The sequence below is a fragment of the Rutidosis leptorrhynchoides genome, chromosome 10 (genome assembly GCF_046630445.1).
Source record: "Rutidosis leptorrhynchoides isolate AG116_Rl617_1_P2 chromosome 10, CSIRO_AGI_Rlap_v1, whole genome shotgun sequence".
In the NCBI taxonomy this organism is placed as follows: Eukaryota; Viridiplantae; Streptophyta; class Magnoliopsida; order Asterales; family Asteraceae; genus Rutidosis; species Rutidosis leptorrhynchoides.
In genome coordinates, this window is record NC_092342.1 from 270,182,416 (window position 1) to 270,254,504 (window position 72,089).

A 72,089-nucleotide genomic window follows, 5' to 3' on the forward strand; every position below is an offset into this window, starting at 1 on the left:
TGAGAAATTTTGTTAAGAATTCACGCTAACAAAATTCTAGCTAACCGTTCCTAGCTAACTGTTAATTCCTTATTACATTTATTTATCGCAATTTATTTATCGCAATTTAATTATCGCAATTTTAATTCTCGCAATTTTATTTATCGTCATTTAATTTTTGTTATTTATTTTACGCACTTTAAATATCGGGACACGTATACAAGGTTTTGACATATCATATCCATATCTCTTATAATTCGTTCGTTAAACTTAATTAGATAATTAGGATTATAATTAACCACTGGTATTAAATGGTATTTATATAACATGAATATATATATATATATATATATATATATATATATATATATATATATATATATATATATATATATATATATATATATATATATATATATATATATTATTTAGAGTCACCATAGACACTCTATATGCTGTAATGATCGAGTTCGCTATACAAGGTTGAGGTTGATTCTATAATAATATATATACTTTGAGTTGTGATCGAGTCTGAGACATGTACACGGGTCATGATACGTATTAATTAATACGAATATTATATATTAAACTATATATGAATTATTGGACTGTTAACTGTGGACTATTGACTGTGGACTAATTACATTGGACAATTAAAATGAATTAAAATATTGATTATTACATATGAAACTAAACAATTCTTCAAGTTTGCCACTTGATCTCATCTTAAACCTCATTTGTATCCTGACGATTACAATCTGCGTTCAAACCTTTCATGATTTTTGAAAACACCTCAATTGGGAGGATGAACCAACCGCACTTCATCTATGGAAGAAAAGATTGATGCATATAGTTATGCACCTGAAAACACTTGGAACCTGAGCAAACGGTTAACACGTATCTGTGCTAGCTCCTTTGGCGTTGTTATTACCGAAAATAACTTTGAAATTCCTTTCCAAATTAGCCAATTTTGTTACAGCTCCAGCAAATCAACATCGACGTTTCATTCGAATAAGTCTTATTATAACTTGATATATACGTGTGCCCCTTCGTCATCGTTACCGAAGAACCGTTTATATTCCACCACATTATCAGGAACTTACCAGCAACTTCAATACTCATTAACTTAATTACCCTGAAGAACTATTGTATTCATTCATTAAAATGCTATCATATACACATCCGTACCATTGTAATGAGAATTGCCATACCAGTTAATGAGAATCAGCAATCAGTATTTCGAATCTCACAGCATTTCTACATCGATAGTTATATGCATACATATAACATTTATCTTTTAGAATTATGATCTTCCATTCTGAAATTTTGAAAAGCACCCAGCCTACGAATCAATAAATTGAACTTTGAAAAAGCTGAATGAAGTAGCATAAACTGTAGGCAACCGTAAACGACCTTAATCGTCGGAAGTTTGATGATAAAGAATAGTATGTTGGAAAAGCTCAGAAAAGTTGGAACTGGAAAACGGATTGAGCTAACTACGAAGGAGACCAAGGACAAATACAAGGACCATACCCTATATTCAAAGAATCCAGGTAATTCTGGATCCATTGAAATCTTTAGAGAATATCTTGCTACGAAGTCATGTTAAAATCTTACGGAAAATTTTTCTTCATCAACCTTAGAACTTGGAAATATAAAAATATCATCATAAATATCTTCGATATTCCTGAGGATATTTTCATAAATATTCTCGTCCGAAATTATATACCTCTTCGTACTTCCTGTGTTTCATTATATTGAAAACTTCTGTAAAATCTAAGTTTAATTTATGAATGAATTCTGGAGAAATGTAAAGAAATTGATGCATGAATTAGTATAATATAATGACACTTGATCAACGTGATTATATTACAGTAAGTCATGCTGAGTTTCTAATGGAACGTGATGATTCACAGATCATAACGTCACCATGTGCCATGTTACATAACTCTTTCATTCTGCTTAGCTTCTGAACATATCAAGAAAATATATTCTTGATAGTTCTATTCTCAGTGATTCTGGTAATCTGACAAATCAAATCGTGCTATTACATTCTTTCTTGTTTAGAACATTTGTTATGTTCATCCGAAATTACATACCTAAGAATTCTGGACCATTACTCGCTTGGCTTAAAAGTCGGGAAGAGAAAACAAGAGCATGAAGCTCCGACATATAAGGGAAAATATAAAGCCCAACAACAACATCGAAATTACAAAATGTGGATATCAGTGCGTATAGCAATATAAAGACACGGGAGGATTATAAATACAATAATCCTAGAGCATAGTAGAAATAAGTAGATCCTTCCGGTGGGAGTTGGAAAAGAAGAACGATCATTGCGATAATCAGAATAAGAACAAGGATTAGAACCGGATTAAGCATTACTATAATATTTTGGATATATGAGATAAGAAAGAAGGTATATAAGTGGTGGAAACTAATGGAACGGAAAAGGTGAATTTATAGTAAAATATCCGACAGAGCAATCAAAACAGATGATCGCATTTAAGGCGGATCCTAAATTTCCTTAATTACTGAAGAATCAAATCTTATTACGAAGATTATCTCCAAATCTCTTGAACTCCGAAAATCATCCCATCTACGTCAAAAGATATGACGAATCTACGCTTACTCATTTCACTCTTTTGTGATAACTTCACTCGTACTCTTCGAATAATTGAATTATCTTACTTATATTACGCAATGGTGATAAAATTTTATTTTATCAACTCATATTCGTCATGAAAACAATTTTATTGTTAGCCATGATCACATCACTCAAATTTCGGGACGAAATTTCTTTAACGGGTAGGTACTGTGACGACCCGAAAATTTTCGACTAAATTTAAACTTAATCTTTATATGATTTCGATACGATAAGCAAGGTCGGTAATATTGAAACCTAAAACTTTGAACTGCGTTTATATATATACATTTGACCTTTGCCTAATTCCCACAATTCACGAACAATTGTGTATAAATAAATATGTGTATATATATATATATATATATATATATATATATATATATATATATATATATATATATATATATATGTATATGTAAATATATATAATAAATTGAAATTATGAAATATAATTTAAACATTAAAATATGTGAAATAGAGACAAAATCATTAAGTTGTACCTAAAATGAATTTACATTAAATATCTGAGTTCTATAAATAGTTACTACTATATGTATATTATAATATAGATAAAATTTATGAAAGAGAAATATTCAATAAAAGTTAATATATAATATAAGTAATGGTACATATAATGCAAGTACAAATATATTTGTTATAATAATACTATTGTTACTTTTATTATTACTATTAACATTAATATAGAAATTTTAATACCATTATTCTAATATGAAAATGGAAATATGTAACTATTATATCTTCATAATTACTAGTATTATTATTATTATTAGATACTATTATTAAAAATTATTATTTTTAATTAAAGTTATTAAGATTTCCATTATTGTTGGTATTAATATTAATAGTATTACTATTATTTGTAAAATGATGATTATCAAAATAAAGATATATATATATATATATATATATATATATATATATATATATATATATATATATATATATGTTATTATAAGAATAATCCAATGTATAATTTAGTATAATGTCACTAGTTATTATTAGTACAAAATTTCTTTATATTGTTATTAATTATTGTCATATTCCTTGTTACTAATGTTATTTATTCGTTATGATTATTTTTATATGTATTATTATAAATATTATCAAATATATTATTATTACTACCTATTTAATTGTATTTTTTATTTATTAGGAATTATTTACTAAAAATTGAGTGAATTTATTTATATAAAAGCAATTATGGATTGAATTAAGTTTCCATCCCCATCAAACTGTATCCAATTCTTGTTCTCATCCTCAAACAATTACGCACCATCTTCAAAATCGTACCAAATTGGATATCAAATCTGCTTTTAGTTTATTTATTCATTTTTTTTTTCTTTCCTTTCCTGATCGATTATTGCTGTACTTGCTGTCTGAAATTGGTTACCAGTCCATATCAAAGAATTATGTCACGTTTCTAATTCATCTATTCATCACGTTATATATAGTATTACTGTGATCGAGAAATTAAAACAGAAAATGAAGAGAAAAAGATAAAAAAAAGTATTCCCTGTTCGTATTAATTTTTACAAAATCATGAATTCGAATTAAATGTAAAAATGTATTAATGCAGTTTTGTTAGGAATGTATTGAGTGATCTTTCTGCAAAATTTCGTTTTTCAATTCATCAAATTGAGCTTTAATTTTCAAGTCAAAGTTTATAAATTTAAAAGTCAAATCTGTGTTCTTGGTAAAAATTCGAATTCGTTTTAAAGATTCAGGTTCAATTGATGATGCTAGTATATTCTAATGATCATTTAAAAGATATTTCATGAAGAAGTCAGAGTCTCAAAACCTCTAATTTTCGAAATCAAAAATTTTGTCTAATTCCTTTTTGCGATGAACACAGCGACTGTTTTTTTTTTCTTTAATTCAAAACAATATAAGAGGTATCTGTTTCCATTTAATGTCCAAACCCAAGACATTATTCGTGGTTATGATCCTTAGATGGTTCCTTAGTCGATGCAATTGGTGAAGAAGAAGAACAAAAGTAGTTAGAATAATAAACGGGTTATATATATTATTCTGGGTTTTTAAAACAGAAATGATCGAATGGAGGAGTGGTCTGAGTGGGTGTCGGGTTACGATAGGTCATGGGTTCGAGCCCGGTTTCGGGCATTTTTTTTAAAACAAGCTCATAAGGTAGTTCTCAACTTTTATTATTATTATTATTATTATTATTATTATTATTATTATTATTATTATTATTGTTATTGTTATTATTATTATTATTATTGTTGTTGTTGTTGTTGTTATTATTATTATTATTAATTATTAATTAATGTTATTAATAAGTTACTTACTATTATTATTATTATTATTAACCTTAGTAACATGATTATTACTATGACTAATATTGTTATCATTATTGCTACCACTAAGTATTATTAGTATTATTATTTCTATCATAATGCAAATTATTATTATCATTAATATTTGTATTAGTATCAATTATAATTATTAGTATTACTATTATTATCATTACTTTTATCACTATTATTACTATTATTATTAAAAGTATTGGTATTATAGATATTATTAACATTATCATTATTACTAAATGTATCACTATGTTTAAAAGTTACATTTTTGTTAAAATTAGTATTACCATTAAAAGTAACACTTTGATAAAAAGTATCAATTTACTGTTAAAACTATTGTTACTATCATTATTAAGAATTATTATGGGTTTATCAAAATTAGTATTATTTTATTATTATTATTATTATTATTATTATTATTATTATTATTATTATTATTATTATTATTATTATTATTATTATTATTATTATTATTATTATTATGATCAGTATTAGTAATATATCAAAGAAAGTTGATTTATATAAAAAATACACATAACTTAACTATATTATTATTATTATCATCAAAACTACTATTAATATTATTATTACAATAAAAATTAGTTATATAAAATCATATCTAATACATATAACCTAACTCTATTATTATATTAGTTAATTATTTAAGATATATAAAATAAATATATTTAAGTTACTAATGGAACTCATAACACATTAAAATAACAGTTTAATCACTAATAATAATATATAATTGTTCGACTACAAGTATATGTTTTAATATATATATTTTGGAGCAATGTTCGTGAATCCGAGGCCAACCCTACACTTGTTCAATGTAGTCATATGTATTTTTACTACAAAATACAGTATGGTGAGTTTCATTTGTCTTTTTACCCTTTATATTTTTGGGCTGAGAATACATGCGCAATTTTTATAACTGTTTTACGAAATAGACACAAGTAATCAAAATTACATTATATGGTTGAATGATCGAAGCCGAATATGCCCCTTTTGCTTGGTAACCTAAGAATTAGTAAACCGATCTACTAATTGACGCGAATCCTAAAGATAGATCTATGGGCCCGACGAACCTCATCCAAAGTACCGGATGCTTTAGTACTTCGATGTTGTTTTTATCATGTCCGAAGGATTTCCCGGAATGATAGGGGATATTCTTATATGCATCTTGTTAATGTCGGTTACCAGGTGTTCAATCCATATGAATGATTTTTGTCTCTATGCATGGGACGTATATTTATGAGAACTGGAAATGAAATTCTTGTGGTCTATTAAAATGATGGAAATGATTATTTATGTTAAACTAATGAACTCACCAACCTTTTGGTTGACACTTTAAAGCATGTTTATTCTCAGGTATGAAAGAAATCTTCCGCTGTGCATTTGCTCATTTTAAAGATATTACTTGGAGTCATTCATGGTATATTTCAAAAGACGTTGCATTCGAGTCGTCGAGTTTATCAAGATTATTAGTAAGTCAATTATAGTTGGATATATTATGAATTGATATGCATGCCGTCAACTTTCTATGTAAAGCAAGTTTGTCTTTTAAAAACGAATGCAATGTTTGTAAAATGTATCATATAGAGGTCAAGTACCTCGCGATGTAATCAACTATTATGAATCGTTTATAATCGATATGGACTTCGTCCGGATGGATTAGGACGGGTCGTTAGATTAATGTCGTTACCAGGTGTTCAATCCATATGAATGATTTTTATGCAGATGCATGATATTTATGAGAAATGAAATGAAATCTTTTGGTCTATTAAAATATTGGAAATGATTGTTTATGATAAACTAATGAACTCACCAACCTTTTGGTTGACACTTTAAAGCATGTTTATTCTCAGGTGTTAAAGAAATCTTCCGTTGTGCATTTGCTCATTTTAAAGATATTACTTGGAGTCATTCATAGCATATTTCAAAAGACGTTGCATTCAAGTCGTTGAGTTCAGTAAAGATTATGATTAAGTAAATGACAGATTAGATCATTTATAGATGGATATTATGAAATGGTATGCATGCCTGTCAACTTTCGATGTAATTAAAGTTTTTCTTTTAAAATGAATGCAATGTGTGTAAAATGTATCATATAGAGGTCAAATACCTCGCGATGTAATCATATGTTATTGTATTCGTTCTTATGGATTAGGACGGGTCTTTACATTGCACGAATCGAATCAAATGATCTTGAGTTCGTTGACCAACCAAGTCACTCAATGGAGCCTTTTTTCACCCTGTTCGATACTCACTCGTAGCATTTAATTTGGATCTCATTGAGTCACGAAGAATTGCACGACAAACCTTTTCGAAATGTTGGTTGATTCCTATTTTTCGAAGCATATGCCCGATAGTTCACTCGACTGCTTGTCAAACAAACTTTTCTTTTGTTGAAAAGAAGTTATACCCATCGTCAATGCTTAAATTTAAGTGTTATATTTATATTATCCAAAAATAATTATTTAAGTTTGATGACTTTGTTCCAACTATGTTCAAACCAATGGTATATATTCCTAGTTTTCCTATAAAAAGTCTATTTTGTCACAATTTTTTTTTTAAATTGCATATTCATCATTTTTCCTTCATTAAAACAAGTCATATCTGCTCTGTAAAAAGATTCTTGAAGCTCAGTTCTCGAAGATAACAACGTTGTTTGATTATGCCAACTTCACAGAAAATATGGGGCATATAATGAATAAAAAATTAAGTATTTATTAATAATGTTAAATATTTATTAATTATTAATTAATTTATGACAAAAAAAAATTGACTTTTCGGGGAGGGGATTGAGGATTTGAGGGAAAGTAGTTGTACAGATATTCATTTATTGTGTGGCAACAGTGACTAGAATTATTTATATTTACTAGCTTTTAAGAGCCCGTGCGTTGCACGGAGACTCTTATTCAGACAAACTGGAAACGTATATGTAGAGAGTCTTCTTTACTTGTGATGGTGTTAAATAGTAAAAAGTAATCTACTTTGTCGAGACAAAAAGATGTTTGAAAAAGTTAGAGCATGATGATATTAAAGTTTTATTCATCCCATACTGAATTTAAGTTCTTTAACCAAAATTAACGTATTTGACACCTAAACATTCAAAATTTGATTTATAGATAAGAAGTAGTAACATTTTAATAGTCAAACCAACTGATCAATTTCTTAATACCAAAAACACAACATATGACCCTAAGTGGATCTATTCACTGTTTACTTGTTTACAATCCGACCAAAAGATACACTTTAAAGATACACCGTGGATGACTTTCGAGTTTAACCTGTTTGACGTTTTCAACCCATTCAGGTTAGCTTATTTTATCCATTTTGCTTGTTAGGCATGATAAATTACCCCAATTCGACCCATCAAAAGTAAATGTATCCAAACTGATACTTCTACTCAGAGGGTTTATTGGAAAAGCAAACGGGGAAGACAAACCTGAAACGTTGACGTGGCAGTTAAAAGGTCAGCCACATTACAACCTAAGACAACCATTTGGACCAGATAAAGCCACTCTTATCCACCTGTTCTACTACATTGACCAGTAATCTCTAAAGTCATAAACGAACCAGAAAGAGACAGGATCTCAAATAGTCCATGCATTGGCAAAATACAAATAACTATTTTACTTACCTAGAGATTAGGTTAAAAAATTTATGCTTTACGCACTTTACATTCGGTTGACGGGAACTGAACTTTGTTCAAGGGACCATAGTAAGTAGGGTCACACAGGTTGAGTGACGGGCCAAACCATGGGTCAAGTTGACCCAACCCATTTTTGTCCAAAATAATACAACTTTTACTATCGATTAATGTGTCAAAGATGATTGAAGAAACTATGCTACTTAGATGATACTCTAAAATATTTGGATAAAGCGATTTATGAGGTTTTATACATTACAGGTACACTCTTTGCAAATTTAGACCTATTTGACCCGATTCCTGTTTAGCACAAGAAAAAAAATTACAAATTTAGCCGCTTGACCTTTGAGAGATATAACATAAGCCGAATAGCACTCTAAATAAAACTTAAAAAAATTAATAAAATAAAATAAAAATTGAATTTAGCCACATGTAGTGGGCACCAAGACATACCTCATACGTAACACATCCTGTACAGAAGGAATTAAATATCTGGCAACTGTTCTCTACACTTAAACATCACAAAACGTAAGTCATCCTTAACTTTTACGTTTTGTAAACTTAACACAAGGACTAACCCTAGGTAACGTAAATTTTCACCCATTTACTATAAGCTATCTATTATTAGAAATTGTATTTTCAGCTTAACTATCAAAATGGCCAACTGTCTTTCTCCAAGCCTTCAAATATGCAGAACCACATCCACTAATTTCTCTTCAACCACAAAAATATATCATCAAAAAGCATGCATTATGGTGCTGGTATATATCATCTAACTCAATACTCCCTACACACTACATAAAAATTCACCCAACTTGCACTTATGTTAATAAGACGCATAAAAGAAAGTTTCAATAGCCATGTTCTCATTCTTTCCTATTTGCATTGTCAAACATCATTGAATCTTCATTAAAGTGAGTCATTAGTGTAACACCTAGAAGTTTCATGCTTTACAATAAATTCTTTTAACCATACAACATACATATAGAGCGTACAACAAATACTACTCCGTGCAAAATAAACCCAAACAAATGATCCCAAATTCAAGTAACTGATCATAAGTACATACAGAAAAAGAGTTCTATGAGTATTAAATGATCTTACAAAGCAATGGCTAAATTGTTGAGGATCTGTAAACTCAGTAACATGAACCATCAAAAATCACATTATAAAGCAAACTATAAATTTAATGTGAGATGATTTCACTCAAAAATCACCTATCAAACTATATATTATCAGTACATGGCTTTAAAGATGACTATTTTTAGAATTTTGTTTATCTTTTAACACAAAAAATCAAAAGCTATTTAATCAACATTCATCATACAATCTATACCAAATAACACACCAATGATATTTAATGCTCAGATCCAAATCAAATAACCTAAAAATGTCATCTTTCTCAATATCATATCCACGTAAAGAGCCAACACAAATCGTATCACAGTACACAATTATTTCATTAAAACCAATTCAATCCCGAAATTACTGAATAGAAAAGATCGACCTAAATCAATATATCATCTTTTTTGCATAATAAAATATGTAAGATCCAACACAGGTAGTATCACTCTACACATAATTTCGGTAAAACCAAGTCAATCTCGAAATTTACACAATTATAAAATAATTTAAAAATTAAAATAATATTACGACGGTACCAGACCACTTGGCGGCAGTGAGTGCGGGTTTAAGGAAGAGATTGTAGGTTTTTGCAACTGCAATTTTATGAAGCCGCCGTTAGCATCTGAATCGCCGACCTCCGGATACCGATTAAATGACCGGAAAAGCTTCAAGCAATTTCAATCAATTAGAGGGTTTTGGATTCCAACGAAACCCAAAACCAAATTACTGCTACAACCCGACCTGGATTTTATGACTTTCGTAATCGATTACGTTTTTGGATTTTATACCTATTATCAACAGATGATGCAAGATCTGAAGGTATCTACGAACAATCAGAGTAAAACCCGCAGAAAAATCGATTACGGGTTGTTATGTAAAATCCAAAAAAATTGGTACCATCATGTTCAAAATTTTGCTACGAATTTTTTGGTGGTGGTGGCGTAACATATTACGGCGAAATAAGCACTCTAAATAAAACTTAAAAAAAAAATTAATAAAAAAAATAAAAATTGAATTTAGCCACATGTAGTGGGCACCAAGACATACCTCATACGTAACACATCCTGTACAGAAGGAATTAAATATCTGGCAACTGTTCTCTACACTTAAACATCACAAAACGTAAGTCATCCTTAACTTTTACGTTTTGTAAACTTAACACAAGGACCAACCCTAGGTAACGTAAATTTTCACCCATTTACTATAAGCTATCTATTATTAGAAATTGTATTTTCAGCTTAACTATCAAAATGGCCAACTGTCTTTCTCCAAGCCTTCAAATATGCAGAACCACATCCACTAATTTCTCTTCAACCACAAAAATATATCATCAAAAAGCATGCATTATGGTGCTGGTATATATCATCTAACTCAATACTCCCTACACACTACATAAAAATTCACCCAACTTGCACTTATGTTAATAAGACGCATAAAAGAAAGTTTCAATAGCCATGTTCTCATTCTTTCCTATTTGCATCGTCAAACATCATTGAATCTTCATTAAAGTGAGTCATTAGTGTAACACCTAGAAGTTTCATGCTTTACAATAAATTCTTTTAACCATACAACATACATATAGAGCGTACAACAAATACTACTCCGTGCAAAATAAACCCAAACAAATGATCCCAAATTCAAGTAACTGATCATAAGTACATACAGAAAAAGAGTTCTATGAGTATTAAATGATCTTACAAAGCAATGGCTAAATTGTTGAGGATCTGCAAACTCAGTAACATGAACCATCAAAAATCACATTATAAAGCAAACTATAAATTTAATGTGAGATGATTTCACTCAAAAATCACCTATCAAACTATATATTATCAGTACATGGCTTTAAAGATGACTATTTTTTAGAATTTTGTTTATCTTTTAACACAAAAAATAAAAAGCTATTTAATCAACATTCATCATACAATCTATACCAAATAACACACCAATGATATTTAATGCTCAGATCCAAATCAAATAACCTAAAAATGTCATCTTTCTCAATATCATATCCACGTAAAGAGCCAACACAAATCGTATCACAGTACACAATTATTTCATTAAAACCAATTCAATCCCAAAATTACTGAATAGAAAAGATCGACCTAAATCAATATATCATCTTTTTTGCATAATAAAATATGTAAGATCCAACACAGGTAGTATCACTCTACACATAATTTCGGTAAAACCAAGTCAATCTCGAAATTTACACAATTATAAAATAATTTAAAAATTAAAATAATATTACGACGGTACCAGACCACTTGGCGGCAGTGAGTGCGGGTTTAAGGAAGAGATTGTAGGTTTTTGCAACTGCAATTTTATGAAGCCGCCGTTAGCATCTGAATCGCCGACCTCCGGATACCGATTAAATGACCGGAAAAGCTTCAAGCAATTTCAATCAATTAGAGGGTTTTGGATTCCAACGAAACCCAAAACCAAATTACTGCTACAACCCGACCTGGATTTTATGACTTTCGTAATCGATTACGTTTTTGGATTTTATACCTATTATCAACAGATGATGCAAGATCTGAAGGTATCTACGAACAATCAGAGTAAAACCCGCAGAAAAATCGATTACGCGTTGTTATGTAAAATCCAAAAAAATTGGTACCATCATGTTCAAAATTTTGCTACGAATTTTTTGGTGGTGGTGGCGTAACATATTACGGCGAAATAAGCACTCTAAATAAAACTTAAAAAAAATTAATAAAAAAAATAAAAATTGAATTTAGCCACATGTAGTGGGCACCAAGACATACCTCATACGTAACACATCCTGTACAGAAGGAATTAAATATCTGGCAACTGTTCTCTACACTTAAACATCACAAAACGTAAGTCATCCTTAACTTTTACGTTTTGTAAACTTAACACAAGGACCAACCCTAGGTAACGTAAATTTTCACCCATTTACTATAAGCTATCTATTATTAGAAATTGTATTTTCAGCTTAACTATCAAAATGGCCAACTGTCTTTCTCCAAGCCTTCAAATATGCAGAACCACATCCACTAATTTCTCTTCAACCACAAAAATATATCATCAAAAAGCATGCATTATGGTGCTGGTATATATCATCTAACTCAATACTCCCTACACACTACATAAAAATTCACCCAACTTGCACTTATGTTAATAAGACGCATAAAAGAAAGTTTCAATAGCCATGTTCTCATTCTTTCCTATTTGCATCGTCAAACATCATTGAATCTTCATTAAAGTGAGTCATTAGTGTAACACCTAGAAGTTTCATGCTTTACAATAAATTCTTTTAACCATACAACATACATATAGAGCGTACAACAAATACTACTCCGTGCAAAATAAACCCAAACAAATGATCCCAAATTCAAGTAACTGATCATAAGTACATACAGAAAAAGAGTTCTATGAGTATTAAATGATCTTACAAAGCAATGGCTAAATTGTTGAGGATCTGCAAACTCAGTAACATGAACCATCAAAAATCACATTATAAAGCAAACTATAAATTTAATGTGAGATGATTTCACTCAAAAATCACCTATCAAACTATATATTATCAGTACATGGCTTTAAAGATGACTATTTTTTAGAATTTTGTTTATCTTTTAACACAAAAAATCAAAAGCTATTTAATCAACATTCATCATACAATCTATACCAAATAACACACCAATGATATTTAATGCTCAGATCCAAATCAAATAACCTAAAAATGTCATCTTTCTCAATATCATATCCACGTAAAGAGCCAACACAAATCGTATCACAGTACACAATTATTTCATTAAAACCAATTCAATCCCAAAATTACTGAATAGAAAAGATCGACCTAAATCAATATATCATCTTTTTTGCATAATAAAATATGTAAGATCCAACACAGGTAGTATCACTCTACACATAATTTCGGTAAAACCAAGTCAATCTCGAAATTTACACAATTATAAAATAATTTAAAAATTAAAATAATATTACGACGGTACCAGACCACTTGGCGGCAGTGAGTGCGGGTTTAAGGAAGAGATTGTAGGTTTTTGCAACTGCAATTTTATGAAGCCGCCGTTAGCATCTGAATCGCCGACCTCCGGATACCGATTAAATGACCGGAAAAGCTTCAAGCAATTTCAATCAATTAGAGGGTTTTGGATTCCAACGAAACCCAAAACCAAATTACTGCTACAACCCGACCTGGATTTTATGACTTTCGTAATCGATTACGTTTTTGGATTTTATACCTATTATCAACAGATGATGCAAGATCTGAAGGTATCTACGAACAATCAGAGTAAAACCCGCAGAAAAATCGATTACGCGTTGTTATGTAAAATCCAAAAAAATTGGTACCATCATGTTCAAAATTTTGCTACGAATTTTTTGGTGGTGGTGGCGTAACATATTACGGCGAAATAAGCACTCTAAATAAAACTTAAAAAAAAATTAATAAAAAAAATAAAAATTGAATTTAGCCACATGTAGTGGGCACCAAGACATACCTCATACGTAACACATCCTGTACAGAAGGAATTAAATATCTGGCAACTGTTCTCTACACTTAAACATCACAAAAACGTAAGTCATCCTTAACTTTTACGTTTTGTAAACTTAACACAAGGACCAACCCTAGGTAACGTAAATTTTCACCCATTTACTATAAGCTATCTATTATTAGAAATTGTATTTTCAGCTTAACTATCAAAATGGCCAACTGTCTTTCTCCAAGCCTTCAAATATGCAGAACCACATCCACTAATTTCTCTTCAACCACAAAAATATATCATCAAAAAGCATGCATTATGGTGCTGGTATATATCATCTAACTCAATACTCCCTACACACTACATAAAAATTCACCCAACTTGCACTTATGTTAATAAGACGCATAAAAGAAAGTTTCAATAGCCATGTTCTCATTCTTTCCTATTTGCATCGTCAAACATCATTGAATCTTCATTAAAGTGAGTCATTAGTGTAACACCTAGAAGTTTCATGCTTTACAATAAATTCTTTTAACCATACAACATACATATAGAGCGTACAACAAATACTACTCCGTGCAAAATAAACCCAAACAAATGATCCCAAATTCAAGTAACTGATCATAAGTACATACAGAAAAAGAGTTCTATGAGTATTAAATGATCTTACAAAGCAATGGCTAAATTGTTGAGGATATGCAAACTCAGTAACATGAACCATCAAAAATCACATTATAAAGCAAACTATAAATTTAATGTGAGATGATTTCACTCAAAAATCACCTATCAAACTATATATTATCAGTACATGGCTTTAAAGATGACTATTTTTTAGAATTTTGTTTATCTTTTAACACAAAAAATCAAAAGCTATTTAATCAACATTCATCATACAATCTATACCAAATAACACACCAATGATATTTAATGCTCAGATCCAAATCAAATAACCTAAAAATGTCATCTTTCTCAATATCATATCCACGTAAAGAGCCAACACAAATCGTATCACAGTACACAATTATTTCACTAAAACCAATTCAATCCCGAAATTACTGAATAGAAAAGATCGACCTAAATCAATATATCATATTTTTTGCATAATAAAATATGTAAGATCCAACACAGGTAGTATCACTCTACACATAATTTCGGTAAAACCAAGTCAATCTCGAAATTTACACAATTATAAAATAATTTAAAAATTAAAATAATATTACGACGGTACCGGGCCACTTGGCGGCAGTGAGTGCGGGTTTAAGGAAGAGATTGTAGGTTTTTGCAACTGCAATTTTATGAAGCCGCCGTTAGCATCTGAATCGCCGACCTCCGGATACCGATTAAATGACCGGAAAAGCTTCAAGCAATTTCAATCAATTAGAGGGTTTTGGATTCCAACGAAACCCAAAACCAAATTACTGCTACAACCCGACCTGGATTTTATGCCTTTCGTAATCGATTACGTTTGTGGATTTTATACCTATTATCAACAGATGATGCAAGATCTGAAGGTATCTACGAACAATCAGAGTAAAACCCGCAGAAAAATCGATTACGCGTTGTTATGTAAAATCCAAAAAAATTGGTACCATCATGTTCAAAATTTTGCTACGAATTTTTTGGTGGTGGTGGCGTAACATATTACGGCGAAATAAGCACTCTAAATAAAACTTAAAAAAAAATTAATAAAATAAAATAAAAATTGAATTTAGCCACATGTAGTGGGCACCAAGACATACCTCATACGTAACACATCCTGTACAGAAGGAATTAAATAACTGGCAACTGTTCTCTACACTTAAACATCACAAAACGTAAGTCATCCTTAACTTTTACGTTTTGTAAACTTAACACAAGGACCAACCCTAGGTAACGTAAATTTTCACCCATTTACTATAAGCTATCTATTATTAGAAATTGTATTTTCAGCTTAACTATCAAAATGGCCAACTGTCTTTCTTCAAGCCTTCAAATATGCAGAACCACATCCACTAATTTCTCTTCAACCACAAAAATATATCATCAAAAAGCATGCATTATGGTGCTGGTATATATCATCTAACTCAATACTCCCTACACACTACATAAAAATTCACCCAACTTGCACTTATGTTAATAAGACGCATAAAAGAAAGTTTCAATAGCCATGTTCTCATTCTTTCCTATTTGCATCGTCAAACATCATTGAATCTTCATTAAAGTGAGTCATTAGTGTAACACCTAGAAGTTTCATGCTTTACAATAAATTCTTTTAACCATACAACATACATATAGAGCGTACAACAAATACTACTCCGTGCAAAATAAACCCAAACAAATGATCCCAAATTCAAGTAACTGATCATAAGTACATACAGAAAAAGAGTTCTATGAGTATTAAATGATCTTACAAAGCAATGGCTAAATTGTTGAGGATCTGCAAACTCAGTAACATGAACCATCAAAAATCACATTATAAAGCAAACTATAAATTTAATGTGAGATGATTTCACTCAAAAATCACCTATCAAACTATATATTATCAGTACATGGCTTTAAAGATGACTATTTTTTAGAATTTTGTTTATCTTTTAACACAAAAAATCAAAAGCTATTTAATCAACATTCATCATACAATCTATACCAAATAACACACCAATGATATTTAATGCTCAGATCCAAATCAAATAACCTAAAAATGTCATCTTTCTCAATATCATATCCACGTAAAGAGCCAACACAAATCGTATCACAGTACACAATTATTTCATTAAAACCAATTCAATCCCGAAATTACTGAATAGAAAAGATCGACCTAAATCAATATATCATCTTTTTTGCATAATAAAATATGTAAGATCCAACACAGGTAGTATCACTCTACACATAATTTCGGTAAAACCAAGTCAATCTCGAAATTTACACAATTATAAAATAATTTAAAAATTAAAATAATATTACGACGGTACCAGACCACTTGGCGGCAGTGAGTGCGGGTTTAAGGAAGAGATTGTAGGTTTTTGCAACTGCAATTTTATGAAGCCGCCGTTAGCATCTGAATCGCCGACCTCCGGATACCGATTAAATGACCGGAAAAGCTTCAAGCAATTTCAATCAATTAGAGGGTTTTGGATTCCAACGAAACCCAAAACCAAATTACTGCTACAACCCGACCTGGATTTTATGCCTTTCGTAATCGATTACGTTTGTGGATTTTATACCTATTATCAACAGATGATGCAAGATCTGAAGGTATCTACGAACAATCAGAGTAAAACCCGCAGAAAAATCGATTACGCGTTGTTATGTAAAATCCAAAAAAATTGGTACCATCATGTTCAAAATTTTGCTACGAATTTTTTGGTGGTGGTGGCGTAACATATTACGGCGAAATAAGCACTCTAAATAAAACTTAAAAAAAAATTAATAAAATAAAATAAAAATTGAATTTAGCCACATGTAGTGGGCACCAAGACATACCTCATACGTAACACATCCTGTACAGAAGGAATTAAATATCTGGCAACTGTTCTCTACACTTAAACATCACAAAACGTAAGTCATCCTTAACTTTTACGTTTTGTAAACTTAACACAAGGACCAACCCTAGGTAACATAAATTTTCACCCATTTACTATAAGCTATCTATTATTAGAAATTGTATTTTCAGCTTAACTATCAAAATGGCCAACTGTCTTTCTCCAAGCCTTCAAATATGCAGAACCACATCCACTAATTTCTCTTCAACCACAAAAATATATCATCAAAAAGCATGCATTATGGTGCTGGTATATATCATCTAACTCAATACTCCCTACACACTACATAAAAATTCACCCAACTTGCACTTATGTTAATAAGACGCATAAAAGAAAGTTTCAATAGCCATGTTCTCATTCTTTCCTATTTGCATTGTCAAACATCATTGAATCTTCATTAAAGTGAGTCATTAGTGTAACACCTAGAAGTTTCATGCTTTACAATAAATTCTTTTAACCATACAACATACATATAGAGCGTACAACAAATACTACTCCGTGCAAAATAAACCCAAACAAATGATCCCAAATTCAAGTAACTGATCATAAGTACATACAGAAAAAGAGTTCTATGAGTATTAAATGATCTTACAAAGCAATGGCTAAATTGTTGAGGATCTGCAAACTCAGTAACATGAACCATCAAAAATCACATTATAAAGCAAACTATAAATTTAATGTGAGATGATTTCACTCAAAAATCACCTATCAAACTATATATTATCAGTACATGGCTTTAAAGATGACTATTTTTTAGAATTTTGTTTATCTTTTAACACAAAAAATCAAAAGCTATTTAATCAACATTCATCATACAATCTATACCAAATAACACACCAATGATATTTAATGCCCAGATCCAAATCAAATAACCTAAAAATGTCATCTTTCTCAATATCATATCCACGTAAAGAGCCAACACAAATCGTATCACAGTACACAATTATTTCATTAAAACCAATTCAATCCCGAAATTACTGAATAGAAAAGATCGACCTAAATCAATATATCATCTTTTTTGCATAATAAAATATGTAAGATCCAACACAGGTAGTATCACTTTACACATAATTTCGGTAAAACCAAGTCAATCTCGAAATTTACACAATTATAAAATAATTTAAAAATTAAAATAATATTACGACGGTACCAGACCACTTGGCGGCAGTGAGTGCGGGTTTAAGGAAGAGATTGTAGGTTTTTGCAACTGCAATTTTATGAAGCCGCCGTTAGCATCTGAATCGCCGACCTCCGGATACCGATTAAATGACCGGAAAAGCTTCAAGCAATTTCAATCAATTAGAGGGTTTTGGATTCCAACGAAACCCAAAACCAAATTACTGCTACAACCCGACCTGGATTTTATGCCTTTCGTAATCGATTACGTTTGTGGATTTTATACCTATTATCAACAGATGATGCAAGATCTGAAGGTATCTACGAACAATCAGAGTAAAACCCGCAGAAAAATCGATTACGCGTTGTTATGTAAAATCCAAAAAAATTGGTACCATCATGTTCAAAATTTTGCTACGAATTTTTTGGTGGTGGTGGCGTAACATATTACGGCGAAATAAGCACGAATCGATCATGAGAACGTGTTTAGGGTTTTTGTTTTTTAGGTTTAAAGAGAGAGAAAGATTTGAGTCTAAGAAATAGATTGAAGGTGCGTATGTGTTTAAGAAAAACGACATAAATGAGGATTAAAAAAGGACACGTGCAATTTTTCTGGGTAATAAAGATTTATTCATAAAATTCCAAGTGGCAGTGTTTTGTCAGATTAAATCTCAGACTGACATGTCAGACTGACTCGACATACTTTATAAGATGTAGAGATATTTAAATTACTAAAAAATACCATATGTTATTTTATTTAAAAAGTCATGAAAGCTTGTCGAGTAAGTAAAAACCGCCACGTGTATATAAAAGATCGAACGGACGATATATCGCCATGTAAGATAGAAGATAAAGGATAACCGTGGATGTTGTAGTGGGAATAAGCGATCAAGATGAAAGTACATGTGGCAGAATGAGATATCTGCACCGTCGATTAGCATTTGAGTAGGCTTCGTAGATAGTGAAATACCGAAAAGATGATGAGATAGAGAGACTCTTTGTGTGTGAGAAACAGAACGAAGAGAGAGAAACGAAGAGAGAGAGTGAATCCTAATCATAAATATCAATCTCTTCAGAACCAATTAATTAATTAATTAAATATCATTTCATTATATTATATTATTATTTTATATTTTATATAGTTTTATATAATAATATAATAATAATATATAATATAAAATATATAAATATAAAATACACCGTATATTCTATTTTACTGTGCTATATATAATATAAAATTATAAATATAAATAATCATCAATATATATTCGTCTATCTGTATCTATCTCTTTCGATTTTAGAAATTAGAAATTCACCGGTGCAAGTGTTGTCTTCGTTGTAGTAAACTAGGTTTCTGGTAAGTTATGTGATGATAGATACAACAGCAAGAGGATTAATAGATCTGAGATTAGTATAGTTATCAATTAATATTAATAATAATATTAATTAATTAATGGATAGAAATCGAGAAGCAAGACGAGCAGCAGCTACTAATAATCACCATCACCATCATACTAATAATATCTCCGTTCCACCAAACGGATTATCATCTTCATCATCTAGACGAAGACATCGTAGTAATAGCTTACGCAATTCACCAGGTAAATAAGTGTTCTATTTGATTAATTTGATTATTATATAATTTAATGAATAAAACTTATTATTCAGATCTGTAACCTAATTTTGTGATATGTAATTAAATTAGATGGAGATGGAGATGGAGGTGCGGTTAAAAAAGATCGAGAAATGGAGAGAGCGAGTAGGAGTAAAAGGATGATGATGATGAATAGTCATGGTAATAGAGATACAGAAACTGAAGACACATCTGAAGAAAGTGTTAATGATGAAGAAGATGAAGATGATGGAAATGGTTCACATACTCTGCATCAGCTTCATCACCGGAAAAGTTTTCCGCCGGCGGCAAATAAAGTGTTTAGAGCGGTGGTTCCGGTGACGCCGGCGTTGAAAGCTTCTGATGAGATGATTGGTGTCTCCGTTCCAAGAAAAGCTCGGTCAGGTAAAGGAAATTTTAATTTAATAAATTTCTGTTTTTAAATTTGTTAGGGGTAAAGTTTAAATTTTTTATTGAAAAAAATGCAGCATCTACAAAGAGGTCGCATGAATGGATATCTGGTGGTGGTGTGGTTGGTGGAGGTGCAAGTACTGACCAAAATCACCGGCATGCATCTCCGGCGCCGGTGGCTCCACTATCTCCTTTATCTTCTTCACAAGTTTCAGTTAGAAAAAAGATGGTTTGTTTGATTTTTTTATTGTGTTTTTCAACTTGAAATTAATAGAAAGTTGACATTTTTATTTGTTATGTTGACTTTTTGTGTATTTGTGCAGAAAGTAAATGGAGGGGGGTCAAAACCAAGGCCACCAAAACCATCATCATCAAAGTCATCATCTTCAAATCCAGAAGAGCTTGAAATTGAAATTGCAGAGGTTTTATATGGTCTCATGACGCAATCACAACCACCATCTAAGAAAGAAATTACGTCATCAATTGATAACAAATCTAGAGTTTCATCCCCAATCTCAAATTCTACAACTACACCTCAAAATTCCACAGTAGGTATGTTGACAGATTTATTTATTATTACTGTCTATTTAAGGCCTATTTATTTAATGCTGTTTTTGTATTTATTATTGACACGTGTATTTTGTTGAAATTTACAGTACCAAAAAGGAAGAAACCAAGGCAAGTGTCTGAGAATCATGCTGGTGCACAAAACAATCCAGTCAAAACTGAGGTTGATCATAATAATCACCATCAATATCATCAGTCTCCTAAGACTGATAGCTCAGGATCTGCTGCTCTTGTTGCTTTTGCAGCTGAGAATGGTGGTTCAAATGGGTTCACCAGTTTGCCACGTCAGCAGCCTTCGTCAGCCGCATCATCGGTGTTACCGCACACGGTATCGGATAATGAGGGGAAATGTGATGCAAGTATCATGTTGACCAAACAAGAGGTTGAGAAAGAGGCTTCTGCTGTTGGTAATTGTAAATATACAGATGGTGTGATTACGACTGCTACATTGGTGACAATGACTAATTCGTATGTAAATTTAGGAATCTTAGGCTTTTAATTGCTTTGTTACGTATTTATTGCACTAAATTTTCAAACTTTATGCTTTTGATGATCTGTTGAATGATCTTTGTTTTAATTTTTGGCGTTTTCTGCAGAAATGCAGTAAATCCTGAGGCTGAAAGTCAAAAGGAAGAAAAATTTGAAATAGATCTGATGGTTAGAAACATTTCAAGATTTGGTTTCTTTAATTTCTATCTGCCTTTACTTTATTAGTGAATAGTGAATTTAAAATTAATGAATTCTGCTTGGTGTCAATTATAGGCTCCACCTCCTCAACAGAGAGCCCCTCAAGAAAGTGACGACGATATTAAATTTTCGGATCACAAACAGATGACAGCTCAGGTTTATTTCAACTGGGTGAAGTTTTTTCTTCAGCTTAGCTCAAATTTGTGACATTTTACTAACTTATGTGTAGGAATCGAAGAATATTAAGGAAGATGAGAAGCTTAGAAAGAGTGGTATGGTGGAAACTTTGAGTTTGACCGAGGAGAACGAGATGTCAAAGGTAGGTGGCGTTCAAGAATCGGAAGAATTATTAAAGCATGCTGTGAATGAAGAACTTCGTATTGATTTTGAAAAATCAAGTAAAGATGGTGCCAGCACGGTAAGCGGTAGCAGCAATAAACCACTTCATCAAGCTCTTAAACATCAGCAATTAACAGCTAAACCGGAAACTCACCCTGAAAAGACGGGTAGTTATTTCATAACTTCTACTACTTTTCTTTAAACCCAAGTTTCTATCTGGATTATGAGCGTTTTATTTTGCGTTTGCAGCTCAACTGAGTTCTATGCCAATACCGATGTCGGGGGCTAATTGGCCTCCAATGGGGTAAGTCTATAAAGATTTTAACTTTATCATCTTGAAATATAGAGTAAATTAAATACAGATCATATATTGCAATTTCAGGTATGCGGCACCATTGCAGGGAGTCATCTCAATGGATGGAAACACAATGCCTTCAGGACCCATTCAGGTATTAAATTGGTTTTCGACTTTGTTTGCAGTTAAGTTTCTCGTTACTTGTCTTGGTACAAATTTTATTAATTACTAATTCTCTATACATTGCAGCCGATATTTACACAGCCAAGGCCAAAAAGGTGTGCCACACATTGCTACATTGCAAGGAACATTCACTATCTTCAACAATTCATGAAATTAAACCCATTCTGGCCAGCTGCATCTGCACCTGCACCGATATTTGGGGCTAAGCCTCACAATTTAAACGTCATGCCTTCTACCAATTTACCAGGAAACGTTCCACAGGCTTCGGGACTAAATATCTTTTCAAGTCACACCGTAGCTAAAGACAAGTCATCTCAACCCACAACCGTTCTTGATTCTGCCCAAAGAAAACAACCGGTTTTACTTCAACAAGCAATGCCACCTGTCACTCACAACAACATTCTAGTAAGCTTCCTCTTATTTCAGTTTATCAAAGTTTTCACCTTTTGAAACTTTAAAGTTCAATCTGTGTGCTACAGAAGTCTAATTTTCTTGTTTTGTTTCTATTTAATTTACAGCATGGGCCTGCATTCATTTTTCCGTTTAACCAGCAACAAATAGTGACAGCTTCTTCTTCTGTTCGACCTGGTTCTTCAAAGGCTATTAGTACTGGTATATCAGGTGTAGCGAATTCAGCTACAGTTGGTGTGTCCACCTCAACAACTGCCCCTGCATTGAGCTTCAATTATCCCAATATGAGTGCCAATGAAACTCAATACATGGCAATTTTGCAGAACAATCCGTACGTATTCCCGGTACCTGCGGTCGGAGCACCGCCAAATTACAGAGGGAACCCTCATGCACAAGCAATGCCTATGTTCAACAGCTCTTTTTATTCATCTCAGATGATACATCCATCTCAAATAGCGCATCCGGCCCAACAGGCAGCCCAACAAGTAGCCCAACAGGCACCACCTACTCAATCTCAAAAGCATCTCTCTTCTCAGTCTCAACAGATTTCACAAACTCATCAAAACAGTAGTGGTTCGACCTCATCTTCACAGAAGCATCTGCAAGCTCAGCAGAGGCTGCAACCGCAGCAGCAAGGCGGTTGTGCTGCGGTTAATGGTGGTGGCATTGTGAATAGTGCAAGTTTACATAGTAGCTATCTGGCTGTCAATGATAAAAACAGATCACAGCAACCTTCCCAGCACATGAACCTCCCATCGCAAGCACGTAATCTTGAAAAGGAAGCGACTGGTGGTGAGGATAGCCCATCGACTGCCGAAAGTAGAGCCTCACGGGTAGCAAACACCATGAGTGTTTATGGACATAATTTTGCTTTACCGGTTCACTCCCAGAACTTTCCTATGATGAATCCTCAGAGGTCAAATGCTGCTGTTAATGGCAACACAAATGACAAGAAACAGCAGCATCAGCAATCCCAGCAACCGGGGTTAAAAAGGGGTGGTGCGGAGTCGTCTTCGCCACAAACTTTTGCAATGTCTTTTGCTACCATGAATGGTAGTACTGGTCCTGTGGCTCAAAATCATGCCATGACGTACCAAAACACACCAGAATCATTAAGGCAAAACTATCACCAGATGATGACGGTGCCTACATCGGCTGCATCCACTCACCATTCTCAACCGAAGAAGGATTTTAAAGTATCTGAAGATACTTCTAGAACAGCAGGTCATGATTCTTTAACTGCTAATGAGGATCGAAAGAGTGGTGCAGGGTTGCCTGGTAAATCCGGTCAGTCTATTACATCTGGGATTAATAGCTCTTCGAAGAATAATATCAACCATGGTGCTAATAACTGGTCTACTCGATCTCCTATCTCGAATTCTGTTGCAACTGGTCAAACTTCTCATCAGTTACAAGCTCAAATGCAACAGCAACAACAGCAACGACAACAAGTCCTTCACCTTCAAAAGCAGCAACAGCAGCAACAACAACAACAGAACTTGAATGCTAGAAGTAAAAATAAACCAAGTAACGGAAGCGCGTACCCAGACCATCTCATAACGTCACAATCTTCAATGGCTAATGGTAAGTTTCCGAGTTCTTTATCTTCATTTCCACTCCATACCAGCAATGCCAATAGTAGCCCGGTTCAATCCCCTCAGTGGAGAAATTCGGTTAGGGGTCCGGGTCCCACTACCTCTCAAGTTCCGTCATCGCTTGCTACATCAGCCACGTCTTCCCTCAAGAACCTTCAACACCATTCCCACCAAACCCAGCAACAACAGTCAAGTAGACCCCACCAACAATCACGTACACAGAGTTCATTTGGTACATCAAGTCAGAAACTTTTGTCCACAACATCATCATCAACATCGCAGATACAGCAACAACAGAGTCAGAATCAGAATCAGAATCCAGGTAGTAATAGTATAAACCAGTGTTCATCTGCTACGACTTCTTCTATGTCGAAAGGCGGCAGTGGAAGCCCGAGAACGAATACTGGATCGGCGACTACAAGTGGTAGACCGAGTCAGGCTTCTTCTTTGTCATCGTCACAAGCTAAAAACTCTCCCGTAGGAACACAGAGATCCTCATCTTCGATTCTTGGTTACGAAAAGTCTCAACAACCGCCACATCAGCAGCAACAAACTTTACAACAGCAACAACAGCAAGCACAAGCACATATGTTCTTCACACATCCTTACATGCAAGTTCAACAGTCGCAGTCTCAGTTTCAGGCGCAACAGCGTTCAGGCAGCCCAAATATGACAGCAGAGTACCATCTCGCAAGAAAGCAGCAGTCGTCGTTAGAACCTCAAAATCATCAAACATCGACTGCAATGATGTCACTAAGCCCACATGTGACATCAGCGAATACCGCCACATCTGATCCTGCAAAAGCAATTGCAGCAGCTACTAGCAATTTAAAAGGTGTCGGTGTTGGGTTGGCGTCACATGGAGCTCAATACGGTGCCGGACCCCATTTGGTGCCTGCTAGCTTCCCTCAGTATGCCCCTGTATCTGTTCAGGCCAAACCTACTGAGCAAAAGCAACCAGCCGGTGAGTAAGGTTTGTATTTGCAGTTGTTCGTTCAGTGAATATTTTTGTATGATACAAAACGATCCAGTTTTAGTACTCGTAGATTAAACATTTTTATTAGTCTTCTAAGGTAGTCAAAATGTACAGTAGTTTTTTTGCATACGAGGATATGGGACTGAATTTTTGACCAGGAAAATGACAATTTGCGTACATGGCAGCCTGAGAAGAAGTAGAAGCTATACATGCTTCCAGATGAGCTTGTGCTGTGCTGGTACAATTGACCCGAACGGGGCTCTGCAGAAACAAGTTTTGGTCAAAGTTTTTTGATGGGTTCGGGCCGATGAAGCTTTGAAGTTGTGCAAATGCAGCCATGTGAGTGAATCATTTTGTAAACAGGGGCTGCCTGTTTGTTGATGCTTTAATGTTTAGGTACTAGTTTTTTGTGGGGGGTTACTTTTTGGTGAATTATCTCCCTTAAGAAAAGATAAAAGAGGAGTTTAAAAACAAAATATACATCTCGTTGTTGGACATATATAAAACAGAGATTGAAGGGTGTGCACGTGCACGTGCAGCATATATATTAGTAGTGCATACATTTTTTATGTAAAGAAAGAGTGAACCCCTTCGATTTTATTTCATTCAATCTTTTGGTTGGTTGGTTGGTTGGTTTATCCCTTGTCTTTCATTCTCTTATCTCTGTGGTCTATCATTTGGGCTCAATTGCATCTTAATTTAGTAAGACGATAGATAATGGTGATTGTTATGCGGAGTGGATAGATGTATTTTTTGCGTGATCATGCTGACATGGTAATGATGGTGATACGGGAGTTGTAATAGGGGGAGTTTATAGAAAAAGATGACTGTGACGTAATATTTAATTTTGATTATATGTTTTTAATAAAATACTTAAATGTATTAAAAAAAATACATTTATAAATTAATTAAAATACGACATAATGTTAATAAAAAAATTACATAAGTTAAAATTCATAAATAATTAATATTACAACAAATTTGAATAAAATTAAACATTACAATAACATAACAATCCTAAAAATTAAAAACAAGAACATTAATTAAAAACATTAAACATAGATAACCTCTAGTTTGTAGTACGCAAGTTTGTTGTAAGCTGCCAAGTATGCTCTGTTAAATCCTCACGTAGTTGATCGTGTACGACTCTATCGCGAATTTCCTTCTCTTGATCGACGATTCCTCACTCTACTCCTAATATTTATAAATTAATTAAAATACGACATAATGTTAATAAAAAAATTACATAAGTTAAAATTCATAAATAATTAATATTACAACAAATTTGAATAAAATTAAACATTACAATAACATAACAATCCTAAAAATTAAAAACAAGAACATTAATTAAAAACATTAAACATAGATAACCTCTAGTTTGTAGTACGCAAGTTTGTTGTAAGCTGCCAAGTATGCTCTGTTAAATCCTCACGTAGTTGATCGTGTACGACTCTATCGCGAATTTCCTTCTCTTGATCGACGATTCCTCACTCTACTCCTAATATTCCGACGAGGCATATTGGCATATTTTCTTCTTAGTCGAGCCATTCTTCTTCCCATGAAGATAATGCAAATCCGTTATCTTCTTGTAGCATGTTGTGTAATATAATACAAGAATACATTATTCTTTGCATCTTGTTGATGTTCATAACTCGAGCCAGAGTTTTTAAAATAGCAAACGTCCCTTGTAGAACACCAAATGTACGATCCACATCATTTCGAGCCCTTGCTTGAAATCTAGTAAATTTGATTCGTGGTTCCTCAATAGGAGTTGATTATCACTTGATTAGTGTTGTCTAATCAGGATATATACTGTCTGTCAAATAGTAATTAACCAAAAGGATAATGGTGTCCGTTTACCCCAAACGGTGTCGGTGGAGCAATACATTTTTTAAGCGAATCAAACAACGGAAATGATTTAACACATTTATATCGTCGTTAGAACCATCCCGAAAAATGAATGTCATATCCACATATCATACGAAGCAACCGCTTCAAGCATGATCGTTGGGTGAACGTGATCACCTCTAGTATGTTGACCTTTCCATCCAACGAGACAATTTTCCATTCCCAATGCATGCAGTCAATACTACCAAACATTCCTCTAAACTCGCGTTACTCTTCGTGCATCAAATACCACCGAGCAATGTCACTTGCCATCGGTTTCCTCAAATATTGTCGAAATATGAGTCGATTATACACTTAACAAAAATCATGTAAACAAACATATCCCCCTTTTTCACTCATTTTTAAATATTTATCAAACATATCCGTGGCTGTTCCGTAAGCCAACTTGCGCATCGTGAAAATTATCTTCTGAAATGTGGTAAACCCAAGACGGTCTAGTGCATCGGGGCGTTGTTGGAGAAAAGTAAAATGTTTAGGAATAGAATGCCTAGAGTGAGAGTAATCAAGAATACCTTGTGAGATACGAAGAAATAACTGAATCCGCATACGAAAACATCTCTTAAATATGTGTGGTGGATATGTCGGTGTTGGTGAAAAATAGTCGTTCCATAATGCAACACTCGTAGTTTCGCGATCTCTATTAATATAAATTCGTGGATTTTGTTTGCACAAGACTTCTTGGTTCTTCATCTTCGGGCGAAATAAGATCAAACAAAATATCTATACTTTGAGCTAAAAAATCCATTTTGTTATAGATTGTGAGAACGAAGTTTGAAAATTATAGAAATGTAATGTGTTTATATAGCAAAAAAAATAAAATAAAAAATAAAAGCTAATGGCTATTTTTTTGGGCTAATCAGCATCTACCACGTCCCCTCTCTTCCCCTTTTCCAACGTCTGAGCTAAAATCGCCCACAAACGCCCATTTCCAGCGTTTGTCAGGCCAACGCCACCTACGCGTGGTAATGAAGACAAATGTTGTGTTGCCTCCGGTGTAAATGACATATTATTCATTGTACTTTTAGTATATTCTAGTAAAAGAAACCTGACTTGTTATATTTGTCAACCTATTGAAGTTTTTTTTTTTTTTTTTTTTTTTTTTTTTTTTTTTTTTTTAAGCGAGGAAACCCTCATATGACCGAGCACATTGGCTCCCCTATAGAAGGTAAAACCTCGGGTAATCAAGCCCCCCGAGCGCGAGACCTGGTACCGGGTGAATTGCGCATTATGCGCACCACACTCCCTTTTTGAACAATTTGGCATAGCCAGAAATTGAACCCGGGTGGTGTGCTTCATTGGGCAACTCGGTGGCCACTCAGACAAGCCTGAATAGTTCTATTGAAGTTGTATAAGACCATGGACAAAGCGTTTCTGCTCTTATCCATGTCTATGTAGCATGACAAACGTCACCATAAACGCTTGTAATAGGGCATTTGTCAAAAAATATTTTGGGTGTCTGTCAAAGACAAATGAAGAAAATCAGACCGTTTTTTGATTTTGATTTTAATTCTTTTTATTTATTTAACTACTACTTTAAATATCTGAACTTTATTTGTATTTTATTACATTACCCAAAACTCTCTTTAACAACCTTATCCACTACAACCCCATTTTAACACGTCACATGCATAACTTCAATAGAACTCCTCATCCACTTCATGTCATCATCATCAATATTCGTAGTCTAAGATGATGCAGAAGAACTTGTACTCTTGTAGAGATGTACATATATGGTCGAGGGGTTGCATTATCTGAGATATTTGCTTGAGTTTCTACCTACTAACTTCTCCTGTAGATTATATGACTTTTGAAATCTGAATTGTTTGTACAATAACCGGCAATTAGTATGAGTATGGAGACATACAAGTCACAGAGATTGGAATTGGGTGATTATGGTTTTGATTATGTTCGCTGGCGATTCCCCGAAGGTAACAGTCAGGAGACTGTTTTACGCCACCGAAGCAAATAGTATAACATCATTGTGTTATTATGTGTGTCTGGATTGAATGTGGAATGTTTCCTGCATTCTATACCATTTATAAATGAAATGGAACGGCTTTCCATACCAGTTCGCTAGTTCCCAATGATTTTGGATCACTAGTTGACTTCCCTTTTGGTAAACCTGCAAAGGAAAGTGAGCTTGTGTAGTGACCCGAACTTTTCCATGTTTATATATATTAATTGAGATTGATATTTACATGATTAAATGTTTCCAACATGTTAAGCAATCAAACTTGTTAAGACTTGATTAATTGAAATATGTTTCATATAGACAATTGACCACCCAAGTTGACCGGTGATTCACGAACGTTAAAACTTGTAAAAACTATACGATGACATATATATGGTTATATATATAGTTAACATGTTTTTATTATAAGTATGTACCTCATTAGGTATTTTAACAATGAGTTATATACATAAAAATGAGACTATTAATTTAAGAAACTCGAAAATGATATATATAACGATTATCGTTATAACAACTTCTTACTAGGTACATATGAATCATATTAAGATATTGATACACTTGGTTAATTATGTTAAATGATAAGTAAATGTATTATTAAGTGTATTAACAATGAAATACATATGTAAAAATAAGACTACTAACTTAATGATTTCGAAACGAGACATATATGTAACGATTATTGTTGTAACGACATTTAACTGTATATACATCATACTAAGATATATTATATATCATAATATCATGATAATATAATAATTTAACATCTCATTTGTTATAATAAACAATGGGTTAACAACATTCAACAAGATCGTTAACCTAAAGGTTTCAAAACAACATTTACATGTAACGACTAACGATGACTTAACGACTCAGTTAAAATGTATATACATGTAGTGTTTTAATATGTATTCATACACTTTTGAAAGACTTCAAGACACTTATCAAAATACTTCTACTTAACAAAAATGCTTACAATTACATCCTCGTTCAGTTTCATCAACAATTCTACTCGTATGCACCCGTATTCATACTCGTACAATACACAGCTTTTAGATGTATGTACTATTGGTATATACACTCCAATGATCAGCTCTTAGCAGCCCATGTGAGTCACCTAACACATGTGGGAACCATCATTTGGCAACTAGCATGAAATATCTCATAAAATTACAAAAATATGAGTAATCATTCATGACTTATTTACATGAAAACAAAATTACATATCCTTTATATCTAATCCATACACCAACGACCAAAAACACCTACAAACACTTTCATTCTTCAATTTTCTTCATCTAATTGATCTCTCTCAAGTTCTATCTTCAAGTTCTAAGTGTTCTTCATAAATTCCAAAAGTTCTAGTTTCATAAAATCAAGAATACTTTCAAGTTTGCTAGCTCACTTCTAATCTTGTAAGGTGATCATCCAACCTCAAGAAATCTTTGTTTCTTACAGTAGGTTATCATTCTAATACAAGGTAATAATCATATTCAAACTTTGTTTCAATTTCTATAACTATAACAATCTTATTTCAAGTGATGATCTTACTTGAACTTGTTTTCGTGTCATGATTTTGCTTCAAGAACTTCGAGCCATCCAAGGATCCATTGAAGCTAGATCCATTTTTCTCTTTTACAGTAGGTTTATCCAAGGAAATTAAGGTAGTAATGATGTTCATAACATCATTCAATTCATACATATAAAGCTATCTTATTCGAAGGTTTAAACTTGTAATCACTAGAACATAGTTTAGTTAATTCTAAACTTGTTTGCAAACAAAAGTTAATCCTTCTAACTTGACTTTTAAAATTAACTAAACACATGTTCTATATCTATATGATATGCTAACTTAATGATTTAAAACCTGGAAACACGAAAAACACCGTAAAACCGGATTTACGCCGTCGTAGTAACACCGCGGGCTGTTTTGGGTTAGTTAATTAAAAACTATGATAAACTTTGATTTAAAAGTTGTTATTCTGAGAAAATGATTTTTATTATGAACATGAAACTATATCCAAAAATTATGGTTAAACTCAAAGTGGAAGTATGTTTTCTAAAATGGTCATCTAGACGTCGTTCTTTCGACTGAAATGACTACCTTTACAAAAACGACTTGTAACTTATTTTTCCGACTATAAACCTATACTTTTCTGTTTAGATTCATAAAATAGAGTTCAATATGAAACCATAGCAATTTGATTCACTCAAAACGGATTTAAAATGAAGAAGTTATGGGTAAAACAAGATTGGATAATTTTTCTCATTTTAGCTACGTGAAAATTGGTAACAAATCTATTCCAACCATAACTTAATCAACTTGTATTGTATATTATGTAATCTTGAGATACCATAGACACGTATACAATATTTCGACCTATCATGTCGACACATCTATATATATTTCGGAACAACCATAGACACTCTATATGTGAATGTTGGAGTTAGCTATACAGGGTTGAGGTTGATTCCAAAATATATATAGTTTGAGTTGTGATCAATACTGAGATACGTATACACTGGGTCGTGGATTGATTCAAGATAATATTTATCGATTTATTTCTGTACATCTAACTGTGGACAACTAGTTGTAGGTTACTAACGAGGACAGCTGACTTAATAAACTTAAAACATCAAAATATATTAAAAGTGTTGTAAATATATTTTGAACATACTTTGATATATATGTATATATTGTTATAGGTTCGTGAATCAACCAGTGGCCAAGTCTTACTTCCCGACGAAGTAAAAATCTGTGAAAGTGAGTTATAGTCCCACTTTTAAAATCTAATATTTTTGGGATGAGAATACATGCAGGTTTTATAAATGATTTACAAAATAGACACAAGTACGTGAAACTACATTCTATGGTTGAATTATCGAAATCGAATATGCCCCTTTTTATTAAGTCTGGTAATCTAAGAATTAGGGAACAGACACCCTAATTGACGCGAATCCTAAAGATAGATCTATTGGGCCTAACAAGCCCCATCCAAAGTACCGGATGCTTTAGTACTTCGAAATTTATATCATATCCGAAGGGTGTCCCGGAATGATGGGGATATTCTTATATATGCAACTTGTTAATGTCGGTTACCAGGTGTTCACCATATGAATGATTTTTATCTCTATGTATGGGATGTGTATTGAAATATGAAATCTTGTGGTCTATTATTATGATTTGATATATATAGGTTAAACCTATAACTCACCAACATTTTTGTTGACGTTTTAAGCATGTTTATTCTCAGGTGATTATTAAGAGCTTCCGCTGTCGCATACTTAAATAAGGACGAGATTTGGAGTCCATGCTTGTATGATATTGTGTAAAAACTGCATTCAAGAAACTTATTTTGTTGTAACATATTTGTATTGTAAACCATTATGTAATGGTCGTGTGTAAACAGGATATTTTAGATTATCATTATTTGATAATCTACGTAAATCTTTTTAAACCTTTATTGATGAAATAAAGGTTATGGTTTATTTTAAAATGAATGCAGTCTTTGAAAAACGTCTCATATAGAGGTCAAAACCTCGCAACGAAATCAATTAATATGAAACGTTTTTAATCAATAAGAACGGGACATTTCAGTTGGTATCAGAGCGTTGGTCTTAGAGAACCAGAATTTTGCATTAGTGTGTCTTATCGAGTTTGTTAGGATGCATTAGTGAGTCTGGACTTCGACCGTGTTTACTTGAAAAATGATTGCTTAACAAATTTTGTTGGAAACTATATATTTTTAACATGTGAATATTATGTGATATATTAATCTCTTAACGTGTTTGATATTATGTGATAGATGTCTACCTCTAGAACTAGTCCCATTGACTCACCTAATAATAATGAAGAGTCAAATGTAAATTGGAATGATTCGTGGACTGATTCACAAGTTCCCGAAGAGGAACCGGAAGAAGAGTCGGAACCGGAAGAAGAATCGGAACCGGAAGAAGAATCGGAACCGGATGAAGAAGTAGAATCGGTGGGGGAAATAATAAAACGGTTAAGTAAAAGAAAATCCTCAACCAACCGACCAAGGTTAATTATGGTCAATGGTGTTTCCGCCAAGGAAGCAAAATATTGGGAGGATTACCAATTCTCCGATGAATCGGATTCCGACGAGAATTCCGATGATGTTATAGAAATTACCCCAACTGAATTTAAAAAGGCAAAAGAAAATAATAAGGGAAAGGGCATAAAAATAGAGAAATCTAATTCCAACCCCGATGAACTTTATATGTATCGTCAACCCCCGAAGTCCTTAAGTTGTAACAATGACCCGGGAACCTCTAAACCACCAGGTTTTTCTAAACCAATGTGGACAACGACGGCTCGTATTAGGGGAACATCATATATCCCTAGAAACTTGGCAAAACGATCCAAAACCGAAGAAGAAGAAACGAGCGAGTCAGAATAAGATAGTTGTATTCGTGTGGTGTAATATATGTAATATAGTGTTCTTATGCTTTATGATATATGTAAAAATTACTTGTATTAATAAGTATTTTTTTATGAATCTAACTCTTGTCTATTTTACAGTTTAAAAACACAAAATGGATAGACAACCCAATATTTTAAGAGACCTACCCGGAGACATGATTGATGAAATCTTGTCTAGAGTCGGCCAGAATTCCTCGGCACAACTATTTAAGGCGAGATCAGTTTGTAAGACATTTGAAGAACGTTCCAAGAATGTCTTGGTTTATAAGAGACTTTCGTTTGAAAGATGGGGGATATCACATTGGGAAACCCATAAGTTACGATGTGTTTACTTTGACGCATATATTGCGGGGAACCCAAATGCTATTTTACGCAACGGGTTAAGAAATTATTTTGACTCAATATATCCGAATATTGGACTTCGTGATTTAGAAAAAGCGGCTAACATGCAACATAAAGAAGCATGTTATGCTTACGGATTAGTAATATTCGCTTCTCACCAAAGTGAGAACAAGAACATCGGGCTACAACTATTAAACAAAACGTTTCCACAAGTGACGGAGTCGGTAATTGGGGTAAGAAATGAGGTTTTTAGATTATTACGGGACTGTTGGACATTACGTAACCCTCGTCCCTTTGACGACGTTACAACACGCTGTCTTATCAACGACCATAACGGTTATGTTCCACAAGACCAAGGATGGGAAGTAGTCCTAGTAAAACCAGAATGCATGACTTGTTTCTGGATGTATGAATTACGTGTCTTTATTGCCTTTGCTGAACGACTTGTGTACTAGCTAGAATTATCTTCACAACTATCTTGTATCAAAGTTATTGTGTGCTATATTTCATGCTTTATGTAAAATAAGCGGTATTGTAAGTTTGTAAAATATTGTATAAAATTTTGAACGCGAAATATTATTATAATCAGTTTTTCATATAGAATTGTAGTAGTTGAATTGTATATTAGCTACTAAGTATGAACTTAACGGGTAGGTACTACCCGAATTTAAACTTATAAAACGCTAATATGAAGAAAAAGCTTTTATAAATGAGTTCATATTATGCTACGAAATACTATTAACTACTCTTAATATTCTGTATGATTAACTTGTTCCATTTGACTATTTTGAAGGAAATGGCACCGACTACACGACACACCGTGAATATGAATGAAGAGGAATTCCGTACTTTTCTAGCTTCAAACATAGCCGCAGTACAGGCTGCGCTACATACCAACAATAACCTTGGATCTAGCAGTACAGGAAATCGTGTAGGATGCACCTATAAAGAATTCACTGCCTGCAAACCTTTGGAATTTGATGGAACCGAAGGACCGATCGGATTGAAACGGTGGACCGAGAAGGTTGAATCGGTGTTTGCCATAAGTAAGTGTACTGAAGAGGACAAAGTGAAGTACGCTACGCATACCTTCACAGGTTCTGCGTTAACATGGTGGAATACCTATCTAGAGCAAGTGGGACAAGACGATGCGTACGCACTACCGTGGTCAGCATTCAAGCACTTGATGAACGAGAAGTACCGTCCCAGAACCGAGGTCAATAAGCTCAAGACAGAACTTAGAGGGTTACGAACCCAAGGATTTGATATTACCACGTACGAAAGACGATTCACAGAATTGTGCCTATTGTGTCCGGGAGCGTTCGAAGATGAGGAAGAGAAGATCGACGCGTTTGTGAAAGGATTACCGGAAAGAATCCAAGAAGATATAAGTTCACATGAGCCCGCCTCCATACAACAGGCATGTAGAATGGCTCACAAACTAGTGAACCAGATTGAGGAAAGAATTAAAGAACAGACGGCTGAAGAGGCCAATGTGAAGCAAGTCAAAAGAAAGTGGGAGGAAAACGGTGATAAGAATCACCAATACAACAACAACAGCAATTACAACAATAATCGCAACAATTATCCCAACAATCGCAACATCAATCGTAACTACAACAAACGGCCCAACAACAACAACAACAACAACAACAGCAACAACAACTACAACAATCATCCCAACAACAATAATAACCGCAACAACAACAACAATCAGAAGCAGCTATGCCAAAGGTGTGAAAAGTATCACTCGGGGTTCTGCACCAAATTTTGCAACAAGTGTAAAAGAAATGGTCATAGCGCGGCGAAGTGTGAGGTCTATGGACCAGGGGTTAATAGAACGAAAGGAACAAATGGTGTCGGAACGAGTAATGGCGGAGGAAGTAGTGTCGGAGAAAGTTATGCCAATGTAGTTTGTTATAAATGTGGAAAACCAGGCCACATTATTAGAAATTGCCCGAACCAGGAGAACACGAATGGACAAGGCCGCGGAAGAGTTTTCAATATTAATGCGGCAGAGGCACAGGAAGACCCGGAGCTTGTTACGGGTACGTTTCTTATTGACAATAAATCTGCTTACGTTTTATTTGATTCGGGTGCGGATAGAAGCTATATGAGTAGAGATTTTTGTGCTAAATTAAGTTGTCCATTGACGCCTTTGGATAGTAAATTTTTACTCGAATTAGCAAATGGTAAATTAATTTCAGCAGATAATATATGTCGGAATCGAGAAATTAAACTGGTTAGCGAAACATTTAAGATTGATTTGATACCAGTAGAGTTAGGGAGTTTTGATGTGATAATCGGTATGGACTGGTTGAAAGAAGTGAAAGCAGAGATCGTCTGTTACAAAAATGCAATTCGCATTATACGAGAAAAAGGAAAACCCTTAATGGTGTACGGAGAAAAGGGCAACACGAAGCTACATCTTATTAGTAATTTGAAGGCACAAAAACTAATAAGAAAAGGTTGCTATGCTGTTCTAGCACACGTCGAGAAAGTACAAACTGAAGAAAAGAGCATCAATGATGTTCCCATTGCAAAAGAATTTCCCGATGTATTTCCGAAAGAATTACCGGGATTACCCCCACATCGATCTGTTGAATTTCAAATAGATCTTGTACCAGGAGCTGCACCAATAGCTCGTGCTCCTTACAGACTCGCACCCAGCGAGATGAAAGAACTGCAAAGCCAATTACAAGAACTTTTAGAGCGTGGTTTCATTCGACCAAGCACATCACCGTGGGGAGCTCCTGTTTTGTTTGTCAAGAAGAAAGATGGTACATTCAGGTTGTGTATCGACTACCGAGAGTTGAACAAACTTACCATCAAGAACCGCTACCCACTACCGAGAATCGACGACTTATTTGATCAACTACAAGGCTCGTCTGTTTATTCAAAGATTGACTTACGTTCCGGGTATCATCAAATGCGGGTGAAAGAAGATGATATTCCAAAGACTGCTTTCAGAACACGTTACGGTCATTACGAGTTTATGGTCATGCCGTTTGGTTTAACTAATGCACCAGCTGTGTTCATGGACCTTATGAACCGAGTGTGTGGACCATACCTTGACAAGTTTGTCATTGTTTTCATTGATGACATACTTATTTACTCAAAGAATGACCAAGAACACGGTGAACATTTGAGAAAGGTGTTAGAAGTATTGAGGAAGGAAGAATTGTACGCTAAGTTTTCAAAGTGTGCATTTTGGTTAGAAGAAGTTCAATTCCTCGGTCACATAGTGAACAAAGAAGGTATTAAGGTGGATCCGGCAAAGATAGAAACTGTTGAAAAGTGGGAAACCCCGAAAACTCCGAAACACATACGCCAGTTTTTAGGACTAGCTGGTTACTACAGAAGGTTCATCCAAGACTTTTCCAGAATAGCAAAACCCTTGACTGCATTAACGCATAAAGGGAAGAAATTTGAATGGAATGATGAACAAGAGAAAGCGTTTCAGTTATTGAAGAAAAAGCTAACTACGGCACCTATATTGTCATTGCCTGAAGGGAATGATGATTTTATGATTTATTGTGACGCATCAAAGCAAGGTCTCGGTTGTGTATTAATGCAACGAACGAAGGTGATTGCTTATGCGTCTAGACAATTGAAGATTCACGAACAAAATTATACGACGCATGATTTGGAATTAGGAGCGGTTGTTTTTGCATTAAAGACTTGGAGGCACTACTTATATGGGGTCAAAAGTATTATATATACCGACCACAAAAGTCTTCAGCACATATTTAATCAGAAACAACTGAATATGAGGCAGCGTAGGTGGATTGAATTGTTGAATGATTACGACTTTGAGATTCGTTACCACCCGGGGAAGGCAAATGTGGTAGCCGACGCCTTGAGCAGAAAGGATAGAGAACCCATTCGAGTAAAATCTATGAATATAATGATTCATAATAACCTTACTACTCAAATAAAGGAGGCGCAACAAGGAGTTTTAAAAGAGGGAAATTTAAAGGATGAAATACCCAAAGGATCGGAGAAACATCTTAATATTCGGGAAGACGGAACCCGGTATAGGGCTGAAAGGATTTGGGTACCAAAATTTGGAAATATGAGAGAAATGGTACTTAGAGAAGCTCATAAAACCAGATACTCAATACATCCTGGAACGGGGAAGATGTACAAGGATCTCAAGAAACATTTTTGGTGGCCGGGTATGAAAGCCGATGTTGCTAAATACGTAGGAGAATGTTTGACGTGTTCTAAGGTCAAAGCTGAGCATCAGAAACCATCAGGTCTACTTCAACAACCCGAAATCCCGGAATGGAAATGGGAAAACATTACCATGGATTTCATCACTAAATTGCCAAGGACTGCAAGTGGTTTTGATACTATTTGGGTAATAGTTGATCGTCTCACCAAATCAGCACACTTCCTGCCAATAAGAGAAGATGACAAGATGGAGAAGTTAGCACGACTGTATTTGAAGGAAGTCATCTCCAGACATGGAATACCAATCTCTATTATCTCTGATAGGGATGGCAGATTTATTTCAAGATTCTGGCAGACATTACAGCAAGCATTAGGAACTCGTCTAGACATGAGTACTGCCTATCATCCACAAACTGATGGGCAGAGTGAAAGGACGATACAAACGCTTGAAGACATGCTACGAGCATGTGTTATTGATTTCGGAAACAGTTGGGATCGACATCTACCGTTAGCAGAATTTTCCTACAACAACAGCTACCATTCAAGCATTGAGATGGCACCGTTTGAAGCACTTTATGGTAGAAAGTGCAGGTCTCCGATTTGTTGGAGTGAAGTGGGGGATAGACAGATTACGGGTGATAGTGCTCCAAATGAACATATATTTAGTATCAATATCCCTCCGATATGTAAAGATTTCAGTTGCAATTGTTCCATTTTCATGTAATATTCATTTATATTAAATAAGTGCGAAGACAAAAGGCGAAAACAACGAATTGAAGACGCAAAGGTCCAAAAAGCTCAAAAGTACAAGATACAATTAAAAAGGTTCAATTTATTGATAAGGAACGTCTAAAAATGACAAGAGTACAAGTTACGAAACGCAAAGTACAAAATATCTCAGCGTACGCAAGGACGTTCGAAAATCCGGAACCGGTACATGAACCAACTCTCAACGCTCGACGCAACGAAAAAAAAATTACGAGTCTACTATGTATATAAATATAATATAATATATAAATAATTATAAAAATTATTTATATATTATATATATTTAAATAAAAACCGTCGGCAGCCTTGGATCTTGAAGTTGTGGGCTGGTTTTGGAACCTCCGCGACTTGCGGAGCTGGAAGGCCAAAATGGCAGCAACTCGCGGAGCAGTGAATTTCAGTTCTGGCTATAAAAGCTCTCGAGTTCTGCATGTAAAATAATAAAAAAAATAATAATAATACTCCGTGTGTAATAATAATAATAATAAACAAATATATATATATATATATATATTATATATATATAGATTAGTGGTATATTAGATTAGATTGGGTTATGTAAATGTTATTTTTCGGGTTTTAAAGTCGGAACTCTGTCCATGTAACACTACGCGATAAATACTCAATGTAAGCTATGTTCTTCCTTTTTAAATTTATGTCTCGTAGCTAAGCCGTTATTATGCTTATTTAAATTGAAGTAATCATGATGTTGGGCTAAATACTAAAATTGGGTAATTGGGTTTTGTACCATAATTGGGGTTTGGACAAAAGAACGACACTTGTGGAAATTAGACTATGGGCTATTAATGGGCTTTATATTAAATTAACGATACCTCGTTAATTTAATATAAAGGTTATGATTTGAAGTATCTATATATAACCACATACGCTTAATAGGACACGATGGGCGGGATATTTATAAGTACGAATTATTGTTCATTTGACCGGACACGGGGATGGATTAATAGTCAATGGACTCATTAAAATAGGGGTGGATTACATTCAAGGGTAATTGGTGTAATTGTTAACAAAGTATTAAAACCTTGGTTTACACACAGTCGATAACCTGGTGTATTCATTAAGCAAAGTATTAAGACCTTGTTACAGTTCGAATTCCCAGTTAGTTGGAATATTTGACTTCGGGTATAAGGTTAAATTTGTCGAGCAGTTTATAATTATGACCGATGAACTATTATGGACAAAAACCAGATAGGTTTCAAATACATCCAGGACAAAGGACAATTAGCCCAGGACAATAAATTAAAATCAAAACGTCAAACATCATGGTTACGGAAGTTTAAATAAGCATAATATATTTTATTTCATTTTTTCTCGTACTTTTATTTATTGTCATTTTAATTATTGTTATTTATTTTATATTGTTAGTTAAATATCATCATTTACTTTACGCTTCGCTTAAAATATAAAATCGACAAACCGGTCATTAAACGGTAAAAACCCCCTTTTTATATATTATTAATATAATATATTTTGTACGAATATAATTGTTTAAAATATAGTGTGCAATAAGCCCGCTCCCTGTGGAACGAACCGGACTTACTAAAAACTATACTACTCTACGATTAGGTACACTGCCTATAGTGTTGTAGCAAGGTTTAGGTATATCCCATTTGTAAATAAATAATTAAAACTTGTGTAATTTGTAACGTATTTCGTAGTAAAATATAGTACTATCACGTACCCCCACGCTACCACATCAAGTTTTTGGCGCCGCTGCCGGGGACTCGGCAAAACGCTATATTTTTAATTTATTTTTGTATAAATATATTTTTATATATTTTTAGAAAAACAATATAAAAAAAAAAAAAAAAACAAAAAAAAACAAAACACGTTTTTCAATCTCCGCGACTTGCGGAGGTTTTCTGGTACGGATCACCGCGACTCGCGGAGCCGCCCTGGCAGACCTGACCACGGAACCCTAATCGCATTTAATACGGAGTATATTAATTATTATTATTTTTAAAACCCTAATTAGTTTAATTAATTTAATATTTAGTTTTAATTTTAATTAATTAGTAATAATTAATTTTAATTAGTTTTATTTATATATAAAAATTAATACTATTATAAAATAAATATAAAAATAAGTAATTTTATCACTTTTTGTAATTTGTATCCTTTTATTTAGTGTAATCGTAATATTTTGTATATTTTTCATTCGCAATTAGTTTTAAAATTAGTTTTTTCGTAGTTATTTTATATGTATAGATTCTTAGGCTTTGCCGTAAAATCCCTTAAGTGTTTTTTCTTTAGATTAAAATTTAGGCGCTTTAGAATTTTGCGACGCCGTTTTTCGCTTTAGTTTTAAATAGATTTTAGTGCCTTTAAGTAATTGCCGTTTTCTGAATAAAATTGCATTTACCTTTAGACCTTTAGGCGCAACTTTTTAGATATAATTTTTAGACTTTTAAGTTACGACGCGCTATTTTCTTATTTTTATTTTTCGACATTTTTCGACGCGCATTCTTTTTCTTTCTTATTTCTCGACGCTTTAGTTTTTAGGACTTAGAAATTTTCTCTATTTCTTATCTAATATCTCAAACGGAAAGAAAAATTATTTAAGTGGTTAAATTAATGGACGTTGACAATTTTCTGCTTCGTAGTAATAGTTGGATTTGTTAGTGGCTGAGTTGTGAGCTTCCGATTTAAAGGGTTCTGGCTCCCTGCTGCATCTTTTGGCTATTCGAAACGTGGGCAAAAGCAGAAAAGTCTATTAATTGGACAACTTATATAAGTTTTTCTATTTTTATAACTAATAGGATAATTAGTAAATGCACCACACTGTAGCTAAAATTTGGCCATCGCAATAAAATGGAAAATTTTGAAAACAAGGCTATGGAAACTCTTTTTGATATCCGAAATCAATTAAATCAATACTCTCAAACGAGTGTTGATAAAAATTCCTTCGGTCAATCTTGGATCACGAACGACGAAACAATAACTGGTTGTGAAATTTGTGGAGATTATCACTCAACATGGGAATGTTACTATTACGTTCCTATGGAAAATTACGCACCCACGGAACCTGAATGGAACGATTACGAAGAATACAATTCAAATTGGGATTATTCCCAAGAATATATCCAAACTCAACAACCAGTAGACGAGGAATATTACGTGTCTGAAAATTTATTAGACAATATGAAAATCAAACTCGAAGAACTCAATACTCAAAATGAACAAATGAGAGAGTTTGTAAACCGGCAAGCTGAAACTCTATCAGACTACACACCTGTTGATCTGAGGAGTCGTGTGCAAGAAAATCTCATATCATCGAATTTTGATGAATTCGAGAGCTCCGAAATCACCAAATATCCCGATGACACTTTTTATTCAGTCTTACCAATTTCACAACATATCGACACATTAGCCTCTACCGACGAAATCATCGATCCATCAATGGATAAAGAAGAAGTAAGGGTAACAAATTGGTACTCTTGGGAATACGATAACGTTGAAAATTTTACCCCCAAGGCCAAACCGAACTTCACCATTCCACAACCTTCCAACCCAATATTCTCAATAGACGAGTCATCCACCGGAAATGAACTACGAGCTGTAATAGATAATGACACCTCGAATTTCACCCAATTGGGTAATAGAGGTGAAAACTTTGACGTCGAGAATAAAAGGAAGGAAACGTTAGAAATTGTCCACCCTATAATATGTATGTCGGTGTATATCGATCCATTTGACCAAGAACCAGAAAAGAGACATATCCATTTACTAAAAGCTACACTTAAAAAAGAATTAAGTAGTGACGATCGGGTGGGTCTAAACTTTAAACCCATTAATATATTTTATACCACCCGAGATGTAAATAACTGGCTTACTATTTTAATTCGTGGAACTTATTCTACCGACTTCACATGTCGTCAGCTAAGTGTGGGGAAGTTTAACCCCACTTAACGTTAAATTAGGGGTTCGGGTTAGTGCATAACTCGTTAATAAACATGCATAATAAATTAGGGTAAAAGACGCATTTTTAAAGATTAGCAAACAGTTCAGAAAAGCAACCGTTTTTGAAGAAAAATATGTGTGATAAAACAAGAAGGAATGAACGATGAGCCGCGATATCTATCATTCGACGAGCTTTATAATTACAAACTGGGTATTTTCAATCACTTTTCTACACTAATCACCCTCATGAATTTATAATTAGAGTCTGATTTCATGCAAATGAGGGCATTGCATGATATCAAGTGTGGGGAAGGGTTATAAATTCTCTCGGGTTTATTACTTGGTTTATTTGCCAAATTTTGTGAAAATTTGAAAAATTTTCAACTAAATGAAGTCAAAATCATGTTTATACATATTTATGAACAGTGAAAACTAGATGTTAATACCGAAATTATCGTTACCTCGAAAAGGACATAAATTGAGAAACAACTTAAAACGCTTGAATTCATTTAAAATGGAATAGAAGAGAATAAAAAGGCAAAGAAAGAAACTAAGTGTGGGGAGAATATACCAAGTTATTCAATTAAAAACTGTCTATCACATGTTTCTGTAAAGTTATTGCAGGTGCTTTTGTTTTGGACTAAATTAACTATTTTACCAGGTAAATTGTAATAAAGATGAAAGAAAGATGGATCTACACGATGAATCAATTCCATCATTAAAAGGAAGTAAAGTCTTCCGAAAAAGACACGCGCTTCTTGATTTAGGTCAGGAAGTTGTCGTCCAGACCAGCTGTAGGTTGACGAAAAATCTAGAAAAGTCATCACTAAAATCAGCAGGAAATCCACGGACCTCAGCATTAAACAGGGTCGCCATGTGGTCAGATTTATCCTAACCATGAGAAGGATTTATCTCGTACAATGGGGGGGCACCGTGCAAATTAGCTTGATAAGACTAATGAATCAAATCTCCAGAAAGGATAATCTCCTTAAAGATTAAAAATCAGCTTTTAAGACTGATATTACTCAATCCTAGAGATTGACCTTAAAGATTGAGAATTACAAACTCATAGAATTCGATGATATCTAAACTCGAGCTTAAACGAGAAAATATTTTGATCAAAATTATAAACCGATTTGTTTTCTGAAAACCCTATTTTCAATGCGTTCATTACCATTGAACGTAAAATCCTAGGAATTCACCTGGAATTCATTAGGTCACCTGAACTAAATCGGGTGTCAACCGTAAGAACGGTGGTTGCATAGCATGGTCAAAGACAGGACCTTGTGCCAGACCGAAAAATTATAAGGGTGAGCTTTACTATTGCTCCTACCAAGGATAGTAATTGCGTCCGACACGTTATAAACCATAATCAAAAGCATGTCACGGGACATTGCCTTAACAGTTGCTTGTTCAACGCTTTCCTTTACAACCGGACGGTAGTTTTCCGAAAGGTAATATACGGAACAAGTAAACTGGACGTGTTGCTTTCCTAATACAAGGTTAGCAAGTGGGTGACACAAAACCGCAAGTTTTGAGCTAAAATTTTCAAATCTAAAACCCACCAAACCCACAAAAATATTTTGCAAACACCGGTAAAGGGTTATCCCGGAAAACTTATCTAGGGTAAAAAACTAGATTTAATTTAGATCAAATGTTTTTATAAAGATCCAATTTCCTAACGGATCTAAATTTTCATAGTCATGTGGGACTGTAAACCACAAATGCTACTATCATTGTTTATACCGCCGTATCAAAATCACTGATGTACAAAGTGTGAAGAATAAAGAAGTGATTCTAGTGTGTTTTATTTCAAGACTGTATTGCTTGAGGACAAGCAACGTTCAAGTGTGGGGATATTTGATAGTGCTCCAAATGAACATATATTTAGTATCAATATCCCTCCGATATGTAAAGATTTCAGTTGCAATTGTTCCATTTTCATGTAATATTCATTTATATTAAATAAGTGCGAAGACAAAAGGCGAAAACAACGAATTGAAGACGCAAAGGTCCAAAAAGCTCAAAAGTACAAGATACAATTAAAAAGGTTCAATTTATTGATAAGGAACGTCTAAAAATGACAAGAGTACAAGTTACGAAACGCAAAGTACAAAATATCTCAGCGTACGCAAGGACGTTCGAAAATCCGGAACCGGTACATGAACCAACTCTCAACGCTCGACGCAACGAAAAAAAAATTACGAGTCTACTATGTATATAAATATAATATAATATATAAATAATTATAAAAATTATTTATATATTATATATATTTAAATAAAAACCGTCGGCAGCCTTGGATCTTGAAGTTGTGGGCTGGTTTTGGAACCTCCGCGACTTGCGGAGCTGGAAGGCCAAAATGGCAGCAACTCGCGGAGCAGTGAATTTCAGTTCTGGCTATAAAAGCTCTCGAGTTCTGCATGTAAAATAATAAAAAAAATAATAATAATACTCCGTGTGTAATAATAATAATAATAAACAAATATATATATATATATATATATATATTATATATATATAGATTAGTGGTATATTAGATTAGATTGGGTTATGTAAATGTTATTTTTCGGGTTTTAAAGTCGGAACTCTGTCCATGTAACACTACGCGATAAATACTCAATGTAAGCTATGTTCTTCCTTTTTAAATTTATGTCTCGTAGCTAAGCCGTTATTATGCTTATTTAAATTGAAGTAATCATGATGTTGGGCTAAATACTAAAATTGGGTAATTGGGTTTTGTACCATAATTGGGGTTTGGACAAAAGAACGACACTTGTGGAAATTAGACTATGGGCTATTAATGGGCTTTATATTAAATTAACGATACCTCGTTAATTTAATATAAAGGTTATGATTTGAAGTATCTATATATAACCACATACGCTTAATAGGACACGATGGGCGGGATATTTATAAGTACGAATTATTGTTCATTTGACCGGACACGGGGATGGATTAATAGTCAATGGACTCATTAAAACAGGGGTGGATTACATTCAAGGGTAATTGGTGTAATTGTTAACAAAGTATTAAAACCTTGGTTTACACACAGTCGATAACCTGGTGTATTCATTAAGCAAAGTATTAAGACCTTGTTACAGTTCGAATTCCCAGTTAGTTGGAATATTTGACTTCGGGTATAAGGTTAAATTTGTCGAGCAGTTTATAATTATGACCGATGAACTATTATGGACAAAAACCAGATAGGTTTCAAATACATCCAGGACAAAGGACAATTAGCCCAGGACAATAAATTAAAATCAAAACGTCAAACATCATGGTTACGGAAGTTTAAATAAGCATAATATATTTTATTTCATTTTTTCTCGTACTTTTATTTATTGTCATTTTAATTATTGTTATTTATTTTATATTGTTAGTTAAATATCATCATTTACTTTACGCTTCGCTTAAAATATAAAATCGACAAACCGGTCATTAAACGGTAAAAACCCCCTTTTTATATATTATTAATATAATATATTTTGTACGAATATAATTGTTTAAAATATAGTGTGCAATAAGCCCGCTCCCTGTGGAACGAACCGGACTTACTAAAAACTATACTACTCTACGATTAGGTACACTGCCTATAGTGTTGTAGCAAGGTTTAGGTATATCCCATTTTTAAATAAATAATTAAAACTTGTGTAATTTGTAACGTATTTCGTAGTAAAATATAGTACTATCACGTACCCCCACGCTACCACATCAACGGGTCCGGAGATTATACAAGAAACTACCGAGAAGATCATCCAAATTCAACAACGGTTGAAAACCGCCCAAAGTCGACAAAAGAGCTACGCTGACATTAAAAGAAAAGATATAGAATTTGAAATTGGAGAGATGGTCATGCTTAAAGTTGCACCTTGGAAAGGCGTTGTTCGATTTGGTAAACGAGGGAAATTAAATCCAAGGTATATTGGACCATTCAAGATTATTGATCGTGTCGGACCAGTAGCTTACCGACTTGAGTTACCTCAACAACTCGCGGCTGTACATAACACTTTCCACGTCTCGAATTTGAAGAAATGTTTTGCTAAAGAAGATCTCACTATTCCATTAGATGAAATCCAAATCAACGAAAAACTTCAATTCATCGAAGAACCCGTCGAAATAATGGATCGTGAGGTTAAAAGACTTAAGCAAAACAAGATACCAATTGTTAAGGTTCGATAGAATGCTCGTAGAGGACCCGAGTTCACCTGGGAGCGTGAAGATCAGATGAAGAAGAAATACCCGCATCTATTTCCAGAAGATTCGTCAACACCTTCAACAGCTTAAAATTTCGGGACGAAATTTATTTAACGGGTAGGTATTGTAGTGACCCGAACTTTTCCATGTTTATATATATTAATTGAGATTGATATTTACATGATTAAATGTTTCCAACATGTTAAGCAATCAAACTTGTTAAGACTTGATTAATTGAAATATGTTTCATATAGACAATTGACCACCCAAGTTGACCGGTGATTCACGAACGTTAAAACTTGTAAAAACTATACGATGACATATATATGGTTATATATATAGTTAACATGTTTTTATTATAAGTATGTACCTCATTAGGTATTTTAACAATGAGTTATATACATAAAAATGAGACTATTAATTTAAGAAACTCGAAAACGATATATATAACGATTATCGTTATAACAACTTCTTACTAGGTACATATGAATCATATTAAGATATTGATACACTTGGTTAATTATGTTAAATGATAAGTAAATGTATTATTAAGTGTATTAACAATGAAATACATATGTAAAAATAAGACTACTAACTTAATGATTTCGAAACGAGACATATATGTAACGATTATTGTTGTAACGACATTTAACTGTATATACATCATACTAAGATATATTATATATCATAATATCATGATAATATAATAATTTAACATCTCATTTGTTATAATAAACAATGGGTTAACAACATTCAACAAGATCGTTAACCTAAAGGTTTCAAAACAACATTTACATGTAACGACTAACGATGACTTAACGACTCAGTTAAAATGTATATACATGTAGTGTTTTAATATGTATTCATACACTTTTGAAAGACTTCAAGACACTTATCAAAATACTTCTACTTAACAAAAATGCTTACAATTACATCCTCGTTCAGTTTCATCAACAATTCTACTCGTATGCACCCGTATTCGTACTCGTACAATACACAGCTTTTAGATGTATGTACTATTGGTATATACACTCCAATGATCAGCTCTTAGCAGCCCATGTGAGTCACCTAACACATGTGGGAACCATCATTTGGCAACTAGCATGAAATATCTCATAAAATTACAAAAATATGAGTAATCATTCATGACTTATTTACATGAAAACAAAATTACATATCCTTTATATCTAATCCATACACCAACGACCAAAAACACCTACAAACACTTTCATTCTTCAATTTTCTTCATCTAATTGATCTCTCTCAAGTTCTATCTTCAAGTTCTAAGTGTTCTTCATAAATTCCAAAAGTTCTAGTTTCATAAAATCAAGAATACTTTCAAGTTTGCTAGCTCACTTCTAATCTTGTAAGGTGATCATCCAACCTCAAGAAATCTTTGTTTCTTACAGTAGGTTATCATTCTAATACAAGGTAATAATCATATTCAAACTTTGTTTCAATTTCTATAACTATAACAATCTTATTTCAAGTGATGATCTTACTTGAACTTGTTTTCGTGTCATGATTTTGCTTCAAGAACTTCGAGCCATCCAAGGATCCATTGAAGCTAGATCCATTTTTCTCTTTTCCAGTAGGTTTATCCAAGGAAATTAAGGTAGTAATGATGTTCATAACATCATTCAATTCATACATATAAAGCTATCTTATTCGAAGGTTTAAACTTGTAATCACTAGAACATAGTTTAGTTAATTCTAAACTTGTTTGCAAATAAAAGTTAATCCTTCTAACTTGACTTTTAAAATTAACTAAACACATGTTCTATATCTATATGATATGCTAACTTAATGATTTAAAACCTGGAAACACGAAAAACACCGTAAAACCGGATTTACGCCGTCGTAGTAACACCGCGGGCTGTTTTGGGTTAGTTAATTAAAAACTATGATAAACTTTGATTTAAAAGTTGTTATTCTGAGAAAATGATTTTTATTATGAACATGAAACTATATCCAAAAATTATGGTTAAACTCAAAGTGGAAGTATGTTTTCTAAAATGGTCATCTAGACGTCGTTCTTTCGACTGAAATGACTACCTTTACAAAAATGACTTGTAACTTATTTTTCCGACTATAAACCTATACTTTTCTGTTTAGATTCATAAAATAGAGTTCAATATGAAACCATAGCAATTTGATTCACTCAAAACGGATTTAAAATGAAGAAGTTATGGGTAAAACAAGATTGGATAATTTTTCTCATTTTAGCTACGTGAAAATTGGTAACAAATCTATTCCAACCATAACTTAATCAACTTGTATTGTATATTATGTAATCTTGAGATACCATAGACACGTATACAATGTTTCGACCTATCATGTCGACACATCTATATATATTTCAGAACAACCATAGACACTCTATATGTGAATGTTGGAGTTAGCTATACAGGGTTGAGGTTGATTCCAAAATATATATAGTTTGAGTTGTGATCAATACTGAGATACGTATACACTGGGTCGTGGATTGATTCAAGATAATATTTATCGATTTATTTCTGTACATCTAACTGTGGACAACTAGTTGTAGGTTACTAACGAGGACAGCTGACTTAATAAACTTAAAACATCAAAATATATTAAAAGTGTTGTAAATATATTTTGAACATACTTTGATATATATGTATATATTGTTATAGGTTCGTGAATCAACCAGTGGCCAAGTCTTACTTCCCGACGAAGTAAAAATCTGTGAAAGTGAGTTATAGTCCCACTTTTAAAATCTAATATTTTTGGGATGAGAATACATGCAGGTTTTATAAATGATTTACAAAATAGACACAAGTACGTGAAACTACATTCTATGGTTGAATTATCGAAATCGAATATGCCCCTTTTTATTAAGTCTGGTAATCTAAGAATTAGGGAACAGACACCCTAATTGACGCGAATCCTAAAGATAGATCTATTGGGCCTAACAAGCCCCATCCAAAGTACCGGATGCTTTAGTACTTCGAAATTTATATCATATCCGAAGGGTGTCCCGGAATGATGGGGATATTCTTATATATGCAACTTGTTAATGTCGGTTACCAGGTGTTCACCATATGAATGATTTTTATCTCTATGTATGGGATGTGTATTGAAATATGAAATCTTGTGGTCTATTATTATGATTTGATATATATAGGTTAAACCTATAACTCACCAACATTTTTGTTGACGTTTTAAGCATGTTTATTCTCAGGTGATTATTAAGAGCTTCCGCTGTCGCATACTTAAATAAGGACGAGATTTGGAGTCCATGCTTGTATGATATTGTGTAAAAACTGCATTCAAGAAACTTATTTTGTTGTAACATATTTGTATTGTAAACCATTATGTAATGGTCGTGTGTAAACAGGATATTTTAGATTATCATTATTTGATAATCTACGTAAATCTTTTTAAACCTTTATTGATGAAATAAAGGTTATGGTTTGTTTTAAAATGAATGCAGTCTTTGAAAAACGTCTCATATAGAGGTCAAAACCTCGCAACGAAATCAATTAATATGGAACGTTTTTAATCAATAAGAACGGGACATTTCAGCTTGTCCCCTTTCCTTTGTGGTATAGGCTTGCACCGAGCTAGGAATAGTTTTGCTAGTCTTGACATTGTAATTGACCGAGGTTTTATGGGCTCTAAGCTCACTGTTGTTGCTCTGATTTCATGACCTCGTTCACTGTAGCTGGAGTTTCCTTCGTTCCATATATTGTAGCCATATCCTCCGAAGCAAACTTTGAAGCTGATAATCGTGCCGGAGGTAGGGTACACTATCAAGCCCCCCAGTTTAATTTTACGAAGCGTAAGTATCAACATATGAGCTTCGTGAAGTTAAACTTAGTAATAATTACTTTTGCTGCATTGATTTGACAATTAACTGCGTCCTTTAATACCTTTGTCCCCGAAATTACCTTTTTACCCTTAATGAGAGAATCTTATCTGTTTTTGAGTTGAGGGCACGATCGTCCAATTGCTCGCGGTTACCAAGGGTGCCCTGCAGTTTGATTTGACAACCGACTTTCTCTTTCCCTTAAGGGTTTAACCCTTCCTCTTCTCCCTTTTATCTGTGTTTATCCTTCATTCAAATTTTTGCCTTTCTGGAAATCTTTCTTCTTCGCACACTAAGGTATTCTCCATTTCCTCTTACGCTTTTCTTCTGCTTTTTGTTTATTTTTACCATGTCTAAGCGTGGTATTAAGGCCTCTTTTAGCGATGTTAATCCCTCCTTGCTGTCGTATCTGATTGAGATGCTCAGTTTGAAATCTGGTGATATCGTTATTCCTGCTAGCGATAGGCACATCTTGAATCCTCCTAAGGGTTACATTGGCGTGTATACCCAATTATTTACTGATTGTAACATTAGGGTTCCTGTTTCTCCTTTTCTTCTCAGTGTTTTGAATCACTTTAAAGTGAATATTTCTGTTTTTCATCCCTTGGCTGTGAAAAAGGTTATGGCTTTTGAATTAATGTGTAGGGCCTACGATGGTGAACCTTCCGTTGATCTTTTTCGCCGTTTCTTTCGCACTGGTGATACCGGTGATTGGGTTACCGTTCAAAAACGAAAAAGTAGGAGAGGTGCTCCTCCTCCTGTTTATTGATTTGCTTCCCAATTTCCTGATATTCGTAATTGGAAATGTTCCTTCGTTTTTCTGAAAAAGTCATTTCTGTGTCCGAAAGATTATCCTTTCGTTTTTGATCCTGAGAGGGCGTTTGTTCCTAAGGAATACAAGGATCCTATCCCTTTTGTTCCTGAAGATGATGTTTTGTTTAGGAGGATTTGTAACCATCCCATCATACCTTCCACTTACCCTGATGCTATACTTTTTAAGTTGAGGATGGCACCTGATTGGGAGGAGGGTACTGCTACTCCTATGTTCTTTTATGGGGAGCAGGGTATGTTTCGTTTTTACTTTTGTGTATCGTTGGTTGCCTCTCTAACTGCTTACATTTTTTGTTGTTGTGATTTTGGCAGAGATGTCTTTGAGGAACGTTGTTAAGGCTCAGGGTTTGAAGGAGTATACTGTTGCTGTCCAAGCTCGGTCGACTGTTGCCAAAGATGTTGGATCTCTTACATGTTCTGGCTTTATGGAGATATCTAGTAAGCCAAAGACTGGCCATGTCGAAGTGAGTTCATCAAAGTTTAGTACGAAGGAAAAGTTGAAGCGAGTGGAAGCTCCTATTGATGTAGATACTCATGATGGCCAACCTCTTGCATCCCTTACACCAGGAGTTGGAGCTAGGGTGGCACAACGTCACAAAGCTAAAGGTGTGATGAAGCGAAAAGCTCATCCTGATGCTACTTCTGTGAAAAAGCAAAAGTTCGGCCAGCTTCAAGACGAAGCAAGTGATGACATTGTTGCTGCTAACCTTTTGTTTGGTATGTTTTACTTCAACCTTTGCTTCGTTCGTTATTGTTTGTTTTCATTTATTCTTTTTGTTTTGCAGATTTGCCTGTGTATTCTGAAGTTCCTGCTCCAAGCAACTACTTTTATCTTATTGATAGTCTTGTTCCCAATAACTGGGGGAATTTTTTCGCTGATGATATGAGGAGCTTTCATGATGCTTACTCTGTTATCAACTATCAAGCTGCTTCCATGGGTCATATTGCTTCTTCTCTCCTACAGAAGCGTACTGCTGAGCTTGAAGCTTTGAGGGAGAGTCATGCTTCTATGGGTGAAAGGATGAAAAAGCTTGAGCAGCAGATATTGATGGCTCCTAGTTATGAAGAGGATTTGAAGGCTGCGCGTGACGAAATAGCAGGTTTACAGAGGCAGGTTAAGGTGGGCGAGGTTCAGAAAGTTGTCATTGCTGACGAGTTAAAAGATTACAAGAAGCGTTGTGAGGTGTTGAAGTCAGATTACTCTCAAGTTGTTTCTCAGGTTATTCCTCATGCTTGTCAGCAATTACTGAAAAGTGCAGATTTTGGGCAACTTTTTGGTAATGTGGTGTTAGCTTCTAAAGTTCAGGCCAGGTCTGATCTGATAAGGGATTTGGCGTCTAAGGGGATCGTGCAGCTTGCTGACTTTGCGGATTATACTGATCAAGGATAGGCGATGGTTGACTCTGCTTTTGATGAGCTTGAACAAGCTGATTTTGATTATGTCAAGACCATTTCAGCCAAGATTGATGCCCAGCCTGGTGAGCTTTTGAAGACTGTCGCTACCGTTGTGCCTGCTGTTCAAGAAGATGACGAAGAAACTCTCCTTGATGCTCCTGAGGCTATGGGGGAATCTGGGAAAGTTGATGCCCCTGTTAATTAGTTGGTGTTTGTAATCGTTTGAAACAATTATCTTTTGTGTTTGGCCTGGGTGCCTGGGTTTTATTGCCCTTTTGAACAATGGTCATGTATGACATAACTCTTAGTTTGTTTAATTTTAGCATGCTTTTTATTATGTGTTACCATGGATTTTTATCCTGCTTGGATGGGTAAAAACTCTCTACCTTGCAGGATGGTGGTGCAGTGATCACTTTTAAGGAAAACTTGTTTCCTTACATCGAGTGTGTTGAAGCATAGTCTGCTTCGTTGCTCGGTATAGTGTGGATTATGACAGGGTTATCTTTCCTGCTGTCATTTTTCTCACATAATGCTCCGTATGGAGTTTTAATTTCGTCTAGACATTAATTTATCAAAAGTAGTTGAGAAATTCATTAAGTCTCGTTTAGGAAGTTTATAGACTTCAACTACCAATAGCGCATCTTTCAACTACATGTTACAAAATAAAAAGTACAAGACTTCTAATGATAAAATTTTTTGAGGTTGGTTGCATTCCATGCCCTTGGTATTGGTTTACCACCCGTTGTTTCCAGCTTGTAGGAGCCTTTTCCCAACACTTGTGCAATCACATAGGGGCCTTCCCAATTTGGTCCCAATTTTCCTTCGTATTCTACCTTGCTTGCACTGTTTAACCTTAGGACCTATTCTCCTACTTTAAAGGTTGAGGGCTTTACTCTCTTGTTGTAGTAGCCTTCAATCATTCGTTTGTATGAGGCCTCCCGAATCACAGCTGCTTCTCTTCTTTCTTCAAGCAGATCCAGATTAACTCGAAGGTTTACTTCGTTGTTTTTATTGTTTGCTGTTCTTTCTGTTAACACCTGTATTTCTGCGGGAAGGACGGCTTCTGTTCTATATGCAAGGCTGTACGGGGTTTCACCGTTGCTTCGTTTTGGAGTTGTTCTATGTGCCCACAGTACCAAGGGAAGTTCATCGACCCACCCCTTTCTGCATTTACCCAAGCGCTTCTCTATTCCTTTGATTATGTCTCGGTTTGTCACCTCTACCTGTCCATTACCTTGGGGGTGATATACCGAGGTGAAGCTTTGTTGGATTTTCAATTGTTCGCAGAATTTTGGGAATATTCCTTCTGCGAATTGTTTCCCATTGTCTGAGACTATTTCCTGGAGGACTCCGAACCTACATACAATGTGTTCCCAGACAAATTTCTCTATCTGCTTAACAGTGATTGTTGCTAACGGTTTTGCTTCGGCCCATTTGGTGAAGTAATCGATTGCTACCAGTAGGAATCTGGGGCTTCCTGGTGTATCACTGATGGGTCCGACTATGTCTATTCCCCATTTTACAAACGGCCACGCAGATGTGACAGAAATTAGCTCTTGCTTAGGTAGCCTTGGGACATTTGAGTGGATTTGACAAGACTCACAGGTTTGTAGTATCATTGTGGTGTCATGGTGCATCGTAGACCAATAGTATCCTAGTCTCATGATTTTGGCGACCACTGACCTTGGACCCACGTGTAAACCACATATCCCTTCGTGCATCTCTTGGATGATTATAGTTGCCTGCTTTGGCCCCACACATCGAAGCCATGGGGTAAGAAAGGATCTTCGATATAATGCTCCATTCATTATTTTGTACGAAGGTGCCTTTATACTTATCTTCCTTGCTTCGTTTCTATCCTCTGGTAGCTTCCCTGACTCGAGAAATGCCTGTAGCGGAGTCATCCATGTCACCTCATCTTCTTGTATGAGGTCATTAACTTCTTCCTCTAAGATTGATTTCTTTTCTAGCACCTCCACCAAGACTTCTTTTGCCAGGTGTTCAAATGCCAACGAAGCAAGTTTGCTCAGTGCGTCTGCCTTTTTGTTTTGACTTCTTCGAACATGCTCTATATCAAAACTTTTGAAGATTTCAACCAGTTCTTTTGCTTTTGACAAGTATTGTTGAATGGTGGGTTATTTTGCTTCAAAGGTGCCCTTGATCTGGTTGCACACTAGCTGCGAGTCGACGAATGCTCGGAGGTGAAGAATTTTTAATTCCTTTGCCATTCTCAGCCCTGCTAGTAGAGCTTCGTACTCTGCTTCATTGTTGGTTGTGTCAAATTCGAAACAAAGTGCATAAGTGAACTCTTTTCCTTCCGGATTTACTAGCATTAAACCCGCACCTGATCCATCGGAACTTGATGCACCGTCGGTGTACAACTTCCATTCTTCACTTTCGATCTTTGGGGTGATGACTTGGGTTGAGTTTTTTGCGTCTTCCTCATTCACACTATCTGTTCCGGCGATGAAATCTGCTAGGACTTGTCCTTTGATTGCATGTCTGACTCGGAACTCAATGTCATGTTCTCCTAACTCAATGGCCCATTTGCCCATTCTCCCCGATTTTTCCGGTTTTGAGAGCACTTGCCTGATTGGTTTGTTGGTAAGCACCACTATCTGATGTGCTTGGAAATACCTTAGGAGTTTTCTAGCTGTGTGGACGAGTGCTAGGGTGAGCTTTTCTAGCTCTAGATAGTTTAGTTCAGCTCCTTGAAGTACTCGGCTAACGAAGTATATTGGTACTTGTATTCTTTCTCGCTCGGCAACCAATACTGTGCTGATGCACTCTTCCGAAGCAGCCAGGTGTAGTTACCTGAACTTTTCCATGTTCATATATATTAATTGAGATTGATATTTACATGACTAAATGTTTCCAACGTGTTAAGCAATCAAACTTGTTAAGACTTGATTAAATGAAATAAGTTTCATATAGACAATTGATCACCCAAGTTGACCGGCGATTCACGAACGTTACAAATTTGTAAAAACTACATGTTGTGGTATATATAGACATATATATATGGTTGACATGAGATTATGATGAGTAAGTATCTCACTAAGTATATTAACAATGTGTGATATACATAAGAAATGAGATTACTAAGTTAAGAAACTCGAAATGATATATATAACGATTATCGTTATGATAACGTCTACTAAATACATATGTATCATATTAAGATATTGATACACTATATTTAACATGATAAAATGATATTTAAATATATCATTAAGTGTGTTAACAATGAACTACATATGTAAAAACAAGACTACTAACTCAAGAATTACGAAACGAGACTTATATGTAACGATTATCGTTGTAACGATATTTTAATGTATATATCATATTAAGAGATATTCATACATCATAATATCATGATAACATAATAATTTAACATCTCATTTAATATAATAAACATTGGGTTAACAACATTAATTGAGATCATTAACTTAAAGGTTTCAAAACAACACTTACATGTAACGACTAACGAAGACTTAACGACTCCATTAGAATGTATATACATGTTGTGTTTTGATATGTATTCTTACACTTTTGAAAGACTTCAAGACACATATCAAAGTACTTCTACTTAACAAAAATGCTTACAATTACATCCTCGTTCCGTTTCATCAACAATTCTACTCGTATGCACCCGTATTCGTACTCGTACAATACACAGCTTTTAGATGTATGTACTATTGGTATATACACTCCAATGATCAGCTATTAGCAGCCCATGTGAGTCACCTAACACATGTGAGAACATCATTTGGCAACTAGCATGAAATATCTCATAAAATTACAAAAATATTAGTAATCATTCATGACTTATTTACATGAAAACAAAATTACATATCCTTTATATATAATCCATATACCAACGACCAAAAACACCTACAAACACTTTCATTCTTCAATTTTCTTCATCTAATTGATCTCTCTCAAGTTCCATCTTCAAGTTCTAAGTGTTCTTCATAAATTCCATAAGTATAGTTTCATAAAAATCAAGAATACTTCCAAGTTTGCAAGTCTACTTCCAAGCTTTCTAATCCATTCCAAGTAATCATCTAAGATCAAGGAACCTTTGTTATTTACATTAGGTTATCTTTCTAATTCAAGGTAATATTCATATTCAAACTTTGATTCAATTTCTACAACTATAACAATCTTATTTCGAGTGAAAATCTTACTTGAACTGTTTTCGTGTCATGATTCTGCTTCAAGAACTTTCAAGCCATCCAAGAATCCTTTGAAGCTAGATCCATTTTTCTCATTTCCAGTAGCTTTATCCAGAAAACTTGAGGTAGTAATAATGTTCATAACATCATTCGATTCATACATATAAAGCTATCTTATTCGAAGGTTTAAACTTGTAATCACTAGAACATAGTTTAGTTAATTCTAAACTTGTTCGCAAACAAAAGTTAATCCTTCTAACTTGACTCTTAAAATCAACTAAACACATGTTCTATATCTATATGATATGCTAACTTAATGATTTAAAACCTGAAAACACGATGAACACCATAAAATCGGATATACGCTGTCGTAGTGAAACCGGGGGATGTTTTGGTTTGGATAATTAAAAACTATGATAAACTTTGATTTAAAAGTTATTCTTCTGGGAAAATGATTTTTCATATGAACATGAAACTATATCCAAAAATCTTGGTTAAACTCAAAGTGAAAGTATGTTTTTCAAAATGGTCATCAAGATGTCGTTCTTTCGACGGAAATGACTACCTCTTTAGTAATTGACATGTAACTTAAATTTCTGACTATAAACCTATACTTTTTATGTTTGGATTCTTAAATTAGAATTCAATATGAAACCTTAGCAATTTGATTCACTCAAAACAGATTTAAAATGAAGAAGTTATGGGTAAAACAAGATTGGATATTTTTGATCTTTTTAGCTACGGGAAATGTTTAACAAATCTATACAAATCATATCCTAGCTAACTTATATCGTATTATACATGTATTCTAATATATTATGTAATCTTGGGATACCATAGACACGTATGCAAATGTTTTGACATATCATATCGACCCATGTATATATATTATTTGAAACAACCATAGACACTCTATATGCAGTAATGTTGGAGTTAGCTATACAGGGTTGAGGTTGATTCCAAAAATATATATACTTTGAGTTGTGATCTAGCTTGAGACGTGTATACACTGGGTCGTGGATTGATTCAAGATAATATATATCGATTTATTTCTGTACATCTAACTGTGGACAACTAGTTGTAGGTTATTAACGAGGACAGCTGACTTAATACACTCAAATCTTTAAAACATAATAAAAATGATTGTAATTATATTTTGATCATACTTTGATATATATGTACATATTTGTATAGGTTCGTGAATCGATCCGTGGCCAAGTCTTATTTCCGAGGAAGGAAATATCTGTGAAAGTGAGTTATAGTCCCACTTTTAAAATCTAATATTTTTGGGATGAGAATACATGCAGGTTTTATAAATGATTTACAAAATAGACACAAGTACATGAAACTACATTCTATGGTTGAATTATCGAAATCGAATATGCCCCTTTTTATTAAGTCTGGTAATCTAAGAATTAGGGAACAGACACCCTAATTGACGCGAATCCTAAAGATAGATCTATTGGGCCTAACAAACCCCATCCAAAGTACCGGATGCTTTAGTACTTCGAAATTTATATCATATCCGAAGGGTGTCCCGGAATGATGGGGGATATTCTTATATATGCATCTTGTTAACGTCGGTTACCAGGTGTTCACCATATGAATGATTTTTATCTCTATGTATGGGATGTGTATTGAAATATGAAATCTTGTGGTTTATTGTTACGATTTGATATATATAGGTTAAACCTATAATTCACCAACATTTTTGTTGACGTTTAAAGCATGTTTATTCTCAGGTGAATACTAAGAGCTTCCGCTATTGCATACTAAAATAAGGACAAGATTTGGAGTCCATGTTTGTATGATATTGTGTAAAAACTGCATTCAAGAAACATATGTCGATAATATATTTCTATTGTAAACCATTATGTAATGGTGATGTGTAAACAGTATATTTTAGATTATCATTATTTGATAATCTACGTAATGCTTTTAAAACCTTTATTGATAAAATAAAGGTTATGGTTGTTTTAAAAATGAATGCAGTCTTTGAAAAACGTCTCATATAGAGGTCAAAACCTCGCAACAAAATCAATTAATATGGAACGTTTATAATCAATATGAACGGGACATTTCACCAGGTATATGAAGAGTGTTTCACCTACTTCGGGTGAGGTTAAAGTAGGGAGTTTGGCGATGTATTCCTTCATTTCAACGAATGCCTTCTCCGCTTCTTCGTTCCAGACGATTTTATTTTTTCCCAAGTATCCCTTTAGAATTTTGAAAAAGGGGAGTTGTTTCTCTGCTCCTCTTGATACGAATATGCTGAGCGACGCTAGCTTCCCATTTAGGCTCTGCATGTCTTTGATGGTTGCTGGAGCCTGAAGCTGCTTTAATTTGTCCACCTTTTCTGGATTTGCCTGGATCCCCTTTCTGGTGATGTAATACCCGAGGAATTTTCCTTCTTCCACACCGAAATTTCTTCGGGTTAAGCTTCATTTTTATGGGGCGGAGCTTATCAAAAGTTTCTTGGATATCCTCTATTAAATTTTTCTCATTCCGAATTTTGATTACCATGTCATCTACATAGGCCTCCAGATTTCTTCCCAGCTGATTATGAAAGGCTTTGTCAACTAACCTTTGATAAGTTGCCCCTGCATTTTTTAGACCGAAGGGCATCTTTTGATAACAATAGATTCCCTTGCTGGTGAAGAAAGATGTTTTTTCTTCGTCTTCTTTAGCCATTTTGATTTGATGGTATCCTTTGTGAGCGTCTAGGAAGCTTTTGTATCGGTACCCGGTGAGGGATTCGATTTTCCAGTCGATTTCGGGTAGAGGATAGCAATCCTTGGGACATGCTTTGTTGATGTTAGTGAAACCGACACACATTCTCCAACCTCCATCTGATTTTTTCACCATCACAGGATTAGCAACCCATGAAGGGTATTTTGCTTCGCGAATTATTCCTTCTCTTAACAAACCTTCTACTTCTTCACAAGCTGCTTTGTCCCTCTCTGGTGCTAAATTTTGCTTTTTATGATGCACTGGTTTGAGGTGTTTATGTTCATTGAGCCGATGCTCCGTTACGAAGGGCGGCCCTTGCACGTTGATGGTTCGTGGTGTCCCAGTCATGTCACTACTCTCCCAAGCAAATACATCCACATTGGCTTGAAGTAACTTCCGGAGCTTTTGCTTGGTGGATGCCGTCAAGCTTTTCCCTATGCTGATCTGTTGATCTTAAAACATCGGGTTTATTGATATCTTTTCTACTTGGGGATCCTCCTCCAAAGCTTCCAGGATACACTTGGTTGGCTCCTTCATCGTTTCCTTTATGGCTAAGATTACCTTGTTTCTGTCATATGTTGATGCGAGGGTGCCGATTCCTTCGTGGGTATGGAATTTGACCATTTGATGGGCCGTGGATACGATTATGCCCATCTTTTTCATAGCTACCCTCCCAAGAAGGATGTTGTGTGGGGAATTTGCTCGAACTACCACGAAATCAAGGGTTTCTGTTCTTGTCAGTGGTGGTTCCCCTATGGTGAAGTCAAGATCAATTTCTCCGATGGGCCAACATCTTTCTCCGGAGAACCCAACCAAGGGTACTCTTGGGGCACCTAACCGTGCTCTGATAGCGGGACTTAACCTTTCGAAGCAATGTTCATATATAACGTCACAAGCACTTCCACTATCGAGGTATATCCTTCGTACCTCCCTATTAAAGATCTTTCCGTTTATGGTGACCGGTAGGTCCGAAGGACATATGGTATTGAGAGCTGGGAATGACACTTCGCTCCATTCTCTGGTGATACGGCATCTCTCTCTTTTCTTGTAGGGCTGGTATGAATCTATGGCTAGGATTGCATTTTCTGCTTCTTGCCTCGTGTCCTCCATTTTCTTTTCATGTATCCTCTCTTTCATAGGTTCCCGAATTCCCTTTATGAGATGGGATAGTTTGCCCGACTTTACAGCCTCCTCGATGGCTGTTTTGAGGTTGAAACATTCCTCCGTATCATGCCCAAAATCGTTGTGGAAGTCACAAAATTTGGTCATGTCCCTATTTCTTCCTCTGTTGGACATTTTTCCCGGGGCTTTGAACTTGTTGGCAGTTTTTTCTGTTGCTAGGATTTCCTTAGGAGTTTTCATTAACACTCCCAAGATCCCAGCTCCGGTTTCCCTTCGATAAGGGTGGAATCTCCCCCTATCCTCTTTCCTACCATGTCTGTCTTCCCTTTTTCTGACTTTTCCTTTTGTTTACTCATGGAAGTGTCGTCTAAGATGAAGTTACCCGCTGTCTCCTTAGCATCCAACCATATATATGCCTTTTCTAACAATGCTTCATAAGTGTTTGGTAGGTCTCGGCTAAGGTGTTCAATGAGAGGCCTGACCCTAGATCTGTAGAGTAACCCAGAAATTCTTTGGGATTCTGGTACGTTGGGAATTTGCTGTGTTTCATTGGTATACCTAGCGAGAAAGGCCCTAGATCCTTCGCTATCCTTTTGCTTTATCCCATGGGCAGCCACATGATTCTTCTTGTATCGTTTTTGCTGACTAAACTTAGACCTAAATTGTCGTTTTAGGTCGTCGAAGCTAGCTACGGAGTCTTTTGGTAGGGAGTCAAACCAAACCCTAGCATCTCCCTTTACCATGTAAGAGAATGCATGGCATGCTACGAGTATGTCCCATTTGGCCATTCGTGCTCCCCCCTCGAATATATTAAGGAAATCATCCGGATCATCTTTTCCTTCGTAATAAATTAGATGCGAGGGTATCTTCATCCCATCGGGGAATGCACAGTTTTGGATGTAGGGCACGAACAGAGTTTTTTGGTTTTTCCAGAAGTTGCTGTTGGATGTGTTGGAGGGTAGTACTTGGTGACCTTGGGCGTAACATATCCCCCCTGGGTTAGGAGGATATATCCAGGTGGTGGTCAGCTGTTGCGGTGGTTGGTTCCAATTTTAGAAATAGGCGTGGTTGGTCACTGGTGGTACCGAAGCATTTGGTTGGCTGCCTGCAGGAGTTATCTCTACACATGGTATGTTTGGGGTGACATGGGGATTTCCTTGGACCCACATATACTGGTTGGGTTGTCCGAAGCTACCCCAACTCGGGTGAGGTGGTGGTATATGTATATTTGGCGCTTGGGGTGTTAGGGACACAGTCGGAGCTGTTGTGTTACAAGTGTAGAGGGGTGCTGTAGGTATAGTTAGGGTTACCTGAGAAATACTGAGAGTTTCCCCAACACGAGTCACAGTTTCGGCCGACGAGTTTGCTGGTGGGATCCTAGGTTGTGAAGTTTGATTCGGACGCTCCATCTCTATCTCCTCGTCATACTCCTCACTTTCGTATGTTAGCATCCTTCTACTTTGTAAGACTCCCATGTCCCTTAGGTTCTTTATCACCGATCTGATATGATCATAATTGTTCAAGACAAAGTTTTTGTCTATTAACGGTAGTGGTTCTGTGGAATGGGAGCCATGGAGGTTCGTCGAGACGAGTATAGCCGGAGTGACGGGTGACCTGGTTAAGGTTCCCACAGTTGAGAACTCTAGTTGTGTAATTCTGGGTGGCGTGAAGCCTGGAGGTATGTGACTGGAGTCTGCCATTGCGTCGGTTCTTGCTCAACAAGATGAATAAGATGTGTGTGGTCCCACAGATGGCGCCAATTGTTTGTACAATAACTGGCAATTAGTATGAGTATGGAGACATACAAGTCACAGAGATTGGAATTGGGTGATTATGGTTTTGATTATGTTCGCTGGCGATTCCCCGAAGGTAACAGTCAGGAGACTATTTTACGCCACCGAAGCAAATGGTATAACATCATTGTGTTATTATGTGTGTCTGGATTGAATGTGGAATGTTTCCTGCATTCTATACCATTTATAAGTGAAATGGAACTGCTTTCCATACCAGTTCGCTAGTTCCCAATGATTTTGGATTACTAGTTAACTTTCCCTTTTGGTAAACCTGCAAAGGAAAGTGAGCTTGTCCCCTTTCCTTTGTGGTATAGGCGTGCACAGAGCTAGGAATAGTTTTGCTAGTCTTGACATTGTAATTGACCGAGGTTTTATGGGCTCTAAGCTCACTGTTGTTGCTCTGATTTCATGACCTCGTTCACTCTAGCTGGAGTTTCCTTCGTTCCATATATTGTAGTCATATCCTCCGAAGCAAACTTTGAAGCTGATAATCGTGCCGGAGGTGGGGTACACTATCATGAATCATGGCATTTTTTTTGGTAGCAATGTAGGATCTACATAAGCAAATATAGTGACCTTTGTACCTCTCAAATTGGCTAAGTCACAACCTTCTCTTTTGTGTGATAACAATATAAGTAGGTGTCATTTTGTAATACTTCAAAAACTTAGAAAAAAATGGGGGGTATAGTTTTTTGACCGTGAGCAGGATCCTGATATCCTAACTTTACATGCACGACTGTTCTACAAACAAACTTTGACACGGATATGATACAATACAGGACAAAAAGGTTTTTAATATTTTATTATCTATATGCAAATCCAAAAATGTAAATCATGATGAACTATTTTAAAAGAGATCTAAAAAGGAAGTTGTGTGGCCACGAATGATTAAATTTAGACATGCAAAACAACTTAACAAGTGCCCACCATGGCACCATTTATTTACAGACTGAATAATGATGGAAGAAAAATGGACCATAACTTTTATCTCATTTTGGTAGGCTCACTTTTGAAACATTGCATAAAATAGTCGTTGAAATAACTACATGGTACTTCTTCCTATTAAAAAAAATCATTCTCTTTTAAACTAGTGAAATGACCCGTAGAATCACGAGTTTGTTTAAACGAGACAGTTTAATGATATGTTTTAGGTATTAACTGAATGTAATATATGTTAAAGTCATTTAGTTTAATGACTCGTGAAATCACATATTCTGACTAAGAAGCTTGTCGTTGTTTTTACAAACATATTGATGTACTTAACTTGCTCAGAATAAATGAACTACATTCATTCTTTCACCACACTCTTTCAATTTTTATCACAATTATTGTTTTCCTTGTCATAAAAACCTACGGAGTACATTACAACATTTTATTCAGACATATAGTTTCGATAATGTAATGTAATCAATCCTGTAAAGAGAACCCATATTTGAATAATAATAACAATAATTATAATAATAAATAATAATAATAATAAAGTTTGCTTAAAAATTGAGTATTTGAATTTTTAATAATAATTATTAGTAACAATAAATGTCTCTTGAAAATTTTATAAAAACTTAAAATACAATTATTATATGAAAGTCGTACAATATGCTTCAAAGTTTGTACATGTTTTCATGGGTTGTTTTGGAAAAAATTGTACAATTTGTGAAAAAGTTTGTGCATATGGTCATGGGGTATTTATATATTCTGGGTAATTTTTTTTTTTTTTTTGGTTGTTGCAAAATAACGATTATATTAAAACAAAGTCTTTTTCATCAATAGATGAAGCAGACGATGTAGCGACCCGACAAAATCGTCATTTGACGGCGCCGTCTACCTAGGTCCCGTTGCGTGGTCATAAGCCTTTAAAACAACGTTTAACCAAAATATGTCGCATTCATTTCAAATGTAAGGATGTTTCAAGGTTTACAAAAGTAGTTCAACGACTAGTTACATTACAACGTTTAATGTACAAATGAAACCTATGCGACACATTTTTAAAAGTAAGTTAAAAGACATTCCAAATATGCATGTATACTCGACATCCAAGCAAGTATCAAAAATAGAGTGCGGAAGCATGTATCACTTAGCGTTCAAGGACCTGAGAAAACATATAGAAAACTGTCAAAGAAAAACGTTGGTGAAATCATAGGTTTAGTAAGTGAGTACGTAAGTAAGTAAGTTGAACCACAAGATTTATAACGTTGGAGTAATAGTATGATCATTCTAAAAATGGTTATCACGAGCACCTAATTATCAAGGCTTAACTAACGTTACCCCATCACATAGTGTTAGAACATACACTTATTCTCGAAAATATATTTCATCCGCATAACGGTAGCGAACCGTCCGAATGAGGGTTTGTCAAACCCATATGGCCATACAACATAAGTTATCGCTTACACCCGATAAGTGTAACTAATGAAAATCGAATTAAGGATTTTTGTTCTAACTCGTACGTAGTATGTTTGTTTTCATACTTGTGTTCACTTTGTAAAACGAAACGTTTATGTTTTCTCATCCCAAATGTAAGTTTTAAAGAGTAAAAGTGGGACTATGATCTCACTTTGAGTGCACGAATGTAAATGTACTTCACAAGTAAACGTGTGCAAGAATGAATGCTAGCCTCGACCTAAACAATAGGTTGTATCAATATTGGTAAACATGAAGTCGGTCAAAGTTGTTCAATTAGTCCTATGGCTCGTTACGACTCGATTATATAGCATGTGAATCAAATTGTCACGTTTCATGCAAGGTACAAGTATAAAAGCGAGTTAAAACGATTGCATAAGTATTTGGTTAAGTTTGATTAAAAGTCAACTCTGGTCAAGTCAAAGTCAACGAAAAAGTCAACACGTTCGGGTCGGGTCTTGAACTATTTTTCTGAGCTAATTATTCATATATAAGCATGTTAGAACAAGTTACATGTTAATTGAAGGTGCGTAGCATAGTTGGAATTAAACGAAAAGTGCGAAGTTGAACAGCCCCTGAACACGGCTTATGTCGCGCCGCGACATTGGGTGGCCGCGCCGCGCCAAAAGGCGTGGCCTGGTGCCTGGGCTGATTCAATTGTTCAATTCTCAACCAAACTTCATTTAAACACAAATAACGAATCGTAAACACTTAAAATGCATACCATACATCGTTGGAAATGTAATTTAACGAGGAATGCAACTAAACACATTTCATCAACCAAAATCATCATTTACAATAATCAAATCCAAGTTGAAAGTTCATTAAATGTCCACCATAAATGCTTTCAAGTTCATAAATGCACTTTGATGATTCGGCAATTAAATGCACACATGTGATACGCCGTTTCATAGGTAATTACGCATACCATACAACTAAACACTTACAAACAACATTGCAAAGCATTCAATTCATCAAAAATTCATTTTACTTCTATCAAACCCTAACTCAAAGTCACAAATTTAACAATTATGTTTATGAAGCTTTTCCATGTCAACCTATATACCAAATTGAAGCTAGTGATGCTAGTAACACATTTAATACATGCACTTTTAACATCTAACAACATATAAGCAACCAAATCTCAAGACCAAACACACCCATTTCAAGTTTAAGCTAGTTACATCAAAATGACAAGAACAAGCATATAAATCACATATTCATGTTAGACTTGAGCCATAAACACTAATTAACACACTTATAAGTTTAAAAGATCAAGAACAAGAAATTTAGTGTTTTTAGAAAATCACCCAAACGAGATGAAGTTGGTATGAAATCGAAGAGGAAATTGCAAGGATTCCAAATATGTAATTTGTTTTGATGAACACTTTATAGATCGAAATTGGATGATGATTCTTTAATTTGGGTGTTGAGAGAAAAAGATGGAAGTATTAGAGAGGGAGGTGATTAATGAATGGAGGAGATAAGGTTTGACCATTTGACCTAGTCAAATCTTTGGCCTCTTGGCAAGTTTAGTCCCTCAAGTTTAAAAGCGGGTGCGTGAATTAACCAAGCGAATTACCTTAAATACGTAGGGTAACGAGATATGTTAAAAATAATTAACGAACTTTAAAATAATTAAACGGAAAGTAAACGGAAAAAGACGGGATGTTACAGACGAACAGAGATACAACGAAGCAACCACGCTACAAGGCTCAGAATATGACACCTAAACTTAACCAAAGAGCAAAAGCTATCTAAGCTCGAGTCTTGAGCAAACTAAACACAAAAACAGTTCAGGAACACAAACAAAAACAAGCTTCTAAACACTAAACCAAAAATATCAAAAGGCTAAAAATATAAATAACTAACCGTAATCTAACTAAACATCAACCACTTTACCTTTACCTCTACCTTTACCTTTACGAGTCTTTACGATTGGCTTAACAACCATACCGTCAAACTTTAAGCGATTAAGAACCTTACCCCCCCCCCCCCCCCCCCCCCCCCCCGATTTTCAATTTCATAAGAAGTAACATTCGACGAAGAGTTTCCAAATCTAATACTCGGCACGGGAGGGGGGAGCCAACCTTCCTCCGCAAGACCCTCAAAAAAGCCAACTTTACTATTCGAGTCAACGCCACCTCCAACCTTTGTTGTAGCACCATTAGCAGCCAAAGACGAACACTCATTCGCGTCTTTCATCAAACTCTCACCATGAATCACATCATTACTGTAACAACCCTGCTTTTTTCCGTTACTTCCGTGAACTTTCTGTTAATTAATTTAACGGCGATTACTTGAATTTTATGCGTTTATGTGTAATAAATATATACTTGATCCTTGGAGGGTTACAATAATTAATATGGGTTGATATTAATGCGAATAAATATTTCAGATAAAGAAATACGATAAAAATGACACGGTTTTGATAACTGCTTTTCGAGCAACGAAACGTTCGGGTTTATTTTAATAACTAATTTATTAATTATTAACTTTTTAAAAATATTTAATTTATTGGATTTTTAATAAATTAAACGTTTGGTTGCGTTTTAACGATCGGTTTAGCATTCCGGGCCTTCGGTACGACTAAACGGCACTTGAAACGGACCACGAGTACAAGCAGTCTTAATGAAGTTAAATTTACATACCAATTTAAAAAAAAAAATAATAACTTACCATTTGCTTCCAAATATGAGTTAGTTAGAGTCAAAAACTAACTTACCATTTGCTTCCAAATATGAGTTAGTTAGAGTCAAAAACTAACTTATCACTTGTTTCCAAATTAGAGTTAGTTAGAGTCAAAAGTTGTAGGCAAAGGAATATTATTAATTATATTTCTCAAATGTCACATGTATTCACATATACGTAAGTAACTAGAGATACCTTTTCTTTGAATAAAATCAACAAATCTTTGTTTCTAAGTTTTGGCAAATTATCTTGATCCATATTACTATACCACTAATTCCTCACTAAGGTAAGATCTAAAAACTCTATTTTTCCATATTTATTTTCTAATCATATGATTTAGATGTTCTATTGCTCAATTGGCCGCGTTTGTACATATATTTAGTCGTTATATTACCCGAATGGCGAGTTAAGGTTTAATCACGAATTGTATTTCTATGTTACTGCTTTTGTGACTTTGTTTTCTGTAATTGAAAAGTGTTTAGATGGATAGCTTTCGAAAAACTATTAACTTTAGACTTGGATTTCACTTGATTTCGTTATCGTATGCTTAAGATATGTTAAATCGAAGTTTTGACTAGTTTATGATTGAAATCCGAATTCTCTGAGATATGTGTTTATTGAATTAGCTAATGAAAAGTGTACTACTGTAATTCTTGTGAAAAATCATGCATGTTAGACTTAAGAATTGCATCAAAAGCTTTTGTAATGCTTCCGATATGTTTAAACGAAGATTCATACGTTAAAGTGTACCGAAACTGTTTTAATGCTAGAAATAATTACCTATAATGAACTAGAAATTGATTGAGGCTTTGATATTATGGATTATGTTATTTCATATGTTTCTTGACATATTTCATTTGCATGTCAACATCTAAAAACATTAATTGCCATGAGTTATAAGCTTGATAATTTGACATGTCTAATTGTTGTCCAAAACTGATAGATCAATAAAGATCAGTTAGTCTGTACAAATTGGCTAAACCAAAATTGCTTGATTTTTGATATGTGTTAGTTTAACTTGTTTGTGAACTATGGCCACTGGTCTTGTATCGATTGCATGTTCCTAACTCCGGTTATAGCCAAAACTAAATCAGTGCGCGGTCAGAAACTGACTTGGCAAACCATAAATGTATCCCTTATGATTCCTGACTTTTAATTATTGTATGAGACCCTGGCTGGACTTTTTGGAATCAATTTTTAGTATACTTATGATCTGGAGTTTTCCATATTTGTATGAATTTTGTACTATGAGATAATATGCTAAGTTTGCTACATGTACATGAACTTTGTGCACAACGATAAATTGAAATTGTGAAATTGACCATGTATGACATAAATCGTGTTGTTTGACTTAGGTTTGACATGTTGACCAAAATTTGACATGAACCTACTGATTTTGACCTTAGTTGACTATTTTGACCAAGTTTGACTTTTGGTTTGACTTTGGTTGACTTTGTTTGACTTGCATGATCTAGTTGACTATATGTTGACTTTTACTTTGAAACGCGTCGAGTCGAGCAATAAGACAACTTTCACTATGAAACCACATTTGCTTAAGACATATATGTTGACCAACCTGAATACGTATACTAAGGTTGCATTACTCGGGTTTAAATCGTACAAGTCGTTTGTCTTTCAATCCGAGCTTTATTCAAGGTGAGTCTACAGTCCCGCTTTTTACATGTTTTCAGGGATGAGAATACACGCTGTTATACTTACATTATCAAATGCTTTTGTATTGACACGAGTACTATATATGCATATTGAGTTTGTTCAAAAAGCCTCTAGCTTGAATACTTTAAATACCATCGGTGTAGGCACAATTTAGATGGACGGATCCGTTAGGTTGACAACCTCACCCTACAATATTAACTGTGGTGCATTTACTTTTAACATAATACATTCGAACAAATGTATAACATTTTATGAGGTAAAGGCGGGTATAGTAGATTCTATACTCGGGTCATTGCTAGTATTCAGGTGCTCATAGATTATGCAAACGTTTCGCAACTTGGAGTTGTACTTGTAAAATCTCGTGGTCAAGGAACTTAAACTATTTTTCTGATAACTGTTTTTCAAATACTGTTACATTACTTTAAACCTGTAGATTCACCAACATTATTTGTTGACCTGTTTTTGCGTGTTTTATTCTCAGGTCCTTAAGAGGTAGACTTCCGCTGTGTTTGCTGCATGGTCTGGCCGTGGAGTCAGCATATTATTTAAAGAACTTTATTTACTTTCACATTTAAAACTTTTGTAACTGTTTAAATATTGTTGGCTTGTGGTTACGATCACAACAGTGTTTCTATTTTGGAATTTATTGACTTATGTTTTGAAGTCAATTTTTAATAAAATTAAATGTGATTGCTTTAAACGTCTCATATAGAGGGCGTAACTGTTAACTGTGGGACCTTGATTAATGCGCCGTCAGATGGTAATTTGGCGAGGTGTTAAAGATGGTATCAGAGCTAACGGTTCGTAGGGAAACTAGGACTTGCATTAGTGTGTCTGATTTGGTCATTAGGACACTTTAGTAAGTCTAGACTACGACCGGGACTTAGTCATTACATGAGTACTTTATGACTAACGTTATTTGTTTGACTAACCTGCTTTATATGTGTTCTTGTCTTGTGAGTTAGATGTCACAGGATTCCAGAAACAGTAGCAACAACTCAAGTGTGGATGAGGTGAATACACCTGCTCATGCACCAGCACCTGCTCCACACCAGATGCCTAACTATCCCGTTAATCTTTATGAGTTGGATCTAATTCATACTAATCGAAACAGGAATGTAATTGATCGTGTTAATGCTTTGAGTGATGTTGCGAGGACATACCCCCATCCTGATGATCTTGACAGGTTGGGCTCAAGGGTTACGTCCATACACACTTATATGTACGAGACCAAAGCAAGGTTCTTTGACATGGAGCGATTGATAACCCCCATGACTGCCAGGGTTGCTGCGTTGGAGGCAGAACGTGATAGGCCGAGGAATGATGGACCTGCCTCCCGTACCCATCAGAAGAGAAAGTGAAGGGTTATTCGACCATGAGCTTTCTTTTCTTTTTCATCCACCATCCTTTCTTTATTTGATTATATAAGACTTACCGGGTGCTCTAAACCGGGCTACTAGCACATTATGATTATTGTTTGGTTTTATTACTTTTGGGATTTGGTTTATTACTTTTTGGATTGTAATAATAATAATGGTGGATTATGCTATTAACGATTATTATCTTTTATTGCATGCGGTAATATTCTGTATTTAGTAACATTGTATGATTATAATACTTGTGTTTTGTGATACTGCCATGATTTCATTGTTACTACTTAGTGCTACTACCATTGCTATCACTACATAACACTAGTGCCACTACTATTACCACTAGTGTAACTACTATCACTACTATCACTACTACCACTACTAATACTACTTACACTAATTCTCACTACTTACG

At 34.5% G+C, this 72,089-nt stretch overlaps 2 protein-coding genes across 2 annotated transcripts; one reads left to right on the forward strand and one right to left on the reverse strand.

Moving 5' to 3' along the window:
• The first annotated feature begins 19,888 nt into the window (after window positions 1–19,888).
• LOC139873429 (protein TIME FOR COFFEE-like) lies at window positions 19,889–26,567 on the forward strand. The gene is made up of 13 exons (XM_071861357.1): window positions 19,889–20,455; window positions 20,560–20,871; window positions 20,955–21,106; window positions 21,201–21,429; window positions 21,534–21,912; window positions 22,041–22,101; window positions 22,207–22,287; window positions 22,361–22,637; window positions 22,720–22,774; window positions 22,853–22,919; window positions 23,015–23,353; window positions 23,467–25,927; window positions 26,116–26,567. Exons 1-12 carry the CDS (start codon window positions 20,308–20,310, stop codon window positions 25,924–25,926), a joined length of 4,560 nt encoding a protein of 1,519 aa, XP_071717458.1. The 5' UTR covers window positions 19,889–20,307; the 3' UTR covers window position 25,927; window positions 26,116–26,567.
• Window positions 26,568–54,573: 28,006 nt separating this feature from the next.
• On the reverse strand, window positions 54,574–56,268 carry LOC139871032 (uncharacterized). The gene is made up of 2 exons (XM_071858783.1): window positions 55,869–56,268; window positions 54,574–55,781 (listed from the first exon to the last, which is right to left on the reverse strand). Exons 1-2 carry the CDS (start codon window positions 56,266–56,268, stop codon window positions 54,574–54,576), a joined length of 1,608 nt encoding a protein of 535 aa, XP_071714884.1.
• Between the last annotated feature and the right edge of the window lie 15,821 nt (window positions 56,269–72,089).

Coding starts and splice junctions, on each gene's coding strand:
- LOC139873429 (XM_071861357.1), top strand. CDS start 20,308: ATGGATAGAAATCGAGAAGCAAGACGAGCAGCAGCTACTAATAATCAC. Junction 21,107..21,200: donor TTTCAGTTAGAAAAAAGATG/GTTTGTTTGATT, acceptor GTATTTGTGCAG/AAAGTAAATGGAGGGGGGTC. Junction 22,775..22,852: donor GCTAATTGGCCTCCAATGGG/GTAAGTCTATAA, acceptor TTGCAATTTCAG/GTATGCGGCACCATTGCAGG.
- LOC139871032 (XM_071858783.1), bottom strand. CDS start 56,268: ATGGGCAAATGGGCCATTGAGTTAGGAGAACATGACATTGAGTTCCGA. Junction 55,782..55,868: donor AGTGTGCAACCAGATCAAGG/GCACCTTTGAAG, acceptor GTTTTGATATAG/AGCATGTTCGAAGAAGTCAA.